Source organism: Uloborus diversus, chromosome 1 (assembly GCF_026930045.1).
Source record: "Uloborus diversus isolate 005 chromosome 1, Udiv.v.3.1, whole genome shotgun sequence".
NCBI classification, from domain to species: domain Eukaryota; kingdom Metazoa; phylum Arthropoda; class Arachnida; order Araneae; family Uloboridae; genus Uloborus; species Uloborus diversus.
Genome location: NC_072731.1, coordinates 107826094 through 107898182, shown reverse-complemented (window position 1 = coordinate 107898182; position 72089 = coordinate 107826094). Strand labels below are relative to the sequence as shown.

General features: G+C 31.9%; 2 protein-coding genes across 2 annotated transcripts; both read left to right on the top strand.

The window, feature by feature from the left end:
• Positions 1 to 34619: 34619 nt before the first annotated feature.
• On the top strand, positions 34620 to 37074 carry LOC129234261 (uncharacterized). The gene is made up of 2 exons (XM_054868259.1): positions 34620 to 36720; positions 36869 to 37074. Exons 1-2 carry the CDS (start codon positions 34620 to 34622, stop codon positions 37072 to 37074), a joined length of 2307 nt encoding a protein of 768 aa, XP_054724234.1.
• A 739-nt stretch (positions 37075 to 37813) lies between these two features.
• On the top strand, positions 37814 to 38983 carry LOC129234258 (uncharacterized). Its single transcript, XM_054868246.1, has one exon. The coding sequence runs from the start codon at positions 37814 to 37816 to the stop codon at positions 38981 to 38983; it is 1170 nt and encodes a 389-aa protein (XP_054724221.1).
• Positions 38984 to 72089: the final 33106 nt, after the last annotated feature.

Below are 72089 nucleotides of genomic sequence, written 5' to 3'. Positions count from 1 at the left end.
GTATGATAGGTGTTTTAGCTTCTATTTTAAAAGATGATCTGAAGTAAAATCAAATACTTTTTTTCCCGTGACGATTAAATAAAAAGGTTGCGATTACTGAATGTAGTTTAAAACTCAAAGATGAACAAAAGCAGTATAAGTCCAATAAACTTAGAAAAAATGTAACAAAAGTTGAAGAAACAAAGGTTCTAAAGGATTCTGTCCTTACAGGCTGACAAACAAAACCCTACATAAATAAAGGAAACGAATAATTGCCCACAAGCTTTACTTAATAATGATATTTAAAAAAACACTAAGAGTAAAACTTGTCAAGTATTAAATTTACCAATAAAAAATACTATATCCATGCACAAGTAATTGAAACGGTTTGAAATTAATTAATTTAAAGTTTAAACGGGGCTGCTATCTCTCAAAATTTTGCCGATGAAGGAAGTTAAAAATTAAATCTATAAACAAAATCAAGCGATATATACTATAAAGACATTATAATGTAACCGCGGTGAAAAAATCAAATCAGCCAAGCTTCAAACACTTGAAGATATTATATGTTTAGATATCTATACTCATCTTCAAAAAAATAGGGGAGCAAGCAATCAAGTGAAGAAATCGTGCTCGATAGCCTTGGATAGACATAAAACAGAGATTAATTAAATGAGCGTGGTTCCCCAGGACTGCACACCTGTATTGTGTGAATGCAATGGGATTATCGGCAAAATCTTGGAGATACTATTCCACTATGGAAGAAGTGTGATTTCCGAGTCTTGGAGAGTAAAAAAAAATATTGATCTTAATGCAAAGGGTTGTCCGAGTGAGGCCGATCGTATTAAAATCAGGATAGTATGCTTGCTACTCCCTGTGCTGTACTGTTTCAGTTTAAGAAAACTATACAGAAGACGCGCTGTATGAGTACATGCGTTAGAAGATCTTAACCGAAACAAATGAACCATAGCTACAGCGTGCGATAAAATATGGGGTCTCAGAGACTCGTCTGCATACCATTGGATCGTCGAATTGCCAGTTCGAATGAACTGGAAAGTACAAATATCGAAATATATGCTGTTTCTAATGCATACCATGAAAACGCTTCATCTGTAATACCAACATTCAGGAATGAAGATCTTGAAGTAATAGAATACGCTGGGTGTCATTTTTTAGACTGAATCTCGACTCATCGGTAAACTGAGCTTGATTTCAATACCTTCGCATTCAAGCTTGATGTTGAGTAGCCCACCTTCTTAGGCTAGCAAGCTGTCTTGCTTTCTACATAATACAGATCATTGGCCTTCGGGCATACATACCACACTAATAGATCCTATTTAGGATCATTTGGCTTCAGATCCTTCGCTTGCTTCTGACAGAACTTCGCTTTACAGCAGGATAGCATTGATTGATCTGTCTTCATAAACTAGTGAAGTGAAAAATCGGTCATCCTTTGCTGTTTGGTATGGTAGTTTGATGACAACCTTATCTCAATAACGTCCAGTTCATGTCATTGATTCCCCATTCTACAAGTTTCAATTCTCGCTTCTCCACCAACAACTTCTGCTGTACTTCTTTATTTGTACCCGTATTCCAGTCTGCGGATAATACGTCACGTTATGATTTGTGTGAATTTATGTGAATGCTGTTGTGAGATTTTCCCATTTTTATCTGAAAAAATTCCGCCAAGTCAACAGTCATGTGCGAAGATGTTTTATGTCTACAAAAAGTAAATAAATGTATAATTAAAATGGACACAAGTGCTTCACTTTAAACTGTTCAAACGCAGGTCATTTATGGGTAATAATACGTCGGGTAACAATACGTCAGGCTTGAATTTCCTTACTGAGACAGCAAAAAATGAGGCTGCTGCGAAATGAAGCACTTAAATCCTTTTCTGCACTCAAATCTTTTTTTTTTTGGTTCATGACGTTAGGAACGTTAATTTGGTATGAAGTTTTCTTGTTTTGTGTTAGCCCAGCTTTAAACTAAGGGTATTTTATATCACTTGAGTTTTCGGTGTAATTATTTGCGTATTTTCTAAAAAACAATGTGCTCCTCTAATTTTTTCAGCAGTATATTTTAAATTTTCGTAAAATTAGAAAACTTAGACAATTATTAAGTGCTACGCGTCAACATACCTACAAAAATTACCTGCGACTGAACAGTTTAAAGTGAAGCACTTGTTTCTATTTTAATTATTCAATTATTTACTTTTTGTAGACATAAAACATTCTTGCATATGAATGTTGATTTTATTTTCTAACAAATCTTGTTTTCCGTGAGTTGCTTTTAGTATACAATTGAGAAATTTGAAATAAAATATTTCTCAGTATTTTAAGTAAATAAGAGCTTCGAATTGTTTTGCCGTCTACAAACGTTATTTCGTATTGCTGTTTTAGAGGAATGTGTGTTCCTTATTCAAATGTAGTTTTATTTTATTTTGCTCTTTTTAGGCGCAATATTTACGCTCTATTTCTACCTTTAAAGAACTAAGCAGTTAGATTGGAGAAAAAATCCTTTTGGCGTATTTTCATTATTCCTCGAAAGGCTTTTTTTTTTTCGTTTTTTTTTTTTTTTGATTGGTTTTAGTCTTAATCTTGATTGAGGACTGTAATTTTTCAGAAACAAATTCAAACTTTTAAATTTATTCCTTTATTGCACATTACTAAACTAAAACTTATAAAGGCAATGCATGTAACTGAATTTTTTTGCGCGCTCTATTTAACTCTTGGAAACAAACGATTTTTAGGATTTTTTTCTTTTTTTTTTTTTTTTTTTTTTGTTGCTGTTTTGTTTTACGACTTATTCAATTCCATTCAATTTACTAACTCTTTTTGTTAAGCTAACAAGAGGGAAAAATATTCTTTGTCTCTCGTAGCTAAGTTTTGAACGCAAGCAAATAAAACAAATTTCTATGCCAACCCAGAAAAGTAACGTTCAAGAGTAGAAAACAAATAATACTTGTTGTACTTAAAAATAAACAATGAAACATGTTCTTTCATAATATAATGTGCAACTAATTTAGTACAAAAATGACAAAAAATGAAGCCTTTTTTCTGTGAGTATGTTTGAGATCTTTTTATTGTCATTTTGCATGATAAATTAACAAAATGTGTTTCAAATCAATATAATTTAAATTGCTGCGGTCTTTACTCAAGTTAGTAGGAATAACCAAGAAAAGTTTAAAACGTTGAGCTTTAAGATAAGTAATAATAAGTAAAAAATATATATATATTGACATGTTACAACAATGCAAAAAGTTTGTTTATTTAGAAATATTTGAATTACATTAAAAGTGTTTCTTTGAAACATGCGATGTGTGATCAACAATGTTACAACAATGTAATCAACAATAATTTTGTTAACAATATGTTTCAACACTCTATCCCCTTAAATGCTGTTTTGAACAGTTAAACCCAAACCCGTTTTTATGCAATTTTTTGTGCGATTATTTTGGTGCAGTACATTAAAACTTTCATCAGATTGGGATTTAATAGACGAAATTATTTTTGAAACGAGTACGAGATAAGATCTTCAAGTGAAAACACGGACATCCCGATGGGAAGTCAGTGACCTCCCAAAATTTTCCTTATTCAGAAAATTTTGTCCGAGTACTCGGCAAAAATTATCCACTTGGTTTATTTTGATTTCGTTTAAGTATTACAAGTTTTTAAGTTTTGGGTTATTTTTTAAAGAAGACTTTTTCTTATGCGGTTCCTATCCACCGCATAAAGCAAGTGGCTAGATTCGCAGATCGCGTTTTAAGCCGTGTGCCTTTTTACGCCAAGACTGCCCCTTAGGTGGCTGCATAAATATAATTTGTGGTAGTATTTATTAATCTATGTAAATATTTATTTGAATAAACCAAATCCTTTATATTTTTTTCCTCTAAATACACTTATTTATATATGCACAATATATTCAGAACTATTGCTATGTTTTTATGTGTCTGTAATTTTCTAACTTTTCTTCCTATATTTGTTTTAACCTAGTCACACATCCGATTTCCAAATAAAAACCAAAACCATGCAAAAAACAGCGTATTATATTTAATAAAAATAGCCAAAAAAAAAAAACTGGTGTATCAGCTTATCCCTAATATTCAGGATTAGCGTATAGTTGTGGCAAAGGAAGTGTTGCAGTTGTAGCACACTGTAGCGGTGGGGACTTGCATTTTTCTCTTATATGTGATTAATAGTTAGACGATCTCAAAGTAAACATTTTGTAACATTGAACACAAAATGTATAGTATTGCAAAGATATTGTGTCATGGTGAAGTTTTTTTTTTCTGCTGAATTTAGTTTCATAATTGAAGTTCTAAATTACATTTTGAATGATATTTGGAAAATAATGTTAAGGTCAACATGGTGTATAACTGACTCATTTGTTAGCAGCAGTAATGTCAGTTACCATGTTTTTAACAGTTTTTGTATTTTAAAAATTAAAAAAAAACATTCATCGTATTAAATTTAGCTTAGAAAAAACACTTAGCCTGAAGAAAATATATTTTAGATAATATTTTACATATTAAGCATTAATTAGTTTGTTTCAGGAGTGTCAGTCAGTTACTCATGGATTTGCCCCAAAATAACGTTGACTATTACCGTAAACGATTCAAAATACAAAAATGTAATTAATTTATAAATTTCAACACATATTTAAAAGATTAATCACATTTATGATTTTTTTTAGATTTCAGACTAGTTTTTTTAAAAAAAAGGAGAACTTTTCTGCACAGAGGGTCGAAGTGTGTAGGTTATCTAAATGTACATTGATATGCTTGCTGAGATGTGAAAAAAATAAATGGTATTACAGGTTCTTAATCACTGTACCATGTTACTTCTGTGACATTAAATTTTGCTTTATTTTATTTTTCTTTAAAATGAGCACAGAATATCGAAGGAAAAAATGGGTTTTCCAATCATTTCTTAACCGTAATAGCTGTGAATCAAAAAAAAAAAAAAATGTTGATAAGGAAAGATGGAAATATCTTTCTATTATTAAAAGAAAAAAAAAAACAATTTATCTTGTACTACCTCTAGATAAGTATTAAGCATTAAAATATTAAAAACACCTTTAGAATACACTTATAGTGGCGTATCACTTGTTAACAGTGCTTTATGATACAACCGTAAATTGAATTGGATCTTCTATTGATCTTCGATTCTTTCAGAATAATAAGTTACGCTCGTCTTTGGTATTTTTCTAGATCTATGAAGTTCAGAAAAAGAAAAAAAAAACCTAAATTAAATGTACTGGACGCTTGATTAAGACATCCAGAGACTGCAGTTCCGTACTTGTTACGGTTTTATTAAACTGAGTTAGTCAACAGCCAAATGTTAAACAGATGTCTTCTCATAAAAGCTGAGTTTACCAGCAAACTGATAGCTAAAATTAATTTAGCCCATCTCTCGGTTAAAATTTTGTGATCTCTCGGAAGTTTTTTTTTCTTTAAAAAAGTCATTAACTGAATCAAAATTGACAAAATCGGATTTCAATTTTTTAGAAACAAAATCAAGTTTTATAGTTTTTATCTTTGTTTTTAATTTTATGAAAAGTAGTAAAAATTCTGCACAACTGGAAAGGTATTGGATGCAACTAAATTCAAATGTACGCGTTAGGTTTAATTGAAACCAACAACTGTTTTTTAGGTATATTTTTGTTTGTAAAACAGCAATTTATGATCCATTTTTGTTTCGCTAAACACAAGAAAGATAACTCTCAGACAGTTCTCTAGTTATCTCTTATAAGCACGGAAACAAAACAAATACTTTGCTTTGGATATAGATTAAAAGCTAAACAAGATTGACAGCAGTAATCCTTAGTGGTAGTAGAAAAAATTGAAAGCTGTTTAAGTCAGAGACGCTGTTAGCTTTGCTTTTATTTAGTCATTTACCTTTTCTTATCTGCTGCTAAAAGAGTCGATTTAATCTTCCGCCAAAGCACTGAATTAATATTTTCTGTCGCATAAGTTGTATTTTTTTTTTTATAATCATTTATTTTCTTTTATATTAATGCTTTTACTTCTTTTTAATATTCATGAATCAATGATCAAAGTTTTGTATATCAAACAAAAAGCCTCCACACACACAGTTATGCACACACAAAGGCACATACACACACTTAAATACTGGGTGAACCGGAACTCTGCAGAACTGTGTCAACCATTAGAACTGTTCACATGTACAGCTACTCTTACACCTTTAGTAACCTTTTTAGTAGTTTTTAGTACATACAGCTAAATGCATTACGTTGTGAAAGTTTTTTTTTTTTTTAAATTGCTGGCACCAAAAAAAGAAAAGTGACAAAGAACAAAATAGCAAAAACAAACACAATACACTGAACAATACAGTGAAATATTAGCTGTCAATACGCTCTCTTGCCTTCCAATAACGGTCCTATAGGAAAACTGAGTGCATCGTGCAGATGGCGGATGTACATTTCTAGATTTGAGTTAGAAAAGGGACAATTAAGACTCTCGAAATTCCTCAAACGGTGAAGATGCTTTGACAAACAGCCATGACCAGTTAAAAGCAGGGTTGGCCGGATTGGACTCAATTGGGTTGGATCCAATGGGGTTTTTTTTGAAAAAACCCATTAAAAAAACCCATTATTTAGCCCATTTTTGGGATTTTTAAAATTTTCTGAGAAGTTTTTTAAAAAATTGATTAATTTAAATATTTTACAATTTAAACTTATTTTTTATTTGCTCTTTACCACAGACAATAGACATAAAAAATGAATTTTGAACTTTAATAGTATTTCTTAACTCTTGACGGCATTACAAAAATACTTCAAAGATTTTAAATACATATATTAAACTTTTTTCTTTAACTGGTCAATAAATAACTCAAATTATCTTGACTTAGTCCTGTCACGTCTGATTCTCTCAATATTGTAGATTGTACAGAGGAAACTACTCTAGCTAAAAGGCTTTCATGTGAATTATTTTCTGCAAACCAACACGTTACAAATCTCGAATAAACAAGGTATATTTTTTTAGAAATCAACAGATTTCTCAAATGGACAGACAGGAAACAGAATAGGATGTACAGTATTTTCATTATCTTACAAAAAAAAGTTTCTTGTAATAGTAGTATAAATATTTCTTACTCTGTACACAGAAATAGAAAAACAGGCAACATAAAGTTCAAAGAAATTTCTTGATTAAGCTGGAATTCAGTAAAAAGGGATTTAAACTACTTGAAGTTCTACAGTAGTTTTGCATAACAAAATGAAATACAATAAAGTGAAATGCAAAAAAAAAAATCGTAGTAATTTAAAACGAGAAGTAACTTTGTCTTAACTGTTGGTAATCATGGAAACTAAAAAATCTGAAACTTCACCATTCTTGGGTTTTTTCGTCTTTTATACTGTTCTTCAGAAAACGCTGAATTTTAACTAGTTTTCCAGCATTTTTTACCCCAAGATAATTTTTGCGCTTTGTCCATATACTTACGCTACAATATGTTACAAGTACCCCACATTTTCCCTAAAAAAAAGACAAAAAAACCACATTTCTTTTTAAAAACCCAGCTTTAACTGGGGTTTTTGGGGGGGTTTTATTAAAAAAAACCCAAAAAATCTGGGTCCATGGGCTTTTTAAAAAAAAACACGGGGTTTTTGCCAACCCTGGTTAAAAGTCGACAAAATCACGGTTTATAAACCAAACTTTGTGGTTGCTGCGACATTTTAAGGCTTGACAAAAAATATCCCTTGTTTTCTTCCTAATATATAATTTTATTGCGTTAAAGGAGACTGTACTCTTTTGATATTCGAATAACAGTAGACCCCTTATACGCTAGAGCATCAGCGAGCTCGTTTCCCTTTATCCCGCAGTTAGCTAGGATCCATTGCAACACCACTTTTATGTTTCGAAAAACAGCAGAGCGTTAATGAATTCAATGGTTTAATGTTGCTTTATTTATAAAAAATTTTACATATACTCATGCTTACATTACATAATTGCATTTTGAATTATCATTAAAACAACCATAAAACAAAATTTTCGAATAATAAAGTGCGTTTATGTCCATAAATGTCAACTAATAGAGACATTAAAATGTTGGTATTGACGCATCGTATCGGCGCAAAACTATTGTGTTCGGTAATTCTTAACTTTTAAAACTTTCTTCTGTCGCTAATATATATAAGGCATTTTTAAAGTTCGAATTTTGATGGATCTGCACGATTGTGCTGAGTCTCTTTGACTAATTTTAGAAACTGTGTCCAGTTTTTGTGGCAGCTCAAGCGCAAATCGAACGCTTTTTTTCCGTTACTTGTGTCTGCTATATCTCGAGAAGTAATGTACGCAACCAAGCAAAAATTTGGTCCACAGGTAAAGCCTAGGGAGCTCCGAGCCAATAACTCCACGAGGGGGGGTGGGGGAGGTAATCGAAAATTCTCTTCCGTTCATTGCGGCTACTATATCTACATAAGTTTTGCTACGATCTAGATGAAATGTCGGAATTAAAATATAGGGTAGACCGGGGCACGTTTACGCAATGCTTTTTTTCAAAACGAATTATAACTGGAGAGCGAACAGTTGTAACATATTGATGCTGCTCCCTAGCTAATATCCTCACAAGTTTTTGAGCATCAGTCGATCTTCAGTCTGGCATGCAGAAAGAATAATCTGTTTTCTACCAAGTAGAGCAACTTTGGAGTTGAACGTTTTGAAGCTTATTGTGAATAAATAACACTTAGTTAAGAAAGTGCAAATATATAAAAAACTATCAGAATTTTATCCTTTTTTGAGAATTGTATTTCTTTGAACTGAAATGTTATTAATTTTTTTTTGCATGTTGAAAATAAATTCTAACTTAGTGATGGGGCAAGTTTACGCGTTGACGTCGGAGCACCTTTACGCACGTTCTTTCAGCGTCTTACTTCTAAACGTGCCCTGACGCTTTTTTTCTCCGAAATGTCTCAAAACATTTTAGTATTTTCACTCTATTTAGTTTTGAAAATCACCATATAATTTTTAATTGAGTAACAAATTCGTATCGTACAACTTACAATCATATGGTGCTGATTTTATGCCCGTTCAGCGTTTACTTTATACACTATTTATTATGTAAAAAAATTGCTTTATTTTAATGATAGTAAAACACTATGTTCAAATCCGTAACAGAAAAACGTTAGGTGTCAAACCCGTCATTTTTTTAACGGTTAAAAAACAAATTGAGCAACAGTTGAATTCACCAGTTTTAACTCCATTAACTGCTTCATAAAACTACTATCTCTAAAATTTCCTAAGTTAAAACATACAATTTAGAAAATTCATTGAAAAAAATCCGCATAAACGTGCCCCGGTCTACCCTTCCAACACCAAACCAAGAGCTGATTCAAATGTGGTACTAATTTCTGTAATGGAAGCTGATTTTTTCATAAACATTGCTTATTTAATACAACAAGAAAAGATCATCATATTAAAATGATTTCCCTTCGTCTGCTCGAGAAAGCCATTCACGCGATTTAATTGTTGGCAAATGATTGGAAAATGTTTTCAAATAATTTAAACAAGAGTCTTTTATTTATTAAGCAATCACGATTGCTTATTGTTCTCACTTGACCGTCCTTGGCGTTGTGGTTCCTTTTTCAGTTTGAACCAGGGACCTCTGCAGCACCACCGCCCACTGGCCTCTGCAGGCGCGTCGAAATATGCTTTTTCTGGTCGGAGGCGTCCGTGTCCTGTACACACACATGCTCACACACATACGCACTCACATATACACACACGCCTACGTGCATACACACAGGTCTCCGCACACACACAAACCTACACATGCATGCACGCGTGCCTACACACACACAACTATACACACGTATTCGCCCTGGAAGAGGGGCAAGTTTGGGGGAGGGACAGGAACCGTTTCTAAAAACAATAACTCCATTCAGTAGGGCCCTGGCGCAACTGGTGATTGCGAAATACATAATTTAAATTCAAAATGTCAGAATTCAAATTAATCATTTTTTATTTTACTTTCACTCTTCTATTCTATATTTAATAGTTCAATAATTGGAAAACTCACAGTCATCATATTTCGGCGTGAGTAATTTTATTTTAGTAACTCTGGTTTTATTGTTTCTATGCAGATAGAGAAATAGAGTTTTCCCTATTTTTCCGGAGGTTTTCAATGGAAAAACATTTCTCGAGAAAACACTGGAGCCGAAAATTTAAAGCTAACGAATAAAGATAACAAATTTCCTAGGTATCAAAATCTTCTCGCTTTTGCGAATTGCAAAATTTTACAATAGCAAGTAAATGAGCGATTGTATGTTAGATCAATTGATAATATAGATATAAAAAAAGTTGTGTGATGACCGCAACATGCTAATTTATTTTACATTTCTATTATATTATTATTATGCTTTCCTGCAAAGACAAAGGAGTACAATTATTCTTAATTGACTCATGGCTATTCCTCTTCCAAAAATAGGATTAAATATAATAAAAAAAAATACTTTTGTTGTCCAAAGAAGTTTTCTGAACGCTTATTGAGCGACAAGAATCGTTGAACTGAATCACCTCGGAAAATAGATTTTCCTGAGCAAATCAAATAAAACAATTTCTGTGTGTGTTTTTTCAGCAGTCCCCCCCCCCATTTTGAAAAAATTAATGCACTTGTAATAACATTTGCAGATATTTTTCCATCTCAATTTTCAAAATTTATGTGTTATATGACATAAGCATAGAATAGTGTTGAGCATATAGTATGAAATACATAAAGCAGATGCATTTTCATTCTTGCTTCTCTGGTTGGGTGCGAATACACACGTATAAAACATATGTAGGGAAAAAGGAGGCTCGTGTGAACGCGGGGCACATTTGAACATGGTATGTTTTATTAAGATCACTTCAAGCAAAAAATCTGGTAAAATTCTCAAATAAGGACAATACAAGTTGTAAATCTTGGACAAACATTTAGAGCAATGGGCCATTTTATGTTTCTGCGGTGGCAACTTCTTTGTTTTAGCAGGTGTTGAAAAAAAAAATCACTTTCGTCTTCACGTCAAAACATTTTAAAAACTAACTGCCAAACTAAATCTAAGTATTGCAAACCATTGCATGAACATTCAACTAAATTTATGACGATGTTTAAATGTTTCTATTAAATTGAAAATTCTTTATTTTTGCGACTTAGCTCTTAAGTAGACGATGGGGCACTTGTGACCGCAAAATCTAGGGGAACAGGTTCCCATAGCCGCTCTCTGTAATATTATTATTAGTTTATTAAATTGTAAGTGTTAAAAAATGCGTAAATATTGTTAAAATTATTTCCCTAAAATCAGTTAATTTGTTAATTGTAAAAATACTATTAAATATTTATTTATTTATGTTTATTATTTCTATTTCTATTTTTGTTTTTAAATAGTTGGTCAATAATTTAGTGCTAACATCAAAATCATTTTAGGATACAGTATCAAACAATGCATGAAACTTAAAAGCATAGTCTATATAGAATAACCCTTGCATAATAAAATATTATTTTTATTCTGTAGTCATATAAGTTTTTCTAGTCTATTCAGTGATCAGAACAGACTACGAGACTTTAAAATTTGATAGTGAGCAGTTATATATTCGGGAAAAAATATTTTCTTGGTGGAACAATAACTGTACAGTTGAAATTGACGCAGTATAGGTTCACCCTTCAACGTATTTATTAGATTTTCCTTTAAAATATGATGCTTCTCCTGCATTTTTACCCTTGTTCATATGTGCTCAGGCCTATTAATGGGTATATTATGGGGGTTGACCTACAGCAAGCTGATCGCCGGATCAGATCCGCCTCTGATTCCCACTGTGGCCGTCGCCTGTGACTTCCAAACTCGTAGAAGATTACGGGGGTTTAGTTTCGGTTTCGAAACATTTTGGCACGTTTTGTCGTTTTTCGCACATTTTCCGTTTTTTTTCCCGCGTTTTTGGACTTTGTCGTTTTACCATAAAAGATTACAAGGGTTTGTTCGTGCGTTTTTTGACTTTGCCATTTTACCGTGAAAGGTTACGGAATATTTTTCGCCATTTTACCGTGAAAGGTTGCGGAGAATTTTTCGCCATTTTACCGTGAATGGTTACGGGTTATTTTTTGCGCGTCCTAGTTTTCGGACTTTGACGTTTTTCAAAAATATTTTTTTTGTTTTAAGATGATGGTCCCAGTATTCAGCCCGGTGTATTAAAACAATACACCCCATCAACTTTTTTTTTTCATTTAGGTCTTAGATCACTTCCATACATTTTTGAACTAAGAATATTTTTCGCAATTTAGATTATTTTTGCGCCTTGTGTACTTGGTATATTTTTCGCGATTTTGAACATTTTCATGCAATTTAGAGTTCAAATAGTTTTTCGCATTATGTTCTTAGACTATTTTAACGTCTTTTGATTATTTTTCGCGATTTTTTATACAAATCTACCAGTCAGATGTCTAATGATCTTTTAAACATCATGGATCCGGTGATTTCAAGAAATGCTTACTTTGCCATTTTTGAGAAATTGTTATTGGTCATGGCAGTGGACTAGAGGTGAAATACAAGGGAGTTGAATTGCACTATCGTGTACAGTACAACGCAAAAGATTATCCATAAGGAAACGCTTCTATAGCTCTAATAGAATTTTTTCCACCAATATTAAGATGATAAGCTTCACACTATAACAGTTCAAAGAGTTAGTTGATTGAACAACGTGTTTTCTTACCTCCACTTCATTGATGAAGTGGAAAACAAGGATATTTTATCACCTCTAGAAACAATACATTTGCTTAAACATGTATTCTTTGCAAAATTTTGTTTTGAAACAGTTATTTATACAAATTTAATTTTTTTTTTTTTAAGTTTGAAAAAAAAAGTATAACATGTTAAAAAAATGTTTTGGGAGATTATTTTTACAAATTAGAAAAAAAAATGCAACGAATGAATATTGATTTGAAAAAATGCTGACATCTTCGATGGAGTGAAAATACGACAATTTTGATTAGTTGGAAAAAATAATCTGAATTAATCACGTTTTTAATTTACATATATATATATATATATATATATATATATGTATGTATATGATGAAAAAGATGAAGTATTGTTAATGATGTTGATTTGTCTTTAGAGTAAATTTATTGTGAAAACATATTCGAAATTGTAAACTTAATAGTTTTGCTTTGAGTGGATATTAAATGAATTCGTATGGATGCATTGAAAACGACGCTAATTTAATCATGAAAAGTAATCTGTAATTGTCTGTGAAAGGATAATACTCATGAAAATTCACTGAAAGCAACAACTGATACAAAATAGCATAAGAGTCTTACATTACATATCTAAATAGTTTGCATCACTGATTGGAATTGTGCATAGTTATAATAGTAGAGATTATAAAATGAATTAAAAAAGTTTTATCAATGAGCGAAAAAACACCGATTTGGAAATAGACTATATGCGATTAACCCGATTAAGTCTTAAAATTATTCGTTTAAGCATGATTAGTTCAGAATTTCATGCATGCATTCGTTTTTGGAATGATGAAATACACACGAAAATTATAAAAAGGAATTTAAAAAAAACGCTATCATTGTCTTATTATTCGATGAAAAATAGTTTCAAATGCGGAAATCGCTATGTGTTTGGAAAAATAAGTAATTGTAATGCATAATTGATGAAAATACTTAAAAAGAATAAGAAAGCTTTGAAATTAATTCCTAAAGTGAAATATACTTTGGAAAACAACTAAGTTTAAAAGAAAATAACTCTGGTCTTTTTGAAAATGCGAAATGTAATGGTGGATTGATTGTGAATAGGAAAAATCAAGTCTTCAGCGATATGCGTGAAACGAATAGAATAAACTAACTTTTGTAAACAGTTCAAGTTCGGGAAAAAAAATAAATAAATCTCGACAGGAGTTTTGGAATTAATTATGAAATTAGTTTCAAACAAAGATTTAAATCGATGTATATTCTTTAATTAAGTTTTTGCACGATGAAATGATTACAAATGGGTTTGTCATGGTACTAATAGTTATCAGCTATGTCAAAGAGTTCACGCGATCACATAGCGAGTTTACAGCTGTTAGTATTGAGTTGAAATCTTACCACGTGATTTCCATGACTCACTGATAAGTTAAAATCAGAGATAAATGTTTTGCTAAAGAGTCATTTGAATGCTGGAGTTTGGTTTGGTAGCATGTAGATGTTCTGGGAAGAAGTTGCCGATAGAAAGTGTAGCAACGAGACCGAAATAACGCCGGAATGGTGTTACATTTTTTGGGTTGTTTCAATAATTCGATCCATTAATTGTAACATCTTTCAGCATTTGTAGATATTTTCACCATGTGTGTTAGATCAAGAAGCTTTTTCTTGTAATGGAGGTTAGATTTATCATTTTTTAAGATTTTCTTCTTCACATGATAAATTTAATATTGATTGCGTTTTTTTTTTCACTCGAAAATTGTATGTTTCTGTTCATATCTGTTTATGTTGATCATGAACTAGCGTTAAATTAGTTCCAATTTTAATGAAAATTCTTTAAAAAGGTGCAAATATATTAATTATGATAGGTTGAAAATTGTGTTAAGCAAACTTTTAATTTTATTTTGTTGAGGATTTCCTATGAGTGTGTATATTCCAGCAATTATTTGAGATTTTGTAAAAATATCTTTTTTAAGTCTTAGTTGTGATGTGGGAGTGTTTTGTTGAAAGCTTCTTTAGTTATACAAAATTGAAGCTGCTTTGTATGAAATATACGACTTTGAAATTATTTGCATGCGAATAAAAAAATAAATAAATGAAACTGAAATTCATAAATTGTAATGAAGTTAGTTGGTTGTAAAGTAATAATTTAGAGAAACTGGTAAACTCTCGTCTTCGAAAATAACTATATTGAAAGCGTTGTATTTTGAATATAATAGCTAGAGTATTTTTCATCACTTCGGTAAATGTATGAAAAGTAGTAAAACGCGTGAGAATATGGTTACGTAAAATAAAATATTATTGTGAAAATGAAATAGTCAAAGTGAATCTACTTTATGAAAATTGAAAATTTTATTTTATTCCAACAGGAGTTCTTGTATGAAAAAATAAATAAAGCAAAAATATATTCGATAAAATGATTAAATTAAATATTAATGAGAAAATAATTATTATAGTTATTTAAATGAAAATTGATAAATTAAATGAAACTTTTGAAAAGCATATGTAGTGATGAAATGTAACTTGAGTGCAAAATTTGCATACTGGAAAATATTATTTAAGGTGATTTTTAAAATCCGTGAAAATTTGTTAATGATAAGTGTAAATTAATACTAAGAGTAAATTGATTGCAAGTTTTGAAATTAATTTCAGTAGAAGAAGTCATTTTTCGGCGAGTCTATTTTTAAAATTTATAGGACTGTAGAAGTGAAGTCTTGATACTCGACTTATAATTTTAACACTTCCAGGGTCCTTCTTTGATGTTTAACTTTTTTTATGTGATGTGTTTTATTTCAGCATAGGAAAAAATAATTATAATTAATAATTATTATTAATTATTATTAATAATTCACTTGATTTGGAAAATTAAATGCATAAATGTACGAAAATAAAAAAGCCCGTGATTAAATGATTAAGTAAAATGTTGATGAAAAATAGTAATCAGAATCAATAAATTACTTTGAATTGATAAATCGATGAATTAAATCGTAAATGGGTTGCATTTAAATAAATCTTAACTTGAGTGAAAAAAAAACTTTGTATGTGTAGAAAATAATTATGATGGTAGCTTTTAATATTTGTTAAAATTCGCTAATGATACGTGTAAATTAGAACTATGAGTAAATGGATTAGTGATATGTGATGAATAATACTAAAAGTAAATTGATTGCAAGTTTTTAAATTGGTTGGATGAAAATTTAAGACACGGTATTTAAGATAATTTTTGCAACAAAAAAAAATGTCCGATTCCGATCACTGTTTATGAAGAAATTGTTAAGTTCTAAAATGTGCTAAAAAACGATCAAGTCAAAACAAGCGAGAAAATAATCAAACTCATGAATAGAATCTAAGCCCGAAAATAGTGAAAAGTAATCAAAGTGCTTATTGATGGGAAAAAATGTTAAAGTACAAAATGTATGAAAGAATGATAAAATTCGACATAATCTCTGCATAGTATAAAATGAAGGATCCAAAAAGCGTCTGTGTGTTTGAACTCGCAAAACTCGAGAACTACCCTTCCGATTTCGCTGAAATTTTCACAATTTGTTCCTTTAAGCTCTGATAAGGTTTTCAGGCCAGTTCGAAAAAAATTCGATGAATATTTTTTTTATTCCAATTTAGGCCCAATTTTCACGTAAGTTCCCGAGTATGGGAGTGAAAAATTACTTGCACATATTAATATTACATATCGTTGGAAAGAGTAGAATTTCACGCGTTCTACGTAATTTGTTTCAATGCTCTAAATTATTTACGGCGGGAGTTATTTGCTTTTTTACCTCGAATTTGTTTAGGCTTAACTGAAATTTAGGCACTACTTTCTTCATGAAATCTATAAATAAAGAGCAAAGGAATTGTCCCGCAGGTTTTCTTTTTGACACCATTCGAAAGAGCTGCTTTTTTAACTCCAGATCTAACTCGACCCATGGTCGAAAGTTTAACCCTCTATCTCTATTAGAAAAAAAATACAAGCGAATTAAATGAAGTTCAATATCTGTTCTCTATTCATGTTTTTAACCATTTTAATTTTCGTTTCCACGATAACGCTTTTTGAATCCATTGTTATTTAATTTCCATCTTTCTCATTTTCTACTTTTAAGCTTATTTTATTTTGTGTTTCCATGGTTACGCTTTTTTAATCCATCTGTCTCATTTTATTTTAATTTCTTAAAAGTATTTTAAATTGTGTCGTCATTGCTTGGAGGGGAAATTTTGCATGATGGTTTTTTTTCTTTTATTTATGCCTGATTGTTGAATATACGTCACTTGACGCAATTTCTGTTTTCAATGTAGACCGGGCAAAGCCGAACAACACAGCTAGTTGAAAATAAACTAAGTAAGAAAAACTATGAAATTTGAAATGCGCGCAAATAATTAAAGTTGCAAAAAATGATAAAGTTTGAAATGCATGAAAAAATCAAAGTTTGAAATGCATGAAAAATCAAAGTTCGAAATCATTAAAAATAAACTTAGTAAGAAGAACTATGAAGTTCGAAAGTCACGCAAATAATCTAAGACTAAGAGTACTTGAAAATAATTAAACTCATGAATAGAATCTAAGCCTGAAAACAGTGAAAAATAATCAATGTGCTAAATGAGAGGAAAAAAAAGTTTAAGTTCAAAAATGCATAAAAGAATGATAAAGTTCGAAGTAATTGAAAATAAACTAAGTCAGAAATACTATAAAGTTCGAACGGTTCGCAAATAATCTAAATTGTAAAAAATGATAAAGTTCGAAATGCATGAAAAAAAATCAAAGTTCGAAATATATTTCAAGTGTAAATATGCATAAAATACAATGAACTCAATTTATGAAAATAGTTAAAGTCAGAAAAATGATAAAGTCGAGTACACTTGTAAAAAAATAAAAGATGCGAAAATAGTTATCTTATAGATAGTTAATAAGATCCAAATGAATAAAAAAATCGCGAAAAATAATCAAAAGACGTTAAAATAGTCTAAGATCATAATGTGAAAATATTCCAAGTACACACGGCAGGAAAATAATCTAAATTGCGAAAAATATTCCTAGTTCAAACATGTATGGAAATGATATAAGACATAAATTTTTAAAAAAAAGTTTATGGAGTGTATTGTTTTAATACACCGTGCTGGATGGTGGGACCACCAACTTAAAACAAAAATTTATTTTTGAAAAACGACAAAGTCGAAAAATTTGGGCGCGCGAAAATACCCGCAACCTTTTACGGTAAAATGGCAAAGAACAAAAACGCACGAACAAACTCTTCACGGTAAAACGATTAGGTCCAAAAATGCGCGAAAAACTAAAAAACGCGCCAAAATGTTTGGAAACCGAAACTAAACCCCCGTAAACTTCTACGCGTTCGGAAGTCACAGGTGACGGTCACAGGTGGAGGTCACAGGCGGATCTGATCCGGCAATCCGTCCCGCTGCAGGTCAACCCCCATAATTTACCAACTCCTATTTACATGTGGCCCCCTCTAGAGACTCAACTGCAGACGTTTTTTTAAAAAACCATAAAGCAAAGATATATTTTTTTTTAATTCCAAACAAATCCATGACACAAAGAAAAGTTTATTCAATTACGGAGACACAATTGAGCTGCGAAATTGATAATATTTTTTTCAAAAATAAAGAACTGAAAAAAAATTGTTCACGTGTTCCCTCTTTTCCTCTACGTAACAACATTAGTAAAAACAGCTTAAAATTGTATTGGATTTTCATAAATGTCTGTTAGTTTATTCATCTTATATCCACAAATAATATTGCATAATTTGATATTGATCACCACCTGCAACGTACGCGATGATGTATTTAGAATATATTCAAGCGCTTTATTTATTTTATTGAAGTTTTCACAAGATTATTTCCAACAGCGCGTTTCCCTCACAAAATTGATAAAAAAACATCTTAAAGGGATATTCATTCTACATTTCAAATTAATTGGTTCAGAAATTTATAAAAATACGTACAAGAAGCATTTCCGTCACAGAGTTGTTCTGTGATACAAACCTTACATAAATATCCTGTGGCGAATTGTAATCTTATTTTAAGTGTAATAGTTGCATACATTTTAATAATACTCATTTGATTAAATAATTCTTAAGACGTGCGTTTTAAAATATCCCTCGCCTCCCAACCTTTTTCCGTTAGATTTATTGAATCAAAATGCGAATAAAATAGACTCTTACTTCAGCATCATCGTCAGAACTAGAAGAGACGTTGGCATAATGCCATTAGTTACACCTTAAACCTCAGCAACAAAAAGACAACAGTTTCTATAATATCCTTACATATAGGAACCACAATCCCAACTACCCATCAGCCGTCCGTAAAAAATGAAAATGCTCCCTAAACATATCATTGCAAAAAGGCAACAATTCCTAAGACTCGAATAATTCCGGTTTTGCTGAAGAAAACCAGACGGAAACAGCGGCTTCATATTATAAAATATAAAGAATTCCGAAAATTCCCCTTTTCAGTAGCACACGAGTGCCTTTATATTGCTATTCTAATTAGAGCAATAATTCCAAAATAATATCACTTAGAATTAGGAGAGCAGCCTCAAAAATCATCATTACAGTAAGCACAATACCCAAATATCCGTTTCAAAAAAGGCAGAATTGTTTTATAAGTCAACTTATTATTATTAAGGAAAGTTATTCCTAACCAATATTATTGGAGTAACGTATCATTAGTCGGACTCGCGTAGCAATTTAAGATAAGTGCAAAATCTATAACATCTCCTCTCAAAAGTCATAGCTAATTTAACGTTGGTTCTAAAAACATTCAACTAAAACGTTTTTTCATTAATACTTTCCAAATTGGTTAGATCGTAGCAGCTCTAGCCCTGTCGGAAATTCCGAATCTGCAACATGTTTATGAACACAATCAAAAGTCAGGAGTAGTGTGTGTATCATTTAAAGTTCATACTTGTAAAGATAACTAGAAATCATCACTGCCCTCCGCATTCAGTTAGCTAGATGTAAAAGAAGTCAGACATTAAAACTATGCGTATTTTTTTCTTTCTTTTTTCTTTTTTTTTTTCTTTTTTTTTTTTTTTTTGAGACCGCAGTTGGAAATTTTTTTTCTCGACGTTTCTGTCTTTAAAGTATCCTGCTAATAATTAAACGTATGGCATTCCAAACATCATTCCTCTAGTTATACTTTGATAAATTACTTAGTTTTTGTCTCTCAGCTTTTTTTTTCGGTTTTTTTAAACACTTTAAAAATTATCGTTCTTACTTTTTTTTAAATTTTATATTTTGTTTTCAGAACCGATGTAATAATTAACTACTTTGCACCACAAGAATGAATTTCAAATAACAGTAAATTGGCATCGAGAAAATCGAATTTTATTAGGTATTTTGCTGAGAGGTTTCAAGCGACTTTTCTATTTAAAAGTAAAGTGTTTGACATAAGTTTCCCTTACTCATGACAAAAAGTTGGAATAGAAGCTTTTGACCATAATTCTTCATTTTTCAAGGAATTCATTTTTTCATTTTTCAAGACAATGTCCTCTTTTCCCTCGAGTGTTGGACCTGTCTTAGTTTTACCATCACGTTTAAGTTTCATTCACGTTAAGTTCATTCATATCATTTTGAAACATCTTCGTAATTTGACAAAATGTTGCTTTTAATGCATCACATGAATCACTAAACAACTGACATTTCCATCCTGAACAACAAAGATTCAAGATTTAAAAAAGAATAGAAAGGAAAAATGTTCAGCAAAAGACACGATGCTCATCGAAGCTATACTAAAATAGTGAAATGAAATTCAGCGTACGCGGGTCTCATTCGTTCACTTCAAGTAATGCTCAATTCTGAAATGACAGGTGTGAACATATATATATATGATAAATAGTTCACGTGTCAATAAAATATTATAAAGGGTTAGCATAAAAGAAACGGTTTTAAAATTTTATATTTGATAACATTTTCCACTGTAAATGATACATAAAAATAAAGATTAACATTCCAAGTTTCATTTCACTCACAAATGTTCTAAGTGTAAGCCTTTTGTAACGCGACACACACCTGTATTCTAGTTCGTACATGTTCACGCATGTGTACCTGTATTCTAGTTCGTTTCATGCATTTTAGAGTGTTTCACTATAAATTTTTCGTAATGCTACACATATATTTTTTTTTTCATTTCTTACAATGTTGTTGGGAATGGTTGTAAATAAACAGTCTTTAAAGAATCATCACAAAAATTTACATGGGGTTAGGGCTGGGAATTTGGTTATTCATCGCATTAAGTGTAACTCGTAATCACATGTACGGCCAATCCAGCGTGCACGTTTAAGTAATTACGTACGTTCAAAAAAATTTGGAATGTTTTTCTTTATTTTTATGTATCATTTATAGAGACAATTGTAATAGTTTATGAAACATAACTTTTCAAAACCAGGATATTCTTGAATGCTAGCCCTGTAAATTTTTGTCGCAATCTTTTATTTAACTTAACTTGGAGCAGGGATCGAAATTTCCAAGTAAATCCAAAGACAGAAAATACTTATTAAAATGTTAAAAAAATCACACATGTTAGCTAAGAGCATTTAGCACTTTTTTAATCTTGTTAACTTTAAAATTTCGGAAAAAAATATAAATAACCTGTCTTAATACATATGGTAAAGCTGTTTCAAAGTCACGGAATGTAACGGAAGAAATGTGAAAGTTGAAAAAGGAAAACAAGACTAAGCATTCAGTTTGAAGAAAAACTGAAAGTGGAGAACTTAAAGCAGGAAATTACAAGCGATTCAACAGTTGAAAATGTCATTTCAAAAAGTTGCCCTAAGGTAACAAAGTCTTCCAAAGAACGGAAAAAAGAGGGGCAGGTTTTTACGAAAGTGTCAAAAACAGTTTATATTTTCCTCCAAATGCATTACAAAGTTAAAATGCGGTCGATTTAGCTCCAACGTTATCTTAAAATGCGCCCAATATAAAATAAATAATAGTAACTCATAATCGCAAAATGAATAAATTCAAACCGTCTAAGATCAATGATATTTATGTTTCATTCGGAAATTGAAAAAAAATTCCGCGAAAAGTTTTATGAAAAGCTTAAGTGAAAATAAAAGCATACGATTTAAAAGAAAATTATGTAATATACACTGGTGTGCAAAAATTAAGGACGAAGTCGAAAAATTAGCATATCAGCCGAAGAGGCAGAGCGGACACAAAGACCAATCAGGAGATTAGGTAAGGTGATGTACGGTAGCACATGCGCAGATCTGCAGGAAGACGTAGTGGGGGAGTGTCTGAGTAGTATAAAGCATGTTGTCGGTGTAAGATCAGCATTTCTGGCAAAGAGATTGCACGCCGTATAGCAGTTAAAATCACACCGAGTTGCTACCTCAGCGAGAAATGGCGAATAATCAATCTGTTAGACGACATCTGGATGCTTTTACAGGAGGTCGAATCATTAGGAAGTTGGAGAAAGGCTGCAGTGTGACAAGTGTGGCTGCAGAGTTCGGAATTGCACGACGGTCGGTTTGCACGACGCCCTATACGGTGTGTACCTCTAACGCCTGCCCATCGGAGAAGGCGTTCTCTGTGGTCTAGGGAACACCGGAATTTGAGAGACAATGAATGGGGACGAGTACTCTTTACAGATGAGAGCAGATTCAGTCTGAGTAGCGATTCTCATCGCAAACTCATCTAGAGAGAGCGGGGAAGCCGCAATCATCCCTCGAACATCATTGAAAGGGACAGGTATGGAGGTCGCGGTGTTCTCGTTTGGGGAGGCATCATGCTTGGTAGTCGTACAGACCTTCACATCTTCGACGCAAGTTCAGTCAACGGGACCCGTTATTGAAACGAGATTCTTCTTCCATATGTGCGTCTTTTTAGAGGCGCTATGGGTCCGCAGTTCCTTTTCATGGACGACAATGCACCATGTCATCGCACAGTAGCTGCCGAACAGCTCTTAGAGAGTGAGGATATTGAACGTATGGATTGGCCGGCCGATCTTCGGATCTCAATCCAAGCGAGCATGTATGGGATTTTCTAAGCAGATGCTTGACAGCTCGTACCTTACCACCAGTAACGATTCGGGAACTTCGATTGGCGTTGCAAGATGAATGGGCAGCAATGCCTCAACAACTCATTGACACCCTCATTCTCAGCATGGGCATACGCTGTGAAACCTGCCTTGCAGTCGGAAGAGATCATATCCCCTACTAAAGACCGGATGTTTCTTGCTGGACACGCATCACAGGGATGTTTCGGCCTTCCGTCGCATTGCGCTACATGCTACTTTTTCAATAAAGCTTCTTTTTATCCCTCTGATTTCTCTTTTAGTAAGTGTTGCTTACATTACACATGTCCTTACGTATTGTAGATCTTACGGTATTGATTTGGAATGTATTGATTTGGAAAGCTTTTGTACAAAGTTATATTGAAAAAACCGTCTCGTCCTTAATTTTTGCGCACTAGTGTATACTGATAATACAAGTGATAATACAAGTACAATCACTTTTACGTAATACCTAAGCAGTTGAAAATATATTTTGCAATCCCAGAGTTGAATCAAAGCATATTGTGCCATTAAAATCACATTTAAAACTAATATTATTCTGTCATCATGTTTATAAAACAGCAATTTTCTTTTCTAAAATGCACTATATAAAACTTTGTCAAATTGTATAAATTTGACCATCTTATATGTAAACAATAGTGTCTTTTTCTTTCAGTACTAAGCACTTACCATTGTATTTAAGAATTTTTCTTTAAAATCGAGAAATACGGTATTTGCCTCTATAGCCTTTCCCTAGATATTTTTATCCTATTATACTGTCTTCATATTTCTAAATACCTCTTAAATTCTTCCAATTTTTTCACCAAAATAGCATATTCTCAAGGAATAGTAGACCAGTTTGATTCACTGAAAGGGATTAAGACGTTGAGAATAAAGCATCTTTCGCAATCTTTATTCTTAACAGTTTTCATATTTCTAACCAGCTAAACCCATTTTTTTTTTTTTTTTTTTTTTTTTTTTTTTTGCAGAAAAGAAAATAAAGGCATGCAGGCATTATATGTCAAAGCTTATCTCGTTTTTTTGATAAAGAAAAAATTTATTTTCTTTACAAGTATGTACATAGAATCAACCAGTAATTTCCTGAACAAGATTTGCGATGTAATTAAAAAAGGTCTCCCAGGAAATGACAAGCAAATCCTAGAGATGATTTGAACTAACTTACATTTATGGGGTTTTAAAAGTTTAGTTAACTACATATTATTACATTTCATACTTAGAAACTACTGCTATTTATATTGCTTTTTTAAAGAAATTTGATTATTGTATATGGTATATTTTACTTGAGAACTGTCTACACCATCACGGTATGATTTCGGTACAGAGGATGTCGTGACATACATCCAGTGTTCAAACTATTGCTATATTATGGTAAACAGGGGGTGTGGGTGATCATGTATGACTCAAGGAATTTGTTACACGGCTGAAAATTCAGGAAAATTTTACGTTAAATATTACATTAAAATGGAATGTTTACAGTACGGGAAGGATTTATAGTAAATTGTACCGAACAAAGTAAACGATTCCTGCGCCATTTGATACACCTCGTGACTTACAGTGCGAAGCAGGTAACATCAGTATTTCCCCTAACTCGATGTTCCCCAACTCGTATGGTTTGCATCAAAACCGCCTGCCAATCTGAAGGTCCCGAGATCGAAACTGATGTGTGCATTTTGCGTTTTTTAATCATCTTTTATTTACCGCAGAATTTCACAGTAAAGTAGGATTTTACGGTGAAAGTTACTGGTACCATAGATGCCGATAACTTTTATCGAAAAATTTCGAGATTTTTTTCAACAGTGTAGTACAATATAGTAAATGCAGTAACAATTGCAACTTCATGAATGGCAGTTAATAATATAGCTGGAAGGCAAAACACAACGCTTAGAAATTAAATACTTATAATAATTTTCTGGATTTTATTATTTAAATATAGACTATATATATTTATCTTTATATAAAGTTATCCTTGTGGGAGGAAAAGACTTTGATACACTGTTAAAAATTCAGGTAAATATTACTGCAAAAAGGTGCGTTCGCAGTACGGAGTTTTTTTTTATATATATAAAAAAAACTGTACCGGAAAAAGTAAGCGATTGCAGTGCAAATCTGTTCACCACTAGACTTGAGGAGGGAAGCATACATTTCTTCATTCTCGCTGGCCTGTCGTGGTCCAGTTGGTAAAGGGTATAACGAAACGGGCCGCGATTACCAACGGTGTAGTTTCGAACCTTACCTCCTGCATCTTGTCTTTTTCCTTTACGCAACCAGTCACAGCTTTTTTTTATTTTTCTACCATAAAATTCACAATAAAATAAGATTTTACAATAAGAAGTACTGGCTTAACATATGCCAGTACGTTTTCCCGTAAAATGTTTAACTGTGTACTTATAGCTGAATTTGGATATCTAGGGTGAGGAGATTAAAAATCATTGTAACAGAGTGCTGATGGCTTTTTAAAGTTTATTAGTCATTAAACTTCAAATTAAAACTCGTATTGCTCCAAAAACGAAAAAGAAAAAATATATTTTTGCAGCACACCATCATTTTTTGATATTTCAATGAAAGCGAATTGTAATTTTAATACTGTGCTATTCAATAATCAACACTTCTGTAAAGAGCTCTGTGGTTTTTATGCGTGATTTAATAGCCAAATCAAGTAATAAAGGTGTCTAGCCGTTGAAAAAAAAGTACTTCCGTTTAAAGTCTATACTTAAGTGAAATACTTTTTCACGCGGTTTCGTTTAATATGTTTTTCAAAAACTTGGCCTTCATATATGTAAAGGATCATTCCTCAACTATAAAAATATGTATTCAAACATTAGTCAGATTTGAGATGTATACGTATATACTAATAGCTATTCGTTGTGCACATAAATGAGTAATTGCTGTACTAATTGCCTCCTTCATGTGTACACATTGTCTTAACATGATTTAGATTGTCACCAATCATTTTTAAACTAGTGAGAACTGGAGTAAAATGTTATTTACCAGAATTGACAGCCTGTTATGTAACATCTATTAGATGTAGAAATAACTGTTTACAGTTTAGTGTGAGATTAAGCTTATAAAAAGAAATCTATCAGCGGTTAGAATCATTTCATACACTTTGCAAAGTAATGTATTTCACTTGGTAAGAAATGTATCAGAAAACATATAAAAATACTCATCTTACCAAACAACTAGTTCAAACGAATCATGGTTACAAAAAGGTCGATTGTCACTAAGTTTCACAGCTCATAACGTCCAAGTACACAGGATGCATTATTAGAGAAATGAACTAAAACTAAAAAAAGAGCAGGAGTGATATCAGTTTTTCAAGAAGTTTCTGAAAACTATAACGGATTTTACCTTACTATTTTGACTCTCCAGATTTACTCATTTTTAGTACTGTACAGATTTAAAGCATTTAATAAGATTTAAAAAAAAAAAAGCCGAAAGATTTGCATACACATAAAATTATAAACTACAACTTATTGAATTTGATCTTATTTTTGCTACTTTTCTAGTTGAAAAAGAAAACAAACGCATAAAGAAAAAGTTTTTCTCCCTTAATATGAAAATTATGCTCAGTAAGCAACGCGTCTCCCAATTCGTACTGAAAATTATACTGAAATGCATAAAGTATCAAAGAGAGGACCCTCTTTACCTATTTTGGCAAATAAAAATTGTTAATAATTTCAAAAAAAAGAACATACAGATTTTCTTTAAACGAGCTGATCTGTGCATCACATGACTTCCTTTTACTCCAATTTCATCTCCTTTTTTTCATTATTGGCAGTTTTAATATTATTCAATAGTTTCCTCTCTAAATATCACCAACAGTGGCAAAATTGAAACCAGATTTAAAAAAATAAAAAAAATCGTTAAAATTGTCGCCAATTTGGCGACAAAACTTGGCGACCAAAATATTGGTGATATATCGCCAAGTGTCAGCCAAATTATAACACCACGTGAGTATACATCAAGATTAATAATGATTTCCCCCCAAAAAGGGACAAAAGACCCCCTTTGAAGCATACGAATGCAACCAAAAAGAAAGGTGCACAATTAGACCCCACTAGGAATCTATGTACCAAATTTCAACTCTCTAGGACATTCCGTTCTTGAGTTATGCGACATACATACACACATAACACATGCGCACATACATACGTACGTAGAGACGTCACGAGAAAACTCGTTGTAATTAACTCGGGGATCGTCAAAATGGATATTTCGGGTATTTGTACGTTCCTGGGCACATATCCACGTGTGGTCAGGTTGAAAAAAAAACTCAACATTCATTTTCAGTTGAGCAAAATGGAAATTAAGGCCGATTTTTGGGGGAAATTTTTTTCGCGAATACAGTACTTCTTTTTTCTTCCTTTTACAAAAAAAGAAGTATTGTATTCGCGAAACTATTTTCACCCAAAAATCGACCTTAATTTCCATTTTGCTCACCCCCAAACGAATGTTGAGTTTTTTTTTTCAACCCGGCCACACGTGGATATGTGCCTAGGAACGTACAGACACCCAAAATAACCATTTTGACGATCTCCGAGTTAATTACAACGATTTTTCTTGTGACGTTTGTAGGTACGTATGTATGTGCGTATGTGTGTATGTGTCTATGTATGTCGCATAACTCAAGAACGGAATGTCCTCGAAAAGTGGAAATTTGCTACGTAGACTCCTAGTGGGGTCTAGTTGTGCACCTTCTTTTTTGGTTGCATTCGTTTGCTCCAATAGGGGTCTTTTGCCCCTTTTCTGGGGGAAATCATTGTTAATTTCGATGTAAACTCAAGTGGTGTTATAATTTGGCGGACACTTGGCGATATATCTCCAGTCTTTTGGTCGCCAAGTTTTTTTAGCCAACCTGGCGACAAATTTGGCGATTTTTTTTTTTTTTAACTGGTTTCAATTTGGCCACTGTTGGTGATATTTAGAGAGTAAACTATTGAATCATATTAAAACTGCCAATAATAAGAAAATGACATTAAATTGGAGTAAAAGAAAGTCATGTGATGCACACATCAGCTCGTTTGTAAAAGGAAGTAAAAAGGAAAAAAAAAACATTTACTAGAACGTCTTGAACAAACACTTTTTTTCGTTTTTGCTGGATAAAGCGGACGGAGTGTGATTTATTTCTGAAAGATCAGTTATTCAAGAGTTAGTTCACTTAGCCTTTTGCAACGTATCTAAAATAGCCCATTATGCAACTTGTTTATTTTGGTTCATGGCGCATTTGTTGCTAATGACTGAAAACAGATGCTTTCTTTATTAAGACATAGTAATCAGACAAAAAAACGATGTTTTCATTATTAACTGAAACATGATCTATCGCTATTTCTAGTCCGGAATTGTGTCATTTAAGACACCTAATTCATCTGTGCTATTCGATACTAAAGACACATAAAATAACAGTGCATTACGTTGTACTACGCTATCATTAATATACTTAATGATAACTTCGAACGAAAAATATAATGCCCTTTCACAATCTATAAACTAACGGTCGTTAATTTTTGGAATTCTCCGGAAATTTTCAATTTTTGCGCATTGTAAATAATCATTATAACATTATTTATAATTTTTGACAGCTGTGAAAATGTTTATAATCCACCCCACCACCGTTCAAGTACTTGTTTTCTTATGTTTCCATAATTATTGATAGTTTTTAACAGTTTTTGGTTTCAAAAATTCAGTAAACTATTATGAAGCTGGGAAGAAAATGCGAAAAATTATTGAAATAAAAGGCAAAAATAATTTGCCTATGTGGAAAACATCTTTATAAAATATGATAAAAATTAATGGTCAAGGTAACCTCGGTGTCCGTTTCTAAGGAACTAGCAGAAATACTGTATGAAGTAATCTTTTTACTTGGGCAAAAACTATTAAGGCACCGCAGCAAACATGTAAGTAAACGTGGCCGAAAAAATTAGACATACCACTTGTAAGGGAAGTGTAGAATTACTTCCAAACGGTGATAACCAAAGAGAGTAAGTAGCCTATAAAAAGTAAAAACAGAGGAAAAAAGTTAACATGAAGAAAAACTATTTTTCAACATTCCAGACATGAAGAAAAAAAAAATTTAAAACCAGAGGGAAAAAAACAAAACGAGAACAAAAAAAAAAAAAAAAAACACTAAAACTAAGTTCTTTAAACGACATTTCCAGTGTTCCATTTTTTCCTTGTTGTCTAGAAACCGTTTTTTGCAATTATAAACTTCTTTAAACAGTTTCAGAAGCTTGTTGTTACAGTAAATGTTTATTATTTGCCAGATTTATCAAAATCTTTTGTGGTATTTCTTATCGTTTTTAATGTTTATAATTGATAAACATTGTTTTATATTAAAGCATGATCGAGATATTTTAGTTATTAACATTCTAATCTTCCATTTTTTTTTTTTTTGGTAAATATAGTAGTGCTAATTTTTTAATCATAACAGCAAACAAATCATGTAGAAATTTTGCCATGGGAAAAAAATACTCATGTAAAAGAAGTCTAACATCTAATTTTTATTCCTGAATCTAATTCTTATTTACGATGTGAACGATGAACTTCCATACGATAACCTCCTTAAAAACTATCAGGATAATCCCGACAACTACATTAAAGACCCTTGTATTGATGTGGGGTGAGAGTTGAAAAGTCCTATAAAAGATTCTGTATGCCTGCATACCAGATTTTTAAACCCCAAGATCATACATACTCAGCACTTGTAGAACGTTGCGTTCATATGTCTTGGCATTAACTATAAAGTTAACCCGTAACACAGGGACCCAACGCTGTAATAATAACATACGACAAAGTGGGTTATTTTGCCGTTTCTCCAGGCAATCTTTCCGTACTAAGCCAGTACCAATCATGTTTGAGACTAAAACAAAATTAGAACAGGATGAAACACATTGGAAAAGTAAGAAAATATAATAAAATCAATAGGAACAATACTTTAGGAGCGAGCTGAGTTCGGGAAGGGGAGAGAGGGGAAGTTGTTGTTGATTATAACAAGAACTACAACTTTTGTATTTGCACTTTTTTTTACATAACCTGAAAATTTATGCAAAAAATTCAAAAATTCAAATTTGTGGTTTTTTATTTTTGCCTTCCATAAAAAATGATTTTTTCACGAAACGTAGGGAAAAGTTACCTTTTTATGTCTCAAATACACTGACAATTTTTATTTAAAACATTTATTTTTTCTTCGATTTTTGATTTAATAAAAAAAAGCACTATAGTTTTCAATTGAAACATCTCACGTCAAAATATCTAATTTTTATTAAATTATCGGAGCGTGTCTTTTTTCGTTGGAATCTCTACTTTCTGATGGTATAAAAAATACATATACAATAGTATGGAAAAAATTCGCAAAAAATGAAAAAAAAAAAAAAAAAACACGAAAAATTCGAATTTGAAAAAAAAAAAAACTCATCATTCCGTAAAATTTTAAGTAATTTATATAACTTACCAACTAACTACTCAAAAAGTGTAAGTTTCTATGTTAAATTGCTAATTTAAATCATTGAAAATCCATGGAGCATAGAGATTGCAATAAACACGCGAAAATAGTTAACAAAAGTCGACATACACGCAGTATGATAATGCGCTTTTACTGCAACTACGAGTAAATTAGGCCCATTTCTCAAACGAACTATAATGTTTTCATCAAAATCATTCTGCGTGTTTTGTTTTTGAATATGCTGTAATTTGTTTTGTGTTATCTCTTGTATTGTTATTTTGAATAACTTCACATATTCAATGATCGGGAAGGAAAAATGTGAAAGAAAGTTTTGATTTTAAAAACGACTATATTCCTGTATCATTCAATTTTTTTTTTAGGTTATGTTACATTAAGCATATTATTAATGAAAGAAAAAAATAATACTTTTATTTTATAGCTGGTTGATTCAAATTAAAATACATGTAGTATTTGTCTTACTATGTTGATTCCAAAAATTTCATTAAAAGAAGTAAATTCGTCACAATTTATACTTTAAGTAATTTAAACTGCACTTGTATGTTTATAAATGATGTCTATTGCTCGAACGATCTTAGCAGCTGCTACTAAACAATCAGCAGGTAATAATGCCCAGACCTTTCTAGACCATTTGACTCTTCTGTACAAAATATTTTCTGAAGGCTACAATGTTCTACAGACCATTCAAGTAAAAAGTTATCCTCACATATAGAATGGCGAATATCACTGGGCTCTACACTGATCGACTAACGCTCTGACGTCACCATGAAGAGAAGTGTAGACAATAAACACAAAACAATTGAGAATTTAATATCAGCTTTAATTCATCGAACTTGTCAAAGTCAATACAATGATGAGACTGCAATAACTACGTTTTGTACTTCAAGACAGAGAAAATCAAAGGAACGAAAAGAAATAAATAAAGAATCTCACATATAATTTCCATTCTCATGTTTTTTTTTTTTTTTTTTTGCTAAGATTTTTTTTTTAATATCTCAAAAGAAAAAATACGATCGGTTCAAAATAACAAAACAAGAGATAACACAAAAGAAATTACAGCATATTCAAATACAGCGCATCTATATACAGCGCATTATCATAACTGCTTGTATGTCGATTTTCAGTAACTATTTTCGCGTGTTTTTGCAATCTCTATGTTCCATGAATTTTCTATTTTTTAATTTCGCAGTTTAACATGGAAACTTATATTTTTTGAGTAATTAAAGCGTAAATTTTAATAAATAACTTACATTTTTACGTAATGATGATTTTTTTTTTTCAAATTCAAAATTTTCTGTGATTTTTCATTTTTTTGCGAAATTGTTCAATATTATTGCATATATTTTTTTAACCATCAAAAAAACATGCTTCAATTTTTTAAAAAAATCAGATATTTTGACGTGAGATTTTTCGATTGAAAATTACAATGCTTGTTTTTAAAAAATAGAAAAAAGAATATTTTAAATAAAAAAAGTTGCAATGTCTTTGAGACATAAAAAGGTAACTTTTAACTAAGTTTCGTGAAAAAAATCGCTTTTGTGGGGTAGATAAAAATAAAAGACGAAAAAGTTGATTTTTTGAATTTTTCGCATAAATTTTGAGGTTTTGTGAAAAAGTGAAAAAACAAAATTTGTAGTCCTTTTTATTACCAACAACATCGTCATTTTTTTTTTCAATAGGATTCGTAGTTTGACTGGAAATCGTGATTAACTGATTCCCCCCCTTAAACCTCCCCTCCTCCTCCCCCTTCCCGAACTCAGATCGCCCGTAAATTATTTTTTCTATTAATTTTGTTATATTTTCTTACTTTTCTGATGGGTTTCATCCTGTTCTATTTTTTTAAAACTTTTTACCATTTTCAAAGGTATCGGCACTGTCCTATACGTCACAGAGAGTGATAAAAACAAGAACACTAAAGATCCATTTTCAGTAGAACAAACAGGCAGAAGTCCTTTGAGCATTTTATTGGCTAATTGTAAACGAAATATTTTGACTGCTGGTAAATGTTTCCACGTGTTAGCGAAATGAACAAAAGTTATCAAACACTTGTTGTAACTATTGAAATGGTTAATTATTAGTATTTGGCCGTGAAATGACCAGAGTGTACTGCTAAATATAAAAATATTCATATATTTTTTACGCTAAGAATACAAATTAAAATATTAACATGCTTCGTTTTACCTAAATTTTTATTTTGATTCAATAAAGTTCTTCCTCACATCGATCCCTTCCCCCCTCCATAGAAAAAAACCACTCACACACAATCGCAAAACTTCAGAAACATACAATCTAACACTTGAAAAGCTGCCTCTGTCTCCCTAGCTGAATCTACTGATGCACTATCGCGTAAACCCATCTTGAAACGGATGAAAAGAACTATTTAAACATAATAGAAACAGTTTTCTTACTCGTGTAACTGATTATGATGCTCATTAACACGTTTACACAGCAATTTAAAGTTCATAAAATCCTTGAATTTCAACGATTTTTATTATAACCCTTAAATTAAATTTGCAATTGAAAAACCAGTGTTTCCCATTTTTTAAATTTCAATTGTTTCTTTAGCAAAGAAACGAGATAAAATATTTCCGCATGCGCAAAAAAATTAAATACACGATAAATAAAATTTATCGCAATCATGAAAACAAAAGGAGCAATTCACTGTAAATTGTTTTTTTCCTTTTTAAGAGCAAGTACCTAACAACATGTGCGGAGCATTTTAAAAACATTAAATTATTGGGTATTTTATCCTACCACTAGACGTTTTTTTTAACTTTAACATTTTCCACTTTCTAATCAAAACCATTTTCGCGTTATTTATTAAAAATTAAAATAAAAATTTTCTTATCTGCCTATTAGGCAATCTTAGCAGAGTCTTTTTTTCTCCCACTGGGAAAACATTTTTGCCGACACGTTTTAATGTGTGAAGCAAAAGCTTAGTTTATTAATGGTTTACTAACAAGAAATTTATTTCTGCAATAGATTCAGAATTTCAAATAATAAGATGCAATGAAATATACAATGAACAAAGGACGCTTAAGACATTTAAAAAAAACTATTAACCATTTAAAATTGAAAACCTGAATCCAGCGTCAAAAGTATTGTGTTTGCTTTCGAGCCAGAAGATTTTGGGATCTATTCCCGGTGTAGCAGTTCTTGCATCGTAAAAGACGTTAGTAAGACGGTAGTTGTTGTAACACGGTGCCTAGAACTTTTAAGTCATTGTCAGATAAGGAAAAATTTCATGTATTTGGCTTGAAAATGCAAATTAAACTAGTCAGCCATGCCTGTGTAATTTTTTTTTTTTACAAACATTAATCTTGATGAATGACCTAGGTTTTGTGAGAAAAAAAAATGAAAGCAAGAAGTTTCAGTATTAATATATATATATATATATATATATATATATATATATATATATATATATATTGTTCAAGCTTTGTAACTTTAAGTTTAACTGTAGGTGGCGTAGTTGGGACACCGATATATATTGCATGTCTGTTTAATTTGGTCTGTCTTGTTATTTTGTTTCTTCTGAGTTCTTGTACTTAGTTCATTTAGCCTTGTTTGAACGTTATCTCTAGAATCTTGAAATCATATAATTAACTTTAATTTCTTTAGTATTATATACAAAAATTTTAGTTACTTTTAATACCTTAAATCAAATAAAGGACGTTTTTATGAATTTTTTTGAGCTGTTTACTGAATTGCAAATTTTCTGAAAATAGCACATGTAGTTGCGATACATGTTTTTTGGTGAACGCGGACGTGATATATATGCAAGAAAAACCTATACAGCGAAGGTAAGCTCTTGAAATATATTCGTACTGAAACAGTTGAGTCTTTTGAGAATGGAATCAGTTAACAAATTGAAAGCTAAGCGACAATACGTGCGCGCAAGTTGCACTAAGTTACTTACAAAATTAGAGACTGCTTTAACTAGTGATATTGAAGAAACTGATGAGGAAGAACTTTTAGAACTTAATGAACTTTTTCGTGAAAAAGAAGACTTGTTGAAAACATTAAATTCGGAAATTGAAAAGCAATGGACTGAAGCTGAGAGCTTTGAAAAAGAACTTGACACTTGCGAAAAATATTCCGAGCTAATTTTGTATACCAAGTTTAAAATTAAACAGCGGATTAAGAAGTTAAATAAGGACAATTGTTGCAACGAAAGTGCTTTGTTGAACTCGACTGTTTCTGAAACAGGTGCTTCTAACATGAAGTTGCCTAAATTACGAATTGATAAATTTTCTGGTGATCCCAGCTCATGTTTAGAATTCTTTAACAGTTTTCAGACATCAATTCATCAAAAGAAATTGCTGAGTAAAATTGAAAAATTTTCCTACCTGAAATCACTGTTAACTTGAAGAGCTTACAATGTTGTGAAAGGATTTCAACTTTCTGAAGAAAATTAAGAGTCGTGTCTTGAGCTTTTGAAGCAGCGTTTCGGTGAAACCGATCTTATTATAAACTTTCACATGAATAATCTATTAAACCTTCAACCCGTTAAAAATTCTTCAAATTTTAGCGGTCTACGGGAATTGCACGACCAGTGCGACGTTAACATTAGAAGTTTGCAAAATCTTGGAGTTACATCTGGTTCATACGGTCATTTATTGAATCCAATTCTTATGAAATTACTACCTCAAGATATGATGTTAGATTTTCATCGTAAGTGTAAACCCAAAAGAGGTAAGGACGTTTCTGAATTGCTTATTTTTTTGAGAAATGAAATTAAGTGTCGTGAAGTTATATCGGCTGTTTATAACTCTTGTAGTTCCAGTAAAGTATGCAGTGACTCTAGGGCTAAACCTAATAATGGTCAAAAACAGAATCCACGATTTGGAAAGGGAAACATTTCAACAATGACTTTAAATACATCTCAAAATGTACTAGCAGACAAATTGTTTTGGATATTTTGTAAATCTCATAATAATCATTTTTCTAATAATTGTGACGTAGTAACAGATAATGTTAAAAAACAAATACTTAAGAAAGAATATTGTTGTTATAAATGTTTTCGTAAAAACCATCTTTCTGCTGAATGCAGAAGTAAAATTGATAAATGTAACTTTTGTAATGAATTTAGTCATAACAAATTGTTTTGCAAATTAAGTCAAACTTCTAGTAATAATTCTAATACAAATACTCTAGTGTCTCTAACGCAATCTGAAACATCTAACGAATTTAAAGCGACACTTTTGCAAATTTGCATTGTTGCTATATCAGCAAATAGCGGTAAGGAGCTAGTATGCTGTTTTATTGACCCTGGAAGTGAAAGGACATTTTTAACGAGAAAACTTGTAAACTCTTTAAAATTAAAACCAATTAGGAAAGAAAAACTAATGATCTATTTTGGTCAGCATAAACCCCAAGAAATTATTTATGATGTTGTGTCAGTGAAGTTACGCAGCATATTTAATTCTAGCTCCCTGAAAATTGAAGCTTTAGTTACAGATGTTATCACTTGCGCAAAATTGAAACAAGCTCCTCGCGACCTTCACAGACTTCTTTGCTCACAAGGGTACAAATTGTGTGATCCTAAAAGGAAAGATGAAACAGGAATCCTGTTAGGCTCTTATTATGCTTGGCAAACCATGAGGGGTGAAGTTAAACAATTACCGGGTGGGTTGTTTATTAGTGAAACTATATTCGGACATACTGTTCAGGGCCCATTGGAATCGGAAAACTTTAACTCAACAGCGGGAGTGCATTTTATGAGCACAGCTGATGCAGAATTAAACAATGAAATAAATAAATTTTGGAGTTTGGAATCGCTAGGCATAATAGCTAACGAGGTAAATAATTCAGATTTGGCTATCGTGAAAGATTTCGAAGATAACCTAAAATTTGTCGATGGTAGGTATGAAACGAAACTTTTGTGGAAACCCCATGAACTTCCGTTAAGCAATAACTTTAAGATTGCAGAGTACCGTTTCGAAAATTTAAAACCTAAATTATATAAAAACGAATGGTTGCTGGAAAATTACAATGCTATTATGCTAGAACAGTTAAGAGACGGTGTAATTGAATCATGTAAAAGTGAAACGCGTGAAACGAAAAGTTATTATATGCCGCACAGACCTGAAGTAAGAAAAGAAAAATCAACGACAAAGGTTAGGATTGTTTATGATGCCTCATCAAAATCAATTAATTGTAACTCTCTTAATGAATGTCTTGATTCAGGACCGAATTTAAATCCAACCATTTTAGACGTCATATTAAAATTTCGAAAAAATAAAATAGGATTTTCCGCTGATATCGAAAAAGCTTTTCTCCAAATTAAAATTGCAGAAGAAGATAGGGATTACTTGACATTCTTATATTTTGAAAATTGCGACAGTAGCAAAGAAACCAAATCTTATGGAATGACTCGTGTCCCCTTTGGTGTGACGAGTAGCCCCTTTATTTTAGCTTCCGCTATTAAGTATCACATTAAAAAATACGAAAAAAGTAATTATGAAACATACAACATGCTTAACACTTCACTTTACGTGGATGATTTATTTTTTGGTTCTGAGACTGTTGAATCTGCTGTTAAATTGTCCACTGAAGCTGTTCCGATCTTGAAAGAAGCGGGTATGAATCTTAGAAAATTTCAGACTAATTCAGTTGAATTAAAAAATGAATGGCATAAATCTGACTTTTGCGTAAGTACAGAGGAAAATACAAAAAAAGCCTTTTCAAGTATTAGGTATAAATTGCGACACTGACAATTATGTTTTAGGACTGGAGCTAATGCCTCTATTAGACATGTTACAAAAACCCTTAAAATGTAGCAAAAGAGTTGTGTTACAGACAGCGGCTAAATGCTTTGATCCTGCTGGATTTATTTCTCCTTTCCTAATTCGAATCAAGTGTATTGTACAAGAACTGTGGGAAATGGGACTTGATTGGGACGAAACGTTCAATGCAGAAATGAGAAAGAAGTGATCTGAATGGTGTTCTGAGCTAAATGTATTAAGACATTTTCAATTCCAAGATATTATTTTACATTCTTCCGAAGTAGGGGAAAAAACACTACAGTTTCATATTTTTTCTGATGCTACCCCAAAGACGTACGGGGCAGTAGCCTATTTTAGATTTATTTCTAAAAATAATGTGATTGAAACAAGTTTTGTTATGCCAAAATCGAGAGTAGCGACTCTGAAAAAAATAACTCTTCCAAGACTTGAATTGATGGGTGCTGTAATTGCAGCACGCCTATTAAAATATCTTGAGAATTTATTTAGTGTTCACACTATTTTCTTTTGGACTGACAGTACTATTACTTTGCGCTGGATTAAAGGAGCTGCTTCAAAGTGGAAACCCTTTGTTTCCAATAGAGCTGTTGAAATTCAAGATTTAGCTAGTCCTCAAGCTTGGCGATTTTGTGATAGCAAGAACAATGCAGCAGATTTTATTTCCAGGGGCTGCAAAGCTGAAGAGTTAATTGGTAACAGAAAATGGTTACACGGTCCTGCTTGGTTATCAGGAAACGAAGAATTATGGCCCAAAACTTCAACTTAAAGAAAGTGAAATTGATCTAGAAGCTGAACGAAAGATTGTCAGAAATTGTACTGCAATAAATCTAGTTCATTCTGGACAAGAAAAATTTAACCTCTTGACCAAATTTTCTTCATGGTCGAAGCTTTTGCGAGTGACCACATTGTGCCTAATGTTTTTTACCAACATGAAATTGAAATCGGTTTCTGTCATAAAAGATGATTATTTGACGTGTGAAGAATTGAAAAAGGCATCGGATGTAATTATAAGAATTATTCAGGAAGAAGAATTTTCGGAAGAAATAAAATGCTTGAAACAAGGAAACCCAATTACTTCTAATAGTAAAATTAGTTCACTTAATCCATTCATAGATAAAAGTGGAATACTACGAGTCGGGGGAAGATTGAGAAATGCAGAAATAGCTGAATTACAAAAATATCCTATTCTTCTACCGAAAGGAAATTTTATCACTAATTTGATAATCAAGTATTATCACGAAAAACATCTTCATGGCGGAGTCCAATTGCTGTTATTCGTATTAAGACAAGAATTTTGGATCATCAATTCTAGAATTGAAATTAAAAAATGCGTTTGGAAATGTGTGAAAGGTCGTTTCAGGGCAAAGACGCAATCGCAACTAATGGGTGATCTACCTACCAACAGAGTTATTCCAAGTAGAATTTTTTCTGGAACTGGAGCTGATTTCACTGGACCATTCCTTGTGAAAATAAAGAAAGGAAGAGGAGTTAGACCAACTAAATGTTATGTTTGCATTTTTATTTGCTTAGCTACTAAAGCTGTACACTTGGAATTAGTGGGAGATCTGTCCAGCGAATCGTTTATTGCGGCTTTGAAAAGATTTACAGCAAGAAGGGGAAAACCCGAAGAAATAAGTACGGACTGCGGTACCAATTTTGTTGGTGCTGATAGAATTTTGATGAAAGAAATTCCTATTCTAAATTCAAGTCCAGAATTCCGTAATTGGATTTTGGCGGAAAATATAAAGTGGAATTTCAACCCCCCATCAGCACCACATCATGGAGGACTCTGGGAAGCGGCCGTTAAGTCCATTCTGAAATATCACTTACGCCGGATGATCGGTTGTCAAATCCTTACGTATGAGGAATTCCTCACGCTGATCACTCAAGTTGAAGGATGTTTAAATTCAAGACCGATTACCCCAATTTCTAATGATCCTAATGAGTTGGGCGCCCTCACACCGGGATATTTTCTTATTGGGGCTCCTTTGATAGTAGTACCAGAACGGGACTTGACTTCGAAAAAAGTAACCCCTCTGCAAAGGTGGTTTGTTAACGCAGCAAATATTACAGGAATTTTGGAAACGTTTGTCAAGTGAATATTTATGTCAGTTACAACAACGGGGGGGGGGGTGGAGAAATCCCTGTGAGAATCTTCATATTCATGACTTAGTGTTGATAAAAGAGGATAATCAACCACCTTTGACTTGGAAATTAGGTCGCATCATAAAACTTTTTCCTGAAGCAGATGCGAAAGTTCGTGTTGTTTCAGTAAAGACATTAAATGGTGAATTGAAACGTCCAATTACAAAATTGTGCAAATTACCTATTGATAATATTGAAACTTGAAGAAAAAAAAAACTTCGTTTCACTGTATATGGATTTATTATGATTATTTATTTTACGGGCTAATCTAGTTGATTGCTTTGAAATATTGATTTAATTGTGATTATTTTGATATGAATGTTTAATTTGCTTAATTTTAAGTTAGCAGTTAAAGGGATTATTGCTATAAATATTGAATTTTTAGGTTTCAGTTTTTTTAACATAAAGAATGATATTCATCCGGAGGGAGGATGTTCAAGCTTTGTAACTTTAAGTTTAACTGTAGGTGGCGCAGTTGGGACACCGATATATATTGCATGTCTGTTTAATTTGGTCTGTCTTGTTATTTTGTTTCTTCTGAGTTCTTGTACTTAGTTCATTTAGCCTTGTTTGAACGTTATCTCTAGAATCTTGAAATCATATAATTAACTTTAATTTCTTTAGTATTATTTACAAAAATTTTAGTTACTTTTAATACCTTAAATCAAATAAAGGACGTTTTTATGAACTTTTTTGAGTTGTGGACTGAATTGCAAATTTTCTGAAAATAGCACTTGTAGTTACGATATATATATATATATATATATATATATATATATATATATATATATATATTTGAACTCTGTTATTTGAGGATTTATGTTTGGAATTTAAAATAATTAAAACCTAACACATGATTTGACTTAAAATGCATTTTCAAAATCAAATTTTAACTGTGTCTATATTTTGGGCGAATTTGAATCTGCTTAGACTTCACAATGCTGACAGATTAGGTTTGTCTCAGCCATATTTAAAGCATAAGAAAAATATTTTATGTTCCTCCTTGTTGGTATGTTATTCATATTCTCCTCTAGGGGTAGTTATCATAACCCTGAAAAAGTTATAAAGGTTTGAAGGTTTTTTCTTTCTTTCTCTGGCCACTAAGTAGTGCTCTCACGTTAATAACATTTTATGTCAAACAGGAAACACAGTAATCTTACAATAGACAAATCAAAATTTGCTTCAGTTAGTAAAATTTATTTCATTTTGTTACTTTACCGAAATATCAGCCAGATTGCTTAATATCAAAACAGCCGGATTTTTCATTACTTACTTCGTTGCCATGTTCTTACTGATGCATAGATCGATTTAGTTTAAATGTGTCCATTAAATATTACAGAGTTTTGGGTTATATTAAGAATAAATATTTTTTTTTCAATTGCTATTTAACTCAGCCTTAAATATGTATACCATTAAAAATGTCATTTCCATGGTAGACATTGGTATTGTGTTATGAAAATACCTTATACACTTTTTTAAATCTCAAATAATGAGGCATTTAATATCAAAACGAGCAAAATCCATTAAAACAAATACCGTAAGACAAAAATAAACTTTTCATTCTGCCTTCTTAATTTTTTCAAAAAACCTAATGTTTGATGTACATTATTACTATTTTTTGATTAGCTAAGTGATTTTATTCAATTTTGTGACAAGTATTAGCTGATAAAATCACAAAAAAGAATTTATTATAGTAATATTGTTCATATCAATGTTTTACATCGGTTTTTGAGTAGAAGCATGATTGAGCTAGCTTTTAACAAAACCTGGTTTTGGTAACGGTTTTCGATAAAATCGATAGGTATCCGTTCCGAATCACTTCGTAGCATGATACTATCTACCAAGGAGTATCAAACTAAACAATGTAAAAAAAAAAACTCTTGAATATTGTGAAAATAAAGTCTTTTTGATACTGATTGCATCAAATATTTCTCAGTTGAAAATTTCATCAGTTTACTATGCAGTCAAATTTTAAACTGTGTGAATATATTGATTTTATTTGTTCTTAAACAGCGAACGTTAAGAGAGAGGGAAGAGAAAAAAATCTTCAACCCTAGATACTTTTTCCTTTACGTTATTTTCTCTCTTTATCCATTTTTTTTATTTTTTTACCATGTCGTTTATCTGAGCATGGTTATCTAGTCGTTGGTTCAATTCCAAGCTTCTAACTCTTGTTACCACGTTTAAGAATACTGTCATCAGATTATCTCTCTGATCTAGCTGGCAAATATATTTTTCATGAAAGAGGATCCAAGTTGTTGGGTTCTTAGGAATAATTTTTTTTTGGACGGATTTCATTGTATATTCTCACACCAAATTTCACTTATGCCGTATAATCGTTATATGTTTTAAAAGCTTATGGCAGCGAGGCGTACTTGTGAACAGACTCATTTGAATCTATGCAGCACGGTTTGGTTGGTGACTTTCAAATATGAAAAATGAAAGCAGATTTTCAGCTTGTTTTACTTTTTGCTATAGAATAGGTAAAATTTCTGTTCAAGAAATAATTTAAAAAAAAATAGCCGATATACATTGAGAAGATACATTGACAGTACACCAATATGAAAGCTGGTTCGCAAAATTTTGATTCGGTAGTATTGATGTTGAAAAGACACCTCGTGATGGAATTACAGTTGAAGCTAATAAAGACACAATAAAGAAAATTATTATTGCAAAACAGTAAATAACAACACCAGTGATGGTTAAAAAATAAATTTTATTGAAATATTTACGATCATTTGTAAGGCCTTTAAAGTATTGTTGGGGAAAAAACGAAATTACTTTCTGAACAACTCAATTTTTTTCTGGAATTTAAAAAATCGGAATTTCTTCTTTTTTTTTTCTTTTTTTTTTTTTTTTTGCAGTATGCAGCTATGCCAGGGCAAACCGCACCATTGCTGCGGTCAATCGTCTGGTGTGATAATCTATATTAGCTACCAGTTTTTTTTTGGCTCTCTTGGTTCCTTTAAGAGGTTTTCTGCCTCCAGCTAAGATACTTCCTATTCCGGGCTAATGAGTGCTAAAAAACACGAAATTGCAGTCATCGGATGGAATGACTGAGCTGGCGGTGTATTTTGTGTGGTGTTTATTTTTATTTATTTATTTATTTATTTATTCATTTTTTTTTTTTTTTTTTTGCATTTAATTAATTTATTTTTTGGAGCCAAACATTTCTATTTTGCAAAAACGACGCTTATCACATTAGAGCAAGCAAACAAATAAAACAAAGGCATGGTGTTCCTTTTTATGTACTTATAGGAAATGTTTTTATATATAGTTATGTTTATTTATTTTTTATGGCTTGTATCGTTTGTCTGTGTAAATAAGAAAATATCTCAGGAATGATCCAACAAGAACTAGCAATGTCTAACCGATCGCCAGCATTTCTACTTAGGTTTATTAAATCTGTTGAAGTTCGCACTTTCTAAAGTGAGAAGTAGGGGGAGATGATAATTCGTCACTCTCGTGCACTACTGATTTGAGAGTAATTCAGAAAACGGATAGATGCAATTGCAATTGTTTAGCAAAAATTGTGTTACCTGGCTAATAAAAAGTTGTGCGGATTTTAACAGAACCACCTTCTGGTCGCATTTTTTTCATATGCATTGTAATACAATTTATCGCTGAACGTATCATTCATATACACAATTTAAAGTGAACAGACCAGTTTAATGAAGTTATTTTTTGCATAAAGGAAATGAGAACAGTCGAAAAAAAAAGAAAACATAAAAAAGTTAAATTTATCAGGAAATTCAGTACGTTCAGGAATTCAGTACGTTCTTGTGATACGTTCTTGTGAGAAGAAGACTAATTATTTTCAACACTAAGTCACGCATTTCATAATGAAAAAGGGCGAAAGCATTATAAATTTGAATATGATTAACGTTCTAGAAATAATACCAACTTATTTAGGAATATATTAAATTGACCCTTAAAAATATTTTACAAAATGATGTAACTTAACTGTCACGTTAATGTGTTCAAATACTCCACCTAAAACTAATTACAACTACAAATACTATAAAATCATTTAAATTATGAGCATCTACGTTCTGATAACAATGCGTAACAAGATATTTTGAGACATTTGTAAAAAGATATTTCTTTTAAAGTCCCTAGTTTATTTTTTAATTGAATTTATTTTTATTCTACTTTTAATTATTTTTATTATTCTTTTTAATTCAGCTTAACATGGTTGGAGGCTACTAAAACATCAATTATACTAAATATATGTGTACATTTCCTACATCAGAGTATCAAAACTATTTTATTTGCTTCGTAAGGCAGTTGTATTGGTGTATATGTTACTGTAAGGATCGGTAAATTGGTTAATGTCGACATTAGCCGGTGAATATCATTATACCAAAGACACCGTGGAATATCGAAAATGTCCGTTGCAGAACGGGTGAAAGTTGACATTATCCAATTTCTGTCATTCACGATAACAGTTACGTTTAATTGATTATAGCATTAAAATAGTTTAACACCAAACATCATTTATCATTAGTTATCGTAATAAAGCACTTTTTGCTTTCTTTATCATCAAAAAAATATATATGAGGCAGTGAGAGGCAGTGAGAAGCAACGGGATATAAGTGGACATTTTCACGTTTTGAGTGAAACGCGTTTAAAGGTCCTATTTCCTAGGTAGATTTTCATTGATTTTTTTTCTAAGTCATGCTCTAAAGCAGCACCTACCAGGGATACTAGCATGGGCGCCCATATAGAGGGGCAAGTAAGGGCTCCAGCCCCCTTTGAAACTAGAACTTTCTTACTTTCAGTATTTTTTTTCTTAGCAAAAATGTAAAAGCATGTCTTCCCCAGCCATTAATGAATAAGTTTTTTAAAATCTCACATTTTAATGACTCTAATATGTCCTGAAATCGGTTTCTATGGAGAAAATATCTCCCTAAACCACTGGGAAAATATTTGAACCCTCCCCCCTCCCTACAATTTTACATATGGGCGTCCTTGGCTACTATTACTATATCTTGCCCCAAAACAGAGGAGGGATTCACCTACCATGTGTACTGGTTATCTTCAAACTTGTAATTTTTCCTCTTACATTCCTTTGTTTCTCACTGCGTCATATATGTTTTTCTTTTTCTACAGCTTTGCTTCTATAAAAAACCCTTTCCTCTATTAAAAGGACTCTTCATTCGCAAATAAAGTATTAAAAAAATTAAAAATACATACAACTTTTCTGAACATTATATTGCTACGAAATGTAAAAATTTAGCAATAATGCAACATTGCAGTTTTTATATCGATAACATGGTTGTTACTCTAAGAAAATCTTACCCGAAAAATGTAACAAAAAGGAAACTAAATCAATTGGTAAATGAGATTAAAAAAGAACCATAAATTAAATAATAACGAAAAAAAATAACGGAAGGAATCGCAACAGAGAGAAATTGTAGATCATCCACATTTTAGTTATCAAATGATTGAAATAAGATAATTATTCCTCCTTCTACTAAATTTCGTAACAGAAAAACGAGGTGATGATGAGGTCATCACATGATTTCCTTTTATCCCAATTTAATGGTAATAGTGCTTTGGAGGAAGCAAAGTAACACTTTAAATATTTTCACTCCTAGTTCTACGTGAACTGAAGCAAAACAGCGTTTTGCAGAGATTAATTTATTAATCTGAAATTTCGGCAATTTTAACGTGATTCAATGGTTAACTATCCGAAAACCGCCAGTAATCGCGAAATTAAAACCAGATTAGAAAAATAGTTTTTTTCTCGAAAAAATTATCGTCAACTTGGCGATATATCGTCAAATTGGTGGCCAAACTTGGTGACCAAAAGCTTGGCGATATATCGCCAAGTGTTCGCCAAAATGTAACATCACTTGAGTTTGCATTAACCTTAACACTGATTTTCACATAAAAAGTCGTAAAAGACCCGTTTTGGAACATCCGAATGCAACCTATAGGAGAGGTGCACAACTAAAAATCACTAGAAGGTGTCCGATAAAAAAAAAAGAAAACTAATTTTTCAAGTCACACACTCTGCCATATTTTTCCTTTAAGGGGGAAAAAATGTAAAAATTGTTTTACATAATTTGAACAACAGCAGCATGTGCCGACTTACGCCTGAAAGTGTTAACCAGCTCTATTACTAGACCGAATCTTTTTTTTTTTTTTGAAGTTCGGAATTTCATGTTGCTTAAACGTTGTTCCTATATCTCCACATGCTCCGCAAAATTTTTTATTAAAATTTAAAAAAATATTTAGAAGTCCTGCAGGAGGCCTAAAATTTATAATTTTCTTCAAAAAATATTCTTTTCGGTTTATCTTAGAAAAAATTACCTATACATTTAAATAAAATACCAAGTTCAAAAACTAGTACAGAACAAATTTTAAGAACCAACGTTTGCATATGAATAATAAAAAAAATACTAAATTTAAAAGGAAAAAATTAACTTAAAATTGAAAATTTCCATATTTTGAGTACCATGTGGGAAACTTAAATATTCCAATAAAGCAAAAAATTTTATTTAACGCTTTTAATCGATTTTACTACATTTTTTTTAAAGATATGTAGAAAAAAAAATCAATTTTTGAAGAAAACTACAAATTTTAGGCCTCCAGCTGGGAAGTTAAATATTTTTTTGATTTGGATAAATATATTTGTAAAGCTATAGAAGCAACGTTTTATCAATATGAACTTTCGAACTTAGTTTTTTTTTTTTCGATTCGGCCTAGTACACAGTGCTGGTTTAGACTTTTGGGCTCAAGTCGGCATGGGTTGCCGTAGTTCAAATTATCTGAAACCTTATTTAAAATTAGTTTACCCAAAAGAAAAAATAAAAGAGAGTGTGCGACTTGAAAAATCGACATTCGTCTTTTTTGGGACACCCTAGTGTACATACCAAATTTCTACTTTTTACGGGATACCGTTTTTGAGCTGTGTAAGATACATACACACATACATACGTCACGAGAAAACTCGCGGTAATTGACTCGGGGTTCTTAAAAATGGACGTTTCGGCAGTCCATACATTCTTAGGTACATATGCACGTGTGGTAGGGCCGAAAAACGTCTGAAGATAATTTAAAAAAAAAAAAAACATGAGTGTTCACATATGTTCCTTATTTGGTATTATTATTATACTCTATTAAAACAAAAATATTAAGCTTACCTTCAAACCAGGTAGAAGTCTTCACCAGGTGCGATACATAAATTGCAATAACTACACCCTTCCTCAGACGAGCGAGGGATATTTTAGGTTTCAATCATCACCAGGGCGAAGGATTTTCCATGCGTCCGGCGCCTCGCAAGCATATCGTCAACTGAGGAGCAGGCACAGGAACGCGAGGGAAACAGTGGATGTTGGATGATTTCGGCGCAGGCCCGGTTCACACTTGTTGTCCAATCCCGAAAGCAGGTAGGCCGCAGACTCTGTTTCGATTATTCTTTTTGTTCACTTCGGTTACATTTTCGATGACTTTCCTGTTCATTTTCAGCTACTGAATATTCATAGTGTGTTCCTTTGCTAGAGATAAACTGTTCCCTTGCTTCGAGGAGATATAAGATGGGAGTGCAATCTTCAGTATAATGATGAACACTGGCTTTTAAAATTATTGCTAAGTAGGATAAAGTTTAAAATTTATGTATTGGATAACTATTGAACTAACAATCAAGAAAGAAATTTCCACCGGTATCATTAAAACAGAGTTTTATACTACACCCAGTTTTTAATGCAATTTATTCTGCGTCTTACATTTTAAAACTATATCTATATGGGAGAGGCAACCGGTGAAAGAACACCTCGTTTTGTTTTTTGTTATTTTCTTTTTTTATGGGCAATCACGATATGTTTAATATCTTCCCTTCACCTCAGCATGATGTCCGCGTCCTTTGATTTTTGTTTTTCTACGCTTATAATGCAGGCGACCATGTGCGTCGGAATCTGATTCTTTAAAAACGCTCTTATCGAAGTTACCAACTTCTTTCTACGCAAAATTACTATCTAGCACAGAACATAAAGCAGCCAGGCCCTGGCATTCACTTAAATTGTGATGTCTCGAATTCAAATTATGGTTGCGATAAAATCAATTAGTAAAAACAAGAAACCCAATGAGTAGGGTCCTATCGAAATTCGTTATTGCGAAAAATATAATTTGAACTCTAAATTTCAGAATTCAAGCGAATTTTGATTTTCATTTTTTTCTTAAATAAGGTTCCATAAGATTTTTTTTCCCAAGATGAATTTGCAGTACTAACTTGCTTCTATACTTTTTAAAAGATATACAACGGACGAAAAATGCTTTGTTTTTCCGCTATTAAGGTGTTACAATCACTTGTTAGAGTGACAATTTTTTTTTCATTTTAATCTCCTAATTAGCTGACGTAGAACGGTAAAATTTACACACTTTCGAAAAAAATCAATAACAGATATAATTTTAAATGTTTTCACCGTCATGTGCCAAATGCTAGTTTTTAACCTTGGTATGAGTTTTTTGAACTTGTGCTTATGTGTTTATTCGTTCATAGATCTCATATTTGTATTGCAAAGAAATTTTAAAAGTATTTTTTTTTGAAAGAGCATGCTTAAAAAAAGTATTTGACCAATTAAATAATAATTTGACAAAGTTTAATATTTTTAATATCTACTTTAATCGATGCGCAGATTCTTTTTCTTTTTTTTTTTTTTTTGCCTTTCTCCACATATTACAAGTGATGAAATGCCATTAGCGCAGAGCAAATTATTTGATGATCTTCTTTACTCACATGTACAGGAAACGGTATGGTTTTTATCAAGAGTAAAACGCAATATTTAATTCGCTTAATAAGTATCATAATTTGGAAACGCGGTAGACAGCAAGCGTGAGCATTCAACACGCCAGTGGAGCAGCGCGCCAAAGTTCATCACTTGTGACGTCATAAAGACCACGCCTTCTTTGAAAAATCGATCGTTTTAAACAATTAATTAAAAATTAAATGTTTTGAAAATAAAAGATTTTCCTCGCTCTGTGTTATTTATTTTATTTATTTATTTATTTATTTATTTATTGTTCATTCTACCAACTTTAAAGACTAAAAGTAGTACTTTTGACTGACATAAACAAACCTCATTCTGTATATATTTATCCTGGTCTTTTTAAGAAGAAAGCAATGTTTTAATCGCTTACTTGTCCGCTAACATATATGTTCAATTAACATCAAGACAGTTCAATTATAAGGAATAATAAGCTGTAACAAATTTTCAAACAAAGATTTAATAACTAAGAGTTTAATTTAATATTATTTCATTGCATAAAACATTTGGGAAAAATGCCACTTTTTATACGAAAATTTTTTTAATAAACCAGAACCAGCGCATTGGGGGTTTTCCCGTTTGGCCCTCTGGAATAGTACAGTTTACAAGGACAAAAATAGAAAAAATGTTGGCCTTCATTAAAAAAATCAACCCTCTTTAAAAATGGACTTTACAAGCATAGCAAAGCAAAAGGATTCTAAACCATGGCAAAACTGCTTAAACTTCGGTAGATTTGTGAACCCTAAATAAGTTTGAGTTAGGTAGAACGTACTTGAAAAATACTTTCTTTTTAATTACTCTTTTAATAAAATGCGGACTTTAACTTTAAAACATTTGTCAAAAATATAACGAAATTCGGCGCAAACGGTCAAAATTTAAAAAAAAAATCAAAATATTTCTTTAACTAATAAATATTTAGAAGCACTGGAATAAAAATAATAGATACCATTTAAGTTCAATTTGATTCTGTCAAATTAAAGATTTCTTAATTTAGTATTGCTGTTAGTTTTCAAACACATTCTTAAATGTATGTTTTTAAGAAGCTCTTAGACTTGATGTAATTAAAAAAAATAACCATTACAAAATTACAAACGAAACGCTTAAAAGTAAAAACTACAACAAAATTACATAAACATAAACAAAATTAGTACAAAAAAAATCCAATGCATGAAAAACCACTTAAAAAGTAAAAGAAAAACATAGTTAACAGTGTATTCTTATCTGCGAAAAGAAAAAAGAAAAAAATAATTTCCAGACTCAATTTATTTATTTCCTTTCCTTGTTTACATGATGCCACGCGTAGTTACATTTGTCACGCAATGGCAATCCATCATATGAATAGCTCTCTACAAATGACAAAGCAAATAAATAGAGCGATCATGAGCCACTGCATATATAGTGAAAGCAATGCACACTTTTGATTCCTACGTTGTGGTAAAATGATTCTCTATTAAAAATTCATGTTTCAAATATTTTCCTCAAAAAGCCTAGTTGCTTTTTAAGTAAATAATATACTTATTTTCGAAGCATTTATGCACGCAAAAATTTGGATTTAAAAGAAAGTACCGTTAAACAAAGCGGGAAACATGAATAACAATTTAAAAGTGATGTTATTGTTTAAAGTGAAAATGCATCTAAATATTTTTAGAGGAAAAGAAATAATTTAAATATTAAAAAGTTTTCATTTTAAATTGTTACATTTTCTTAACAGTATTTTAGTATTTTTTTTTCTTTTTTAAATTGTTATAACATATGTTAACGATTTAATTTTCCATCATTTTTTTTTAATATACTAGAATGTTGTATTATCAGAAGATCCAGGATTTCACTATTTTTACCTTATAAAATTTAATTTGGTCGTGGATCTTTAAGAATTATGATTAAAGTTTTAATTTTATTCCTACGCTTGCTTAAAACAATAAAAGAGTTCTGATGATGATCACTTTCAACACTGTAACACGTTTCCCAGTAATACGTTCGAAACTTTTTAATGCCGAAAAAGTGGTGCTGTTGCCGGACTATGAAAATAAAATGTTCCGAATGCAGGCTCCGTTAAAAAGAAAAAATACAACAATGTGCTTGGAATAACTCCCGCTCAGTACTTTTTTTTAATTGAAAGTTAGGAACACATTTAAAAACAGTTTGGAGGCATGTATAGGCGCACTTGTAAAGTCATCCCTTTCTTTTGTAAAATATATAATTTTAGCAGCTTTATTTAACTACCAGTAAATACAGTTAAAGTGAAAAACCAACGTGAATAAAGCACAGATTCTGATGAAAATGCAGCAAATAGCTAGTTAAAGCCTGTAATGAAGCCTCTTCATCAGTGCAAAAAGCTCACTAACACGACCTGAAAGTCGCCAGAGAACTAACGTCATCCACATGTACACTGATATTTATACCAATGAGAGGCAACCAATAGGAATTCAGGACAAAAGACGACAATCAACCAATTAGCAAACAGCGAGTCAACCCCAGGCGCGCACCAAGGGGGAAATACAACTGATCAGAAGCCCGGAAACAAAAAGGTTTTGAAAAAACGAAGAATCCGAAAAAGCAATTATAAAAGTTGCATCCAAATATCATGAAAAAAATGGAGTACTGGAAAAATAATTGACTACAAGATGAGAATTTTTCCAAACATAATAAGCTTCTCCGAAATCAAGGTCATAGATAGAATATCATCTCTACATAGTATAAAACGAAGTCTCCAAAAAGCGTCTGTGTGTTTGAACTCGCAAAACATGAGAACTACCCGGCCGATTTCGCTGAAATTTTCACAGTCTGTTCCGTTAAGTCCTGAGAAGGTTTGCAGACTGGTTCGAAAAAAATTCGACGAATAGTTCTTTTTTTTATTCTAATTTAGGCCCAATTTCACATAAATTCCCGAATATGGGGGTGAAAAATTACTTGCATATATTAATATTATATATCGTTGGAAAGAGTAGAATTTCCCGCGTTCTACACAGTTTGCTTCAATGCTCTAACCTGCTTACGGAGAGAGTTATTTGCTTTTTCAGCTCGAATTTGTTTAGGCTTAGATGAAATTTATGCACTTCTTTCTTTACTAACTCTATCAATAAAAAGTGACGGTGCCACAGTTTTGTTTCTTAAAATATTGGAAAAAGCGACATTTTTTACTCCAGATCTATCTCGACCTATGTTCGAAAAACTAAACTTCTATCTCCAAAGGAAAAAAAGTTTTAAGCCTTTTTAAATCATGTTAAAAAATATTTCCATTCAAATTGTGAGTCTTTTTTTTTTTTTTTGCATTTTAATTCCTTAAACTTATTTCATTTTGTGTTTCCATGGTTACCCTTTTTAAATCCATCCTTCTCGATTTAATGTCTTAAAAGTATTTTGATATCTGTCGTTATTGTTTCTAAGGGACATTCTGCATGAAGTTTTTTTTATTATGATTTAAGCCTGATTGTTGAATATATACGGCACGACAGTTTTTATTTTCAAAGTAGATCGGGCAAAGCCGGGAAATGTAGCTAGTTTACAAATAATTTATGCAGATGAAAAAATAAACAGCAACCAGAAGTCCAACAATGATAAACGATGGAAGAACCAGAAAAAGCAGTATTGAAACCAATCTTCTTCAAAACCAATGCAACTTGATGACTGACGTTTGGATAATAAGGCAAAACAATACTATAAAAATAATTGGAAGCAGAATATATAAGTACCGGTGGTGTCCATGTGGTAGACATTGGCTTTCTCGCGGCTTTCAAGTTGCATTGCTGAACTTTTTACACTTATGAAGATTCTCCATTGTAGCCTTAAAATTGCTATATATGCTGTATTTTCTTCAGAATTTGTGCTGTATTCAGGTTTGTTTTTCACTTTGATCATATTGTAGCGCAAAGCTTATTTGATCATTTTTCATTTACCAGTTAATTTAATCTCTTAATACGATAGTAATAAAAATGCTGTATCAGAGAATTCTTGCCATATTTTTCTTTTTGTGGACGTCGTCGGAAACGATGGTCTTCCCTGTCGAAGATCTTTGAAGGCATGGCTGCGGGAGACTAATGCCCCATGAGATTGCTGTAAAATCAACAGCAAAAACTATTGTTATAATCAAAGATGTGCGATACGAAGTATTCAAAAGGAGGAAAATTTATTAATCTTCAAAAAGTTCGCAAAACAGTTAAATGATGTTCTGAAAAGTTTTCTTAGATGTGTTTTGAAAACTGTTACAAAATATATTCGTTAAAGTGTTTAAAGAAGGGAAAAACATTTCCTGTTCAAAAAAGTGTGGTAAGATTTGCAGTGAAACTTTCATATGTATCTTATACGTACTATAATTTATAGTGAAGAACATGCAATGACTTCACTGTTTGCAAAGAATATTTTAGTAAAACCATCACAGCTATTTATTTACTCTTTTTGAAATAATCCGAGCAGACTGCATTGTTTGTCTTCAGACAACTATTTAATTTCTCCACACGAGTTGCAACTTTGTAATACGAGACCAGAAGAAATAATCCGCCGAGAAGCTGTAATAACTGTTCAATATTTATGAAGAATAAGATCCCTACGACATCAACGATGTTTTCTCGGTTGAATATAAAACCCTAATTACAATGTTTAGAAATAAAGAACTTCGAATCACAGTTCGTTGCTTTATTTAACATTTTATATGATTCTCAATTTCAAAACTGAACATTTTCTGACTGTGTAATTTGCAAAGAAAGTGTTTAAAATATCCTAAGGAAATTTTTAATATATATATATATATATATATATATATATATATATATATATTTTATCACACGCAATTGGTATACAGAAATAATATTTTCATAGAGTTTAACAAATCAAATTAAAAAATACCATGGACAAAATTATAAGACACCCTAATATTTTAATTGAAAGAATTGTTTTTTTTTTTCGAAAATAAAGTGCAAATTTTCTGCACGCTTTTATAACGTCAGCAGTTAACTAAAGCGGACGACAACCGACTTCACGCATTTACAAATATGCGACGAGGTACAGAATTAAAAGAAAGTGAAATTCGCGAAATTCGGAGATGAAATGGAATGGGTGCTTCAATTAGTAATATTTCAAAAGTTATTAAACATTCTAGATGTACAGTAAGAAATATTTTGAAAGATGGGTTAATGGACCGATGATTAAAAGATCTGGACGTACTCCTTGCTTCTCCTCGAGAGACAGACGACATGTGCTTTCGGTAGCTACACAGAACAAGATGACCACTACAGACATTAAAAATGCTTTGAAACTGAATTATTGAAGAAGAACCATTCGCAGGGTGTTGCATAATGCTTCCTATAAGAAATATAAAAAGTTGAGGAAAAAAAAAACACCGCTTCTGAGCCGGCACAAAATAGACCGTTTAACCTTCGCTAAACAAACTATGGCCTGGACCTCCAAATGGTACTCTGGTGCTATTTTCTGATGAAAAAAAAAGTTTAACCTGGATGGTCCTGACGGGTTTCAGTATTATTGGCATGATTTAAGAAAGTGTTCTCATATACTCGTGACCCTCCACATAAGTGGAGATTCAGTAATGGATTTGGCTGGTTTTTCGACTCAAGGGAAAACGGACATTGTTTTTGTGCATTCAGGAATGAATACCGAAAAGTATAAGAATCTTCTTAAAGATTAACTAGCCATATACGGAGAACTTCTTTGTTGCGAAAACTACACTTTCCATCACGATAACGCTCCAAATCATACGAAACAAAAAAGTGGCTTTCAGAGCAAAGTATCAATGTTCTCCCGTTCCCTTATCGCTCCCCAGACTTAAATCCCATCAAAACTTGTGGGGGATCTTAGCTTGTGCAGTTTACCGAAATGGGAATCAGTTTATTCGTGTCGAAGACCTAAAGAATGCTATAAAATGTGCTTGGGAAGAACTGTCTTGTGACATTTTGTTAGAATTGATAGATTCGATGCCGAATCGCATCTTTCATCTTATAAAAAACAATGGTGGTTCAAACAAATATTGAATAACCATGTTAGAGGATTTTCTTTTAGACCATTAATGTCAGCTAAATATGTTCACCACTGTATTTGAAAAAAGCGGTTGGTGTCTTATAATTTAGTCCATTATGTTTTAAATTTTTTTCATGATAGTGTATGAAAATATCATTTTTATAAAATGATAACAGAATAAATTGATGTTTTTGACGCGTATGATAAAACATTTTTAAGCTCTTAATCTTTCCCTTCCCTATCTGTCAAATTAGATAAGACTGTGGTTTAACTATGTTTACCATTGTATATATATATATATATATATATATATATATATATATATATATATATATATATAAATAGAATAAAATGAGAATCACATGATTTCATCCAAGCATAAATATAATCTCAGGTAACGTTTTTACAACCAGTGTAACAGAGATCGTGATTTTGAATTAAATTTGAACAAAAACAAAGGCTTTGTTCGTGCTTTACAATAGGATTAGACCAAAATTTTTTTCTCGGAAAGCTTTAATGAAAAATACCAGTTAAAATTGTAATAAGAAGTAAACCGTCACCAAAAGTTTATTTAGGTTAATATCTTTCACTTGTGCCAACTGTGATTTTCGAGCACAAGATCAGTTTTTTTTCTGAATTAGTTGGGATGCAAATTATTCCCAACAGTTTTTTTTAAAGAAAATAACTGATTTCGAAAAACAAAGTATGCTTCTCTTATGCAAATATATATATATATATATATATATATATATATATATATATATATATATATATATATATATATATATATATATATATATATATATATATATATATATATATATGTTGTATTAAATTTAGTTCTCCAATTGACTTGTTTATTGTTTTTTTTTTCCAGTAAATTTCAAAAACCAATGAATTTTCAATTGGAAACACTTTAAATTAAGCTATTTTGTCTAACGTATAAGCGTATAACTTTACGAGAGGTAAATTGATAATATAATTATTAAAAAAAATAAATAATTTTGAACTATATTAAAAAATAAATGAATGTATGTTTATTAAAGTATTGCAAACAATACAAAAGCAGTTCATATATAAAACGTCTTAGTCATTTGTAAAATGCATTATATATATATATATATATATATATATATATATATATATATATATATATATATATATATATATATATATACACAAGACATGGTTTTCCAGTAAGTTACCGCCCTATATATGGCGATAAATTACTGAAAATACCATGCCTTGCCTTAATAATTGAGTGGAACCGAAGCATTGCTTCGGTCACTCCAATGTCCTCGTCTGGTCTTCTATATTAACTTCCAATTTGTTTGGCGCTCTTGACTTCCTTAAGTGGTTTTCCACCTCCAGCTCAGTCACCCCTATGCCGGGCTGAGGAGTGCTAATAAGCACGAAACTGCAGTCCTCGGCTGGAATGACTGAGCTGGCTGTGTATTTCAGCATTATGTGTGTTTCGTATGACAAGTCGTTGCTCGTACAGGCATATATCATGAATTTATCACCTATAAGACAGTCCTGATCTCACATTTATCATTGCAGGCTATTTGGTGCTTTAAAATGCCAACAAATGTAAGCATACACAGGTAGACTTTAGCAAACTTTTGCATTTCGTCGCATTTTTTTAAATAACTTCATTTGACTGCTATGACTTAAAATTATAGAGTTAAAAACATCACCAGTATTGTCAGGTAGACAGTATTTGCTTTGATACCAATTTTTCACTTCTTTCTAGGGAAAGAAAGTACAAATTAGAGGTCAGGGGTAATGGTGCTGTTGTTCTTTTCCATACTGTAGCATTTGTCTAACATGAGCAAATACTTGATCATAATCTATAAACTAAAAAAGTACAGATTACCTTCTAATGCTCACATAAATCCATACGCTCTATTGTAAAAGGATGTATAACGGTATAATGTGATAATTGTTTTTATTTATCTTCTTCCGATCCGTATTTTTTTTTTTTTTCTAAATTTAAAACCATTCCTACTGCTCGCATCAATTTAACTTCGTTTCTTTCATTTATCAAGATTCAGCAGCTTCTGATTCTATTCCCACACTTTTATTTTTCCGTATTTTATTTGTATGTCTATATGTTACGTATTACTTCCTACTTAATCCTCAACAGAAAATCGTAATATCTTAGCTATACTTATTAGTTTTAAAATCTTAACTTCTGAATAAACCATTTAACTTTTGCGATAAATGACTAAGAATCTGTATAGTGTCAAAATTATTTCAATTTAAAAAAAATCCTTTTTTATTATTTTTACAAAAGGTAAAAGATGAACGCGAAAAAAAAAGTTTTTGAAATAGATCTGGCATATATTCAGACCCATTAGTAAAAGACCAATTACTTTCAAGAATACAAAATGCATTGCAATGATTAATTCACCATCGCACGTGGATGTTTTTAATTGATTGTCAAAGAGATATTTTTATTACTTTATGCAAAATAAGAAAATTTTGAATGACAATGCAATGTGTTTTTTCCATTAAAAACCTTGTGAGCGTATTTAATTAGTTTTCATCATTTTCTGACTGTATTCTTGATTTGAATGAGTTCCATAAAATAGAAATTGAAAACTTTAAATCATTGAAATATTGTTAGCCATTTTCATTCTATCTAAGTTTTTAATTAAAACTCTATTTAACAAACTCGCTAAACTTAATTGAAATAAAAAAACATTTAGTATTTAAATCAAAAGCAGAATATTTTAAAGCTGCTTTCCTTCTTTTTTATTTCTTTTTATGTTATGTTACTTACTTTGCTTCTGTGATTGGTAAAAAACTTTTATTTTAAATTGTGTGTTTGTGTTTTTTTCTGCAGAAAAAATCTAGGTTTTAGTTCCCTACTTACATTTTTGGTTACAGTGAAATTGGCCATTTTTTTAAAACTTCTGAATACTAGATGTGTCGAAAACTGCCAATAGATCAGCGCAAAACATTGTACAAATTTTAAGAAATAAAATAGTTGTTCTACTTTTGCATTTTTAATGAAATAATAGGGAACATTAAAAAAACTGAATGATTTTCCTGGCAAACCGTTATTTACTTCATTCTTCTTAAAAGGTTTCATTAATAAGTTGAAGTGGAGAATACCCGTTTCATCTGGAGCACAGTTTCTAATCAGATGCCATAGGCGCCCCTGCAGGGCCACAGAAAAATTAAATTAGGAGGGCAGAACAAATTTTCAAAATAAAGGACCCATCAGTTGGGCGAAGCATGCCACGGTTGAACTATTTTAAAATGATTAAATATTTTACAATAGGGAAAAATATTTTACCTAATTTTAACCAAACATGTTACATATGTATGAACAAGAGAAAATTATACATATTAAACAAAATAATAACATAAAGCAAGGAATGCTCGTGCAATATACCAGACAGCTCGATTATCACTTCCAGAGACTGCAGTTTCATTCTTCTTAGAACTCCTCAGTCTGAAATATTGAATAACTGAGCTTGGGGCAGATGTCATCTCATTAAAGCTGAGAGTGACAACAAACTGATAGGTAGAGTAATGCTATGTCCGCCTTAGGGACGGGGTGGTAACTTATTGCTCAAAGAATGCTCAATTGTCTTTTTTTTTTTTTTTTTTTTGTGTCAGAAACATTTTTTTTTTCAAATGTAATTTAAAATAATAATACATGTGATTTGATAAAGCGAATTTATTCACAAAAAGGGACTAGTAACTGGTTCTTAAAGGATTACTTTCAACTGTTGTTTCTAAAATCTAACATGACCTGTTTTTCATGAAGGAAAAAAAAACAAAATAACTGTCTTAATTAGAACTGCTTGCTTCGGGAAAAGTTGAATTTTAAATCTCCCTTTTTGGTGAATGTCCAGAAAAGTGCTAATTAAAATCCCAGATAAATTTCCAAAACATTTTGAATTAAAAACCATTCTTATTTGCATACACAGTAAAATCTTACTATCGCGTCGGTCTAAGGGATTAACAGAAAAAAGTCGCATGAATGAGAGAGACTAATAAATGTAAAAGTTTATTCGAGGTCTAAACAGCATCACAAATACAAGTGAAAGCATGAATAAGAATATGTCTATAGAAAATTTGTTAATATTGATAACTTTCTGGCATTTATTGTTACCTAACCAGTATAATATTAATAAATGAAAAAGAAACAGTAAGTGTAGTATAGCTACTAACAATCTACTTCTTTAAAAAATAATCCATATTAGATGTTTGATTTTGTGTTCGCGATTAATTTCAAAAATAGTTCTTTCAAGTTCATAAAAAAAAAGAAAAGGAAGTTAGGACGTTTTCGTAGTGGAATTAAATTTCAAATATTATCGAATGGTATCTGAAGCTTCTAACGCTTTCATATGATTTGCACACACACACAGACACTTTTGTTTCATTTTCATCATCTACATGTAATTCCCTCTTAGACGTTTCATTAGCAGTACATTCAATATCTCTCAATGTCTTGCTTCCGAATTATCTATGTTATCAAACTCACTAAAACAATAGTGTTGTCACTAAGGTTGTCACTAAACAAATCATCATTTTTTTCTTCTTACCGTTATCGGAGAATAAATATGCATTTATTATCTTCCTTCGTAACGAGAAATGGTATGCACGGGCTTTCACTAGGGTGTTAAAATGAGAAGAAATACAGTAAAACCTGTGAAATTGACCACCCTTGTAAGTTGACCACTTTTTTTCAGCCAAGGAATTAGCCCTTATCATATAACTCAACCTTTGTAAGTTGACCACCTGTTTAGGTTGACCACTAAAGTAGTGCACCGCAAGTGGTCAACTTACACAGGTTCTACTGTACCTTACTATAAATTCTAACTCATGCAAAAAAGTGTCTTCCTAGAATCAACAAAAGCGAAAGGTTGTAGAAGGAAACCGAAAAATTTGTTCCATTCATTCCACGTGTTACAAACGATCTTTATTTGTTAAAAATTCTATTCTGGAAAAAAAAAAGAAAAAAAAGAAATAGAATTATTTTTTTCTACTATGTGGTTTAAAAAAAACGGCTCATCAGTAAAATATTTATCGTTTGAGAAATTATTATTATTTTTCCATAAAATGAGATGGGATGACTGAAAGTGATCGTATAAGTGAAAAAGATGCATAGAAGAGACGGTGTATAAGTGAAAGTTTACTGTAGAAACTTCGTAGAGTACTTTCGAACCATGGCAGAATTTTCAGGTTTTGCCTTTAATCTACGACATTATAATTCTTTTTAAAGTGTCAAAATCATCATCTCAATCAGTTTGACTCATATGCTGTAGTTTTTCCCTTTTCCTTTTTACATAGTTTATGTTAATCACAATTGATCTGTTTTTATATTGACAAGAACAACTGTCAGTGTGGATTTTCTATACACTACTTATAAAACAAGATGTAAAAATAAGTTAAAATTATTCGTATATCGTCGCTTCAGAGCAAGAGCAAGACATATAATCGCAGAAACAACAGTAAGATATCTACTATTGCTCTGAGGCGACGATATACAAAGCATATATATCATGCATGAGGTGGATCACGCAGCAGTTTGGTACTCAAAAGGGAGTCACAAGTAAAACAGATTGTTAAACCTTGATCTAGAACGTGGGCACTAACTGTCGGGCAATGCCATTTCTCTCCGAACAAAGATTTCTCTTTATCTTTCATAATTCTTACGTATCTTTGAACAGCCTGAGACGTTTTGGCAATATAATATTCAGAGTAACCTCAGCTGTGATTAGATCAATGAGTTCAGGGTCTCTTAACTTTGATTGTGGGATTTTCCAAGGTACAGCAGAATGCCTAATCAGTTATATACTATTACACAGCGTTAAAAGTAAAGTTCTCGAGAACCAAATACTTTCATTGTTTGTTAACTGAGGACGGGCTCCACTGAAGCCGTCTTCAGCCAACGTTGCAGTCTAGCTCATGTAGCTGTTGTCAATAACATGTCTTTTTGACTTGAAAAACATTTTCCGGGTGAGCTAACTATGCATTGATATGCACGGCGGGTCTCAACGATGTTCTTGTGCGTAAGGGAGAATTATCGTGACCTGATGAGTAACCAAATTAGTAAAGATACTTAACTCTAACTTTGTATAACCAGTAAGTTTTGGCGCCATAACATGTTGGCGCATGTACATAAATGATAAACATTACAATAATTTTAAAATTATCTGACGATTTCATACCGCTTACACATAATCGGGTGATTTGATTGGCTTTAGTTATCTATTCTGTAAGATTCATAAACCCAGGATTTTTCATTGTCAGATTAACGCTACATTTACTTTTGCTGACGCTATTTTACATTGAAAGCACTTGAAATCGTTTGCTCAATATGGAACTAGCTTAAATTAAGAAAAGTCAATAATAGCGCATTAGTTGCCCTTTTCCAATATTGCCGGAAAATCTGCATGGACCTGTTTTCGCGTCATCCTGTGTCTAGAAAGGATAGCAAGGAGCAGTCCATTATGTATGGATCAGATATAGCAGCCACTTCAGAGGACGTTCAATTGTTTCTTCCGGTCGTAGTAAAACGCATCTTATGTGTAACGCGTTCATATTCGGGTTGTCACCTATACTGCTCTAGATAGATAAAGTGATTAAAAATTTTCCTTTTTCTTTTTGCGTTTTCGTCATCTACGTTTTTTAAACTATACAGGGTAAAAATGTGTGTTTCGTTTCCGCTGAAAATAAAGCAAGAAAAGAATGCAATCCCAACAGTTTATTATTGTTTTCTAGACATTCAATGTTTGCAGTTTTTTATTACGATTAAAGAGCAGATGAAAGTGAGTTTGCAGGTTTCTTAAAATGGACGAGTCTCATTTTCTATTGTATAGCTAATAAAACATTCAAGAAAGAAAATGCATTACATGATGGGGATATAAAAGAGGAAGTACACAACTAGACTCCATTAGGAGTCCACATACAAAATATAAACTTTCTACGATATACCGTTTTTCAGTTATGCGAGACACATACATACATACGGATGTCACGAGAAAAATCGTGGTAATTTACTCGGGGGTGGTCAAAATGGATACTTAAAGAGTCCATACGTTCTTTGGCATGTATGCAAATGCGGTGGGGTCAAAAAAACCAATCACTTCAAGGATGAGTAAAATGGAAAATTAGGTCGCCATTTGAGGAACAATTTTTTCGCTAACACAATACTTCATTCACTACGTAAAAGGAAGTAACAATAACATTATTTCACTCCACATATATGTTACTGAATCTGAAAACATTACTCAATGGATAAAACGAAACCATAGAAGGACAGTAAAATGTATCATGTAATTATTCTTGTCTCTCTTTTTTCTTGGTTTTTGTTTCCTTTTCTAACTGATTGATTAAATTGACTAAATTGACCCCTAGACCACAAATCTAGGGGCGTGTATAACTGTCAGATAACTCAAATCATGCCCGTTATCAAAACAAGCTCTTAACATTGCTATGATTGGTGCAATCTTACCCAACTTGTTGTATGTAATGAAGATTACTAAATTATACGATGATCTTTTGAATAACAGCGAACTTTGGGGATGTCTTATGAACTTTTTAGACTGTTTGTGAATTTACCTGACTGAATTTTGAGTTATTACGGTGCTTTTCTCAATGCCGTTGGTATTTTGTAGACTGAAGAGGAAAAAAAGATTAAAATTACAATCTTAAATCGTTTTTATTTAGAAAAAAATAAACTACATGCGTTTGAAATTCTCAGATTTAACGTAATATCATTTTTTAAGCTCTGAAATAAAATTAAAAAAAACAAATGGACCTCAGGTCTTTTTCAACCATAGAGAAAAAAGTAGGGGAGTTTGGGGCACAGTGAGACGAAAAATGTAAAAGTCAGTAAAATTTTAAGGTGCATTTGTAACGCAGCTTAAGTGCACATTTTTTTGAGACACAAAACATTTCATTACTATTTAATGTCTTTGAGATAATATGAAAAAATGAAACGTAAATTGTCGTCTCACTGTGCCCCACGGACGGGGTACAGTGAGACAGCATACGAGGCATAGTGATACAGCTTACAAGACACCTAGAGACAGCATATAGGGTTGAGTGAAACATAACGTGTTCAACGTTTAAAATAAAAATGAAATCATAATGAAAAAAATATTTAAACTTCATCGCGCATCTAAATAAAAGTTAAACTTTGAAAAGATTGATTTCGTTTTGAGTCATTTCTTTTCGTCAGAGCTGTTATCAACAAATTAATGTTTTTATTCGGAACGGAAGCACCACCTGGCATAGATGGTCAAATAAAAATGGGCAAAATGGTTTTACTTTAGCGCCAAAAGCTAATGCACAAATCTCCATCGTTATCATCTACCATTAGAACATTTTTAACATAAAAAATACTTCTACTTGAAATCAATTTTTATCAAAGCAAAGTCTCCTTCAAGTGACTCACGATCCAACTCTTCAAACCCCAAAGATGAACTTATGCAGATTTTAACATAGTCTGACAAAATATCAAATCTCCCATTTCATTTTTTTTCTACCTCACTAGTTGTGTCAAATAAGTCTGCATTTTCCCTGCATTTTTAACATTTTTTTCATGTCTTTAGTTTTTGTGTTTTCTTCTTCTACAATTTGTTTTCCATGAGTGTCAATTGCAATGATGCTTTTACCCTTTTTATGATCTTTCTTCGTTACTCAATCTTTTCTCTCTTCGGTTTTTGGATATCCTCTGAAGCTCTAAGAACCTAAGAAATCCTAAAGAACAATGTTACACTAGAGCAAGAGGGCTCTTTTGTGTTAGTTTTAGTTACAATTTACCGATTATCATGATCTACTTTACCTGAAATGCCTCTTGGAATCAGAAGGTCAGTTAAAAATGAATTTATCCCGGAATCGTCAGAAAATGTCCGTATTTTCGCTTACCGTGGTTTAGATCGCATATTTGATGAGGTAAAAATATCTGTAAAGAACATAAACAGCAAGTTGAAAACTGTTGAATCATAAAACAAATTCAAAAAAGACTTCCCTTTCGAATCAGATTTTAAGATGGGGCAAAGTGAGACTTCCTCACCCTGCCCCAACTATGACTGTTTCACTGTACCCCACTCCGCCTTTTTCTTCTAATTCAACATTTTAAGAATTCATTTAAAGCTTATACTAAATGTTTTGAATGATAATTAGCTAAATAGGTAGATCAATGAAAGTCATCAAATGATTAATTTTTATTCATAAAAGAAAATTTTATACACATCTATGCATGCGTAATTTAAAAAAAAAATGCTCGCCTGAAATCAGGAAAATAACCATCATTTGATTGCAAACACAAGTAACAACTTCATATCCCAAAATTCACAAGATCAGTTGCTGCAGATTCATAAGTAACTAGCATCATTTAAAGATTATAATTGAAACAAAAAAAAAAACTTTTTCTCACTTGACTCCACGTCTCACTGCGCCCCACCCTCCCCTAATCGTAAAAGTTGGCAAGTGCTTTCTGAAAGTTTTCCTACCTTTTTTTTAACAGCAGAGGAAAGAAAACTAAAAGTACACATGTAAATAAAGTACATGATATTAAAATTTCAAAAAAATAATGCAACATCCGTCAGTCATGAAGTAAAAAAATAATCACAAGTTTTGGTAAATGCTTACTCAAAGTTTTCTTTTAGAAAACGAACCAAAGAAGCTCCTACGACGAAATCATACGAAAAATGTTCTGTCTTTACATGTATTATACAGTTCACGTACCAGACTCTTCTGAATTCATTTTCAAGAAAACTTCTCACTAGAAAAAAGTTTAGAGATTGTTGAAATTTCCTTTTAAGACGATTAAGGAAGTAGATAATTTAAAGTAAATTATGGAATGAGTGTATTGAGCTTCCAAAAAGATGTTTGTCGCGTTTTACTGTTGAAGACGTCGTGTGAAGATTATTTGCACACAGTGTTAGGCCGCAAAGTCGTATAGTACTTTGCCATCTTCTTTCTTCATTTGTTTAAACTGTCACTAGGTGCGGGACAATAGCCGATTCATAAACTGAAGCTTGTGAAATGTTTTGTAATATGGTAAGCAAAATTATTCGTTCGACTTTGCGTACTTTCATTACACTTGCATCCAGTAACCGAAAAAGTCCCTCAAAAAAAAAAAAAAAGTCAACTTTTCTGCTTTATCTATACCAATATTATAAAGAGAGAGAGAGAGCGAATGTTGTATGTTTTGTATGTTTATATGTTCCGGATAGTCTCCAGAACTACTGCATCTATTTGAAAAATTCCTTTACTATATGAAAGGTGCATTCATACTGAGCGGCATAAGCTATAAATTATGCATATCTGTCTTAATACAAATTTTTAAAATTGATAAGTTATCTTCGCTACCAGTTTATGTATCGTACATTCTTGTTCTTATTTACGCAAAAGCCAAATACGATTGAATGGAAATGCTTGGTTGAAAATCCTCTTCGAGCGATCGCTGAGTGTTGAAAACATGAAAACGAGTAAATAAATAACGTTGTCGTCTTAAGAACTATCAAAATCTATATATGAATGTGAGGCCGTGGTTCTAAAAGTTGTAATTTTACATACATTACGGGATTTCCTTTAAAGTTGTATATATTTATACTGAAATCAAAGTGAAAAACATCTGATAATGAATTTACTTAAGTATATTTTGTTTAGAAAGTTCTTTAGTCAAATACTAATCACACACAATTATTGTTCATTTAAAGTTAAGGGTTAAAACATTAACGAACAAAGAACAATCAATTCTAAAGAAATTGCCAAAGAAGAGGAAAAAAGAAGTAAAAATGGTTTGGAGAATAATTCTTTAAGATCCCTGTATCTAAAGGTTTAAAACGAAATGCTTAGAAATATCCCATCCGTAAGAAATTTCAAAAACAAAACAGTATATGCATGTGAAAAAAGTAAGTTTTCCGAGGAAAATGACTACGATAGGTTGAAGGACATCCCAGGGTTGAGAAAAACTCACCTCTTAGTAAGTTTAAAGTTACCAGATTTCCTACTTGCTAGAATCTAAATAATGTATTTCATCTTGTATACAGATATTAAAATATCATTTCGTTTTATGTATCCGTTCTAAGTATTAGGATTATGCGGGGTGTATTTACAAAGTTTCAAGACTAGTTTGAAAATATCAAATTTAAGAAAAAACAATTGGGCAGCTAACCAAAATTCTTCAACATATGACTTTCGGGCGTCAACACACCGTGCCCAGCATTTTTTCCATCAATCATAAGCTCCCTAGAAATATTTGCACAAAAAGTTGTTAATAGACCTCGACAAAATTACCTGAACCGCTGAAATACTGTCAATTCGCTTCCTTTTCAGGTCTTTCTTATTTCGGGAAACAAAGAAAAAATCGCTGGGAGCGAAGTCGGGGCTCTAGGGTGCCTGCGACAGTATTGCCACATTGAGATAGCCAAAATTACAAGAGAAGCAATTTGACAAGATTTCAGCGGTCCAGGTAGCTTCGATTAGCTCCATGAACAGCTTTGCCGGCGAAAACTAAAAGGGAGTCTATAAACAATGAGGAAAAAACTCTGGCAACGGTTTAATGATGCCCAAGGGTCATATTTTGAATAGTTTTAATTCGATGTTAAAAAATATTTAATAAATTTTCTATTCTCAGACCAGACTTGAGATTTAGTGAAACACAACCTGTTTACAAAATGAATTAACTGCGCTTATAAATATGTTATTTGCACTTGAAAGCACCTGTCAGAAAACTATATATCCTTTTGTAATTCACAACGTTTAGTTTTATCATTCTTCCTGCACCAGCACATAAATATCGTTTTCTGCTTACATAACTTAGTACTCATTTCTAAATTTCTAAATTTAAGCTTTGCAAAATTAATTTTCTCGTCACATTTATTTCAGCCATAACTTTCAAATAGTTGCTAGTAATAGATTACTTTTACCCACAACATGCATGCTACACCAAACAAACTCTGACTAAAGACGCTTGCATGTATGGTGACATTCGGAATTTAAAATTGGATTTCCTGCTTTAAATATGTAAAACTAGAGTAAAAAGTCAGTAGGCTCAAATAAAACAAATAAAAATTAACAGACCAGTTTTAAGAGCAATTACTTCATCTTCAGCACCTGTCAATTAGAGGAAAGGCTGTTGAAAGTGCGACGCTTAAATACTAAGAGACGGTAAATCAGGACTCAGTATTTGCAGTCTCATGATTAGACGTAAACGTCAAACTTCTAGTAATTAAGCGTTACGCTTGTAATTATTCCTTCATTAATAAGGCACTGACGAAGTCAGATTTTACCCTTTAACAAGTCTGTATATTTTAATATATTTTATTTGAGCTTGTTGATGTTGTTTTGTGATATTTTAATACATAAATAAAGTATGTTGAAATGTCACTCCTTATTCCTTCCGAATCCGGCGTCTTATCTTAAGCATACGGGTGACGCGCCGCAGTGTAAGGGGTTAGAAAAAAAAATCTTCGAAAATACTTGATTTTTAAATCGCAGTTCACATGTTATATGGCAACCATAAAATAAGACAGCATTATTTAATTATCTTTTTGTGTATCAAGCGAGTTTTCATAGAGCCAATGTTAAAGACTGATTCAGTAATGTTAAAGAATCAGTCTTTAACAGCCACAAAAGAAGTGTATCTTAACTCCCAAATTTACTGCAAATATAACATTTGTTACGTATAATAAAAAGGATCTTCTATTTATCTATGGACTTTAGAAAATAATAAATAGAAAACTACCCGTTAAGACATTGTTTTCGAATTCAGACTAAACATAAATAACATATATTAATTGATTTAACTAACTACCTCATATTGTTTTTCTTAGTTGTCATAGTTACGAAATACAAAACAATTGTATCTATACAGGACCAAAACAAAGAACCTTGCTTCAGAGAATTGAAAATAGGAATCCCTCTTGTTTCATAGTTCAATCCTAGGAATTCTATAATTGGCACGGAAATGTGTGATTAAGTCATTTTTCCTTACATAACTAATAAGTGGCACTGCGTTTTCATTCTAGGAGTATTTCTAAGAGAAAATTAAATAAAAATATATTTATTTCTGCTGACACAGTAAATGGAGAAATGTACTTCGCTGCGCGTAGCTTTTTAGCAAACCTCCTCTTGAGACGCATAAACGTTGAGTTAGATATGATGATACAAACATTCCTTCGTAGGATTGTATGAAGTTGCAAGCACCCTAGGTAGGTAAATACTAAACTTATCGACAGAAAACTCCCAACCTTCTTAACATAACTACATTTTTGTTTGTTATGACTACAAGGCATATGTCAGTTAACTTTACATAAAAAATCTTAAGAGAATTTATTGAAAGTGTTAAAAGAAGAAGAAGAAAGTGAGTGTACAGTTAAAACATAAAAAAAATAAATACATCAATAAATAAATACGCATTGAAAATATGTTCGCCGTAATATTAAAAAATAAATAAATAAAAAAGAGTGGAAAATTATTTTTATTATTTCACAGATAAATTGAAAAAATTAAAATTTTCAAAGAGCTGTTACTCAAAATTATTATTTGAGTTCCAAAATTCATACATTCACAAAACTCAAGGAAATATACGTTGGCGATTTTTTAAATTAAATTTTAAATGCAAATTTTTACTAATCATAAGCAATAATTATATGCTATATTAGCATTAATTAACTTTAATGGTTGATCTCAGCACAAAGAAGGTTATTTCATTGCAATATCATACATCAAAATATTCCTTTTATACCTAATAGTAGACTTTTTTTTCCTTTTTACACAAAAGAAACTGAATTAAAAAGGCTAATGGTTGAATACAGCACACTGAAAGCTATTTCATTGCATAATCATACATCATCATACTTAGTAATATCATAATTAATAGTGGACCTATTTTTTTTCTTTCTGACAGAAAATGAACAAAACTAGAGCCTTAATGTTTGAATTCGGAGAAAGAAAGCTATTTCCTTGCGTTATAATACATTATCATGTGCAATAGTAAACATTCTTTCGTTTTGACACAAAAGAAACAAAATTTAGAAAAGCAGCATTTACACTATAACACAACATATGTATGAACACCATTTTTATCATTCTCTAATTAATCGTGCATCATAATTGAAAAGATTCCATTAAATTATTTAAAAATAGTAATGATCATTTTGTATTCCTGAACAATCTCCTCAATTATTTTTAATGCTTGAAGCAAAATAAATGAACACAGAAAAAAGGCTACATATAATTTTTTTTATATATATTAGACTAACTAGCTTCAAACAAATAAAATACTCATGTTTCAAAAACGAACACTTGATTGACGAAAATATTCATATATTTTACAGTATTCAATTATTCTTTTACTTGGTTTTTAGCAAATAAAAAAGATTGATGCAATTTGCAAACATCCACTCAACAGATACTACACATATACAGAGTTGTAATAATTTATGTTTCACGTTCTGCTAATGTCATTATCAATTCATTAGTAACTTTTTTTTTTTTTTTTTTTTTGCTATTTGGTTTCTAGGGAATAATTGACAATGCATTTTTCTTTCATATTTCACGTCTCAAAAGTAATTGATTGTTTTACTACAGCTGAAATGTGTTTTTGTCGTCAACTTTTGAAAAAGAAACGTTCGCATAAAAGAAAATGATTAACTACCTTGAGAACAATGTATAACATGAAATTTAAATTGTTTTGAACTGTTTCCTGCTTATGATTGATTTACAAATCAGTCGGAGTGTGCGAGTTTAAAATGAATAAGTAATATTGTGTACTGACTCATTTTGACTGGTGTGTTTAAATGTTTATGAATAATGAATTATATTATGGTTGTTTTCTACGTTTTGCGGTCTTTTGTTAAAGTGTATGTTTTAGCAAAAGGATTAGTTGATAAGGTGTGTCTATTTTCTATCCTAGATCCTATTCTAAATACACTCAGGACATTGAAAATAGCGCCCCAAGAAGAAAACAATGGCTTAAAGCGAAATTTAATGCACAGAATAATACAGATGAGAGATACACTTGATCCCAAAATCTAGAACACTAAACAAATACATGTTAAGAAATGAGATAAATACAGTGCTACTTCAATTTCGCGTTGGACCCCCTTTTTCTGCAATACACGCCGCAATACGGTCCAACATTGAGCTAATTAAACGTCTGATGTTGTTCTGAGGCCGATGAACCCCCAAATTTTTAACAGCTACTTCTAAATCTTGCACAGAGTAGCACGCGACATTTGGCGTTTCACCTGATCCTATAAATGCTGCTTAGGAGACAAGTCGGGAAAGCTGACTGGCCATGGAAAAATCTCAAACGGACTTAAGAAGCCGTGAGCAACTCTAGCTGTATGCGGGCGAGCATTATCTTGCCGGAAAACTGCTTCTGGGAGGCCATTTAGGAGCAGTCCTAGATGTGGTTGCAGAGTGTCATTAACATAACGCTGACCCGTTAAGGTTCCACGTATCACAACTAGAATGGGCCAGCTATCATAGGCTATAGCCTCTCAGACCACCATGCCCGCTGTGCGGGCAGTGTGTCGTGCGGTAGAATGGGTGGTGTGGTACCTTTCTTCAGGGCAACTCCTCATGCGTGAGTGGATACCCTCTGACCCCAAAAAGAATCCGGATTCATCTCTAAATACCAACTTTTGCCTATCAGTGACATCCCACATCGCTCTGGCTTCGCACCATTGCACACAGAGTTGCCATGTTTTTGTGTTAAAGGGAGCACATGAAAAGGGCGCTTGGACTGCAGATTTATTTCCGCAAGACGTTTGGAAATGATTCGGAGAACAACTACTACAACAACATCTGCTTTTTTGGTGAAACGAACGACTTTTGCATATTTTTGGAGTTCTTTGGAGTTCTTTATATACAGGTTCCGCAAAATCAATTCCGCAAATGGAAAATGGGAGTGACTCTATCTTTCGGTAAGGGCACTGTCATTTAATCTGCTGGTTTGGATAAATATTTCTGTCAAATCAAGCATTTGTTGATGATCTTTTTAATCAGCTGGCGCCCCTTGGGGATCCAGAAGCGAGATCTAATTCTGGCTAGAGTAGCAGATGTACCTCCGTGCATGATTTTTTAATGCTCTTTAAGTACTATTACTCTAGTTAGCGCACAGTTTGTAGGCAAGATGACTGGATGTTTATTATCCAAAGAAAACTCTGAGAACTCCAATCTTCCTCCTAATCTCATGATTTGCTTTTCATCGCTATCGTGGGCAAAATTGTAAAACGGGGAATTCTTTTCAACCGAATTACCCTCCCTTAAAGATTTAAATTCTTCTCCAAAGTGTCTCTTTTGTTCCCATTGTATCAATAATTTTTCTGCTTCTTATAAGTCTCCTGTGATTAGAGTTCCTTATATGTTACTAGATTTTCTCAATTTCGCGATAAAGCGTTTTGTCCACGCTGTAACCCTCAACAACTTACTATATTTGTATAAATCAACTAAGTCTTCTCTATTTTCGACTATGCATTCAAGTTCATATGTCTCCAGGACTTTTTCTCTATATTCTAGTTGAGATTCTTCTACTAATTTTTCAGGGATCAATTTTGGCCAATAGTCAGGCGAAAGTCTCAACCAAGGTGGATCTTGTGTCCAAAGGGGTTCATTAATCAACTTTGAGATCTTTGCTCCTCGTCTGACTAAGTTCGCTGAATTATCACAACTTCTGCAATGTCCCCAATTATTTGGTGACGTCAAATTCTGAATATCCTGAACACGATTCTTAACAAAAGGTTTAAATGCATCGGAATGTTTCTCGATCCAAAAATTCGTTATGCTTGAATCGGTCCAAAAATAACAAGGGATATTTAAATTCAAAATTCTCACTATACTATTTCCCAATTTTTCAGATAGTAATGCCAAAGATAAAGCCCCCTTTAGTTCCAATCTGGGTAAGGTGAGTATTTTCAATGGCGCTACCCTATTTTTGGAAGCAATGAACGTCGTTCGAATTTCTTTATCATTCTTTTTGAAACGTAAGTACGCAACTGCACCATATGCTACTGTGCTAGCATCTGAGAAGCAATGTAATTCCAGATTTCTAATGTCTGAGCACAAACTTTCAAAAAAATAAAAAATGTCGAGGGATTTTGAATTCATTTATTTGTTGCTACTCTTCGCACCATTTTCTCCATAGGGAGATCAAATCTTCAGGAATTGGCTCGTCCCAATCTATATATGATGCCCAAATCTTCTGAATCAAGAGTTTAATTCTTACAGTGAAGGGTCCCAAAACTCCTATTGGGTCAAAAATTTATCCTAACACGAGTAGAATAAGCCTTTTTGTCTCAATTGGTTTCGACAAAAATGACAATAAGCCTCGAATATCAAAATACAGTAAATCTTTAATTATTCCACGCCATTTCCAAAACTTTTAAGGCGGTGTTTTCAACATCAGAAGTTTCAAAATTTGTATTTGAAATTATGCCTTCTTTTTTCCAAAGTTCATGTAATTCTCTCGAATTGGTATGCCATTTGTGCAGTTGCATGTCGCTAACTTGAAAATCTGGATTGTTTCCAACGCAGTAGTCAAAGCTTTCCTGACTGTGACTCGACTTAAAATTACATCATCTACATACACATTATTTTCTGAAATATTAACTGTTTCAGGGTAGATTTAATTGTAATTTTTAAAGTGATGTTTAAGAGTTTCTGATAGTAAAAATGGCGATTTATTTAATCCAAAAAGAATTGTTGAAAAGCGATAAACAAGAGGCGGGATATTGTCATTGGTGGGGGAGTCAGTGAAGAAAAACCTGGTTACGTCTCGATCTTCTTTATCTAAGAGAATCTGTAAGAACGCTTACTTTATATCTGCAGTAAATGCTACTGGATAGTACCTAAATCATAACAGAATTTCGAATATCTCCGGATAAAAATTTGGGCCAGCGTGGAGACAGTCATTTACAGAAGCGGAGTTTGAGTCATGTGATGACGCATCAAAAACAATTCGTAATTTGCTTGTGTTTCTATCTTCACGTATTACTTCCCTATGAGGCAAATAAAACACGATATCTTCTTTATCCGTTTCGCCTGTGACGGGTTCAGTGATATTTTGTTTCAAGTAATCTTATAGTATGTTTTTGTCTTCAGATTTTTTTTCTCTTTTGAATCGATTTCTAAGTCGGTTGAACCTTAGTTCCGCGATTTCTCTATAATCATCCAATCTTGATGAGTCACTTTTCCATAGTAATTTAAATTTTTACCGACAATCTTCGTATACTACATCAGATTCAAATTGTTTGAGGATTTCATTTTTGGTTGAATTATAATTTTGATTTTCGCTAAGGAGTCCGGAATTTTCCCAAGTCCCAAATTTTTTCTATTT

Coding starts and splice junctions, on each gene's coding strand:
- LOC129234258 (XM_054868246.1), top strand. CDS start 37,814: ATGAAATTGAAATCGGTTTCTGTCATAAAAGATGATTATTTGACGTGT.
- LOC129234261 (XM_054868259.1), top strand. CDS start 34,620: ATGAATAATCTATTAAACCTTCAACCCGTTAAAAATTCTTCAAATTTT. Junction 36,721..36,868: donor TCCGATCTTGAAAGAAGCGG/GTATGAATCTTA, acceptor ATTATGTTTTAG/GACTGGAGCTAATGCCTCTA.